This window comes from Benincasa hispida, unplaced genomic scaffold (assembly GCF_027475165.1).
Source record: "Benincasa hispida cultivar pf3 unplaced genomic scaffold, pf3_genome.v1.1 HicScf1857, whole genome shotgun sequence".
Classification (NCBI taxonomy): Eukaryota; Viridiplantae; Streptophyta; class Magnoliopsida; order Cucurbitales; family Cucurbitaceae; genus Benincasa; species Benincasa hispida.
Genome location: NW_028326250.1, coordinates 1 through 71,188, shown reverse-complemented (window position 1 = coordinate 71,188; position 71,188 = coordinate 1). Strand labels below are relative to the sequence as shown.

The 71,188-nt window shown below is 33.9% G+C and overlaps 6 protein-coding genes and 3 long non-coding RNA genes across 21 annotated transcripts; 5 read left to right on the top strand and 4 right to left on the bottom strand.

Annotated features, from left to right (window-relative positions):
* The first annotated feature begins 22,711 nt into the window (after positions 1-22,711).
* Positions 22,712-28,620, top strand: LOC150030483 (uncharacterized). Its single transcript, XM_090309685.1, has 6 exons — positions 22,712-22,786; positions 22,900-22,956; positions 25,665-25,839; positions 27,802-27,955; positions 28,163-28,356; positions 28,511-28,620. Exons 1-6 carry the CDS (start codon positions 22,712-22,714, stop codon positions 28,618-28,620), a joined length of 765 nt encoding a protein of 254 aa, XP_090165811.1.
* An 80-nt stretch (positions 28,621-28,700) lies between these two features.
* LOC150030482 (uncharacterized) lies at positions 28,701-29,324 on the top strand. Its single transcript, XM_090309683.1, has 2 exons — positions 28,701-28,875; positions 29,149-29,324. Exons 1-2 carry the CDS (start codon positions 28,701-28,703, stop codon positions 29,322-29,324), a joined length of 351 nt encoding a protein of 116 aa, XP_090165809.1.
* Positions 29,325-29,780: 456 nt separating this feature from the next.
* LOC120067903 (uncharacterized) lies at positions 29,781-33,308 on the top strand. Of its 3 annotated transcripts, none has more exons than XR_016526836.1 (3): positions 29,781-30,385; positions 31,217-31,846; positions 31,946-33,308. It is a non-coding gene; the product is annotated as an uncharacterized LOC120067903 (long non-coding RNA). The 3 variants fall into 3 exon arrangements; XR_016526835.1 differs by having other exon boundaries at positions 29,781-31,846; positions 31,946-32,212; positions 32,296-33,308; XR_016526837.1 differs by having other exon boundaries at positions 29,781-31,846; positions 31,946-32,359; positions 33,140-33,308.
* A 2,133-nt stretch (positions 33,309-35,441) lies between these two features.
* On the top strand, positions 35,442-38,848 carry LOC120084678 (multiple organellar RNA editing factor 2, chloroplastic-like). The gene is made up of 4 exons (XM_039040490.2): positions 35,442-35,966; positions 36,057-36,154; positions 36,344-36,409; positions 38,275-38,848. Exons 1-4 carry the CDS (start codon positions 35,536-35,538, stop codon positions 38,415-38,417), a joined length of 738 nt encoding a protein of 245 aa, XP_038896418.1. The 5' UTR covers positions 35,442-35,535; the 3' UTR covers positions 38,418-38,848.
* A 1,462-nt stretch (positions 38,849-40,310) lies between these two features.
* LOC150030481 (large ribosomal subunit protein bL28c-like) lies at positions 40,311-41,502 on the top strand. The gene is made up of 3 exons (XM_090309680.1): positions 40,311-40,611; positions 40,857-41,093; positions 41,299-41,502. Exons 1-2 carry the CDS (start codon positions 40,398-40,400, stop codon positions 41,087-41,089), a joined length of 447 nt encoding a protein of 148 aa, XP_090165806.1. The 5' UTR covers positions 40,311-40,397; the 3' UTR covers positions 41,090-41,093; positions 41,299-41,502.
* Positions 41,503-42,290: 788 nt separating this feature from the next.
* On the bottom strand, positions 42,291-48,115 carry LOC150030480 (protein NPGR2-like). 9 transcript variants are annotated; one of them, XM_090309675.1, is made up of 7 exons: positions 47,750-48,115; positions 47,109-47,400; positions 46,362-46,636; positions 45,632-45,884; positions 44,316-45,526; positions 43,329-43,482; positions 42,291-42,923 (listed from the first exon to the last, which is right to left on the bottom strand). In XM_090309675.1, exons 3-7 carry the CDS (start codon positions 46,611-46,613, stop codon positions 42,604-42,606), a joined length of 2,190 nt encoding a protein of 729 aa, XP_090165801.1. In that variant the 5' UTR covers positions 46,614-46,636; positions 47,109-47,400; positions 47,750-48,115; the 3' UTR covers positions 42,291-42,603. The 9 variants fall into 9 exon arrangements, with proteins under 9 accessions (XP_090165801.1, XP_090165797.1, XP_090165799.1 ...); XM_090309671.1 differs by having other exon boundaries at positions 47,172-47,400; positions 47,750-48,114; XM_090309673.1 differs by having other exon boundaries at positions 47,172-47,392; positions 47,750-48,114.
* Positions 48,116-62,244: 14,129 nt separating this feature from the next.
* Positions 62,245-63,086, bottom strand: LOC150030479 (uncharacterized). Its single transcript, XM_090309682.1, has 3 exons — positions 62,715-63,086; positions 62,463-62,621; positions 62,245-62,346 (listed from the first exon to the last, which is right to left on the bottom strand). Exons 1-3 carry the CDS (start codon positions 63,084-63,086, stop codon positions 62,245-62,247), a joined length of 633 nt encoding a protein of 210 aa, XP_090165808.1.
* A 3,454-nt stretch (positions 63,087-66,540) lies between these two features.
* On the bottom strand, positions 66,541-68,300 carry LOC150030478 (uncharacterized). 3 transcript variants are annotated; one of them, XR_016526839.1, is made up of 3 exons: positions 68,054-68,300; positions 67,323-67,635; positions 66,541-67,213 (listed from the first exon to the last, which is right to left on the bottom strand). It is a non-coding gene; the product is annotated as an uncharacterized LOC150030478 (long non-coding RNA). The 3 variants fall into 3 exon arrangements; XR_016526840.1 differs by having other exon boundaries at positions 67,323-67,616; XR_016526838.1 differs by lacking the exon at positions 68,054-68,300 and having other exon boundaries at positions 67,323-68,042.
* Positions 68,301-69,967: 1,667 nt separating this feature from the next.
* Positions 69,968-71,182, bottom strand: LOC150030477 (uncharacterized). Its single transcript, XR_016526841.1, has 2 exons — positions 70,493-71,182; positions 69,968-70,343 (listed from the first exon to the last, which is right to left on the bottom strand). It is a non-coding gene; the product is annotated as an uncharacterized LOC150030477 (long non-coding RNA).
* Positions 71,183-71,188: the final 6 nt, after the last annotated feature.

The following is a 71,188-nucleotide window of genomic DNA, read 5'->3' as shown; positions in this document are numbered from 1 at the left end:
TGACATCTTTTCACTCTCATTTAATTTCGAAAAAAAATCTCAATTCTTTTATTTTTTTTTCAAATTTTAAAAAAATAAATAAAATATTTTATCACAATATCTCCAAAATCTCCAAAGATTCTATTAAATTTATAAATCAATTAACTTTTCAAATTATCTTAATTTAGGCTTCAAAAACCAAAATTAAAAGGCATAAAATCCATCAATTTGATACAAATTAAATTCTTCTAAATATTTAAATCAGTTAAACCACATGAAATTAATTATCTCTTTAATTTTTTTTATCAGTTGGTCCTAAAATCTAAAATCAAAGGGAAACAAAATTCAATATTTTCAAGATAATCAGTTCGAATATCTAATGAATTAAATTCAATTAATCAATAAAAGTTTTTCAATTATTTCAATTTAATCTCAATTTTCCAGATGAAAAAGAAATTTAAACTCGATAATTTTAGATAATTAACTTAAATTTTCCTAAAATTTGGGATGTTACATTCTTCTCTTCTTAAGAAACTTTCGTCCTCAAAAGTTCAAGTCCTTAAAGGCTCGTGATACTTAGTTCTTGTCTCATCTTCATGTTTCCAAATCGCTTCTTCAGACTGATAATACTACCAAAAGAACTTTTAATTAGCATTAACTCCACATTTCAAAAAGTCTTCACCTTCTACCATGAATTGTATAACTTATCTAAGACAATATCATGTTACTCTTTAATCTTAAAACGAACACATATCACCATTTAGACCCTCCCATGCACGAGTCTGAAAATCTCACTTAAATGAAGCTCTTAAAGTCCCCATATACTGTAGAGCATTTGTCATTCCAAAATACATTACCATAACCTCATAATAGTTGTAACCATTATCTGATGCCAGTTTCTAAGATAAAGACCTTCATGATTGCATACATCTATATAAGAATGTTCACATTCCATAGAGTGGGTCACCTCACTGTCCATGCAGTAGAAAATATATCTCTCATGGCATCTTAAGTCTAGGATTCAGAATTCGGGTTCGGCACCTAATTGCCCTGACAACCCCCTGCAACCAAGATACGTTATCATATTCAATCCGTAATAGTTGATACAAAGTCGCATGAATCATCTTTCTTTCCTAATAAACAAAGCTGATATACTCCAAGGCAAAACATTAAAGCATATATAAAACACTTTGCTAAATGGTTCTTGTATCAGTGACTTAGGCTATTCCAACTCTACTAGAGTCTTTCTATGAGGAGCCTTAAGGATAGGAGTTGCCCCCAACTCAAGTTCATCTCTAGTGCTAGGGGTCATTCTGGGAGATCAAATTTACTCAACCTTAATACTCATATAGCTTGTTTTTTTACTTGGAGCTAGATTACTTTCACCTTCAAATCAAATCGATGACTTCATTAATTCCTTGTTCTAGATATTCATGTCCACAATTAAAACCTTTAAACCTTGCTAATACCTTTCAACGTCTTTCCTCTCTTTAACGAGGCCTTACTCTTTCCATTTCCATAGTTTCTAGCAACTATTGCTACTAAACATCCTTTCATAAAACGTTATTTCCTCCGCACTCTTCCAACGCGTGATAGTCTAGCTTAATCAAATTCTCATGCTAAAACTGTTTTCTATGACCAATAACTCAGGCAGAATATCCATTCAACCAACAAATACTAAGATCCATAGTTTCAAATAGTAATGAGATTGTTCATACCAACTCTAAAGGTTCGTAAACACACATTTCCTATCTTGGAAACCAAACCAAACATTTGTTCTTAATCTCAAAACAACAAAATATTTCTCAAATTCTTTCATCTTCCCTTATCTTCTCCAAGACCAATAAATCCAAGAGACTCTTTTTCACTTTCCTAATGAAATATATTCGTACCAAAACATGTGACTGTTCGAATCCCCTTTCACAATCTACAATCCAACAACCTAAGCAAGCTACATTTTATGCCTACTGTAGTCCAAAGTTCCAAATGGTAATAAGAGATTCCTCCTTTACACTAAAACCAACACCTCCTTTACACTAAAACCAATGCCTTGTATCCACCTATATCATGTTTTAAAATTCAAACCATACTTAATTATTTGGGAGTCTTGAATACATTAATTTCCATTTACCTTTCCAATTAAAAAAAAAAACTTTCCTTAAATACTTTTATTTTTCTTCATATTTATCCTTGCTTAACCCAACAACTTGAAGCTTTTCACTTCCAGAGTGAAACATAATCCCTAAACCAAGACATATGACCCTTTATAACCTTTTCTATAAATCTAAAATTCTATTCCAAACATGGAACTTTAGTAAGGTATCCCCATAAGATAACATTGCTTTTAAACTTCAAAACGTTTATCCTTCCTCTTGGTATGGTTAATTAAACTTGAACCTTTTCATTGCAACAAACACATAGTTCAAACCCAAGCACCTTAAGAATTTTCAATCCAATAACTCGTTTTCTCCCATCTAAAGGCAACTATAATTTCAACCATCTTGGTATTCCTTGACCAATTCAACTTACCTAGATCTTGTAAAGAGTTCCTCATACTATTACTTTATGCTCCATCTAGTAATTCTTCTTTCTTTTAGGTGCGTTAAACAAAGAACCAAAATACCATACATTACTCACTCCACCAACTTAAATACCATGAAAGTGATCATGACCTATTAATCCTTTCAAAAATTTTCTTGGAACATTTTGACTTTAACATCTAGTAATCCTTAATAGAATTTATAGTCTCTTCTTCACCTCTTTCTTATCTTATAAAGAAACTTTAATCTCGTAACTAAGAACGTGTGGCTTGTGATAAAGTTTCTTGTAGCACCACTAGTTTTATTCTCGTAATGCAAAACTTAATATTATTCCCTAGTGAATTTCCAATTCATCTATCTTATTCTATAACTTAACCAAATACTTCCATTTCTTTTTTTTATGTCATAAGTGCATAACACTTTATAGTTATATCAGGTTTCAATATCCCTGAACAAAAATATATGTCCACTTCTAAAGTCCTTCCATGAATTAAACTAACGCCAAATGACCTTATTATGATCCTTCTTTCTTTCTATAACACAAAAAACAAAATAGCCATCTCATACTAACTTCTTTTAGGTCGTTAAACTAGCAATAACAATCAGTCAATACATAAAGCTTAGACATGAAGGCTTTTAAACACATCTTCCATAAAACATTTAATGAAAGAACATACCTAGCGATGACGAAAGATCCGTGAATAGCCATAAGGGACACAAAACCAAGACTTACATCGTAAATTAGTCTACAGAACCTAAAACTTAGGCTCTGATATCAACGGTAACGATCCGACCTTTTGAGTACTCTGATAAGGGTCGTTACTCATAATTACACACTTACATTCAAAACATTTTGACCATTGAGGAAAATAAATTTCATTAAAATAATAAAGACAGTTTTCTAAAATAAATAACAAAGAAGTAAAACCTTTGTTCGGGCCCTTTAAAATAATGAAGAAAAAAAATAACTTAAACCAATAAAATTTTGACCAACATTGAGTTTCAAATCAAAACTTTCAAATAGCTTAAAAACGTAAACTGAGCGGAAGCGATTTACATGTCCCATATGGCACGATCGCAGGTCCCTCTCGTCACCCACCGGTCCGTTCCTATCATTACTTGAAAAACATAAATTAAGAAAGTTTGAGTATAAAATACTCAGTAAGTGATCCCATTACCGGGATCAAGCTACATCGGTTTTTGATGATGAAAGGAAAACCAAAAGACGTACTATATTGCCTTGAAACGCATGTCTAGCGGCCCGTAGGCACACCGTCAAACATGATAATAACATGAACGTGAACCTATTGACCCACGCATGTCTAGCGGCCCGTAGGCACACCGTCAAACTTGATAATAACATGAACGTGAACCCATCGATTCACGCATGTCTAGCGGCCCGTAGGCACACCGTGAAACATGATAATAACATGAACGTAAACCCTTCGGTTCACGCATGTCTAGTGGCCCGTAGGCTCGCCGTCAAAACATGAAACATGAAAATAAAAGAAACGTGAACGTAAACCTGTCGGCTCACGCATGTCTAGCGGCCCGTAGGCACACCGTCAAACATGATAATAACATGAACGTAAATCTGTCGGTTCATGCATGTGTAGTGGCCCGTAGTCACCCTGTCAAACATAATAATAACATGCGTCAAAGAGAGACAATAAACCGCTCTACTGGTCTATTCATGCATCACAGATATAATATCAGTACTGATTAAAAATTTTAACATGCTCATAATACTTGTAACTGCTATGCAACTAGCAAAACATAATGACAAACAAAATCATGCTTCAAAGTTCACCAAGTAACTTTATAGGTCTAATCCAGGTCGCCTCGCACGAAGGCACCGGTAATAGTATCACTTACCTCAACTTGGTAAAAAATGCAAAACAAAATCTCCTTAGAACTTCTTGAGCACACTTGAATCAACCTAAAGTTGTGGCTTGATCCACGACAAATTCCAAAACTTGATTCAATTAGCCAATCTGATCAAGAATTAGATCCAAAATCAATAACTTAATTTTCTACTATTACTCTCAATCCAAAAGAACAACCAACTAACAACTTACCCAAAACTTACCGATCTTTACCAATTTTCTGCAAAACGAAAGATGGTCTCTAGGTTGATGATTAATACCTCAAAACTTCCAAATCTTGAATCTAAGTTTCACACCAAAGAGAGGTTACTAATTTAACCCAAAATTAGATGAGTGAATTTCACCTCCCAAATTATAAGGAAAATAAGTCTTACCCAAGGTTTTTCTCAAGATTCCGACAAAGAACAGGTAATGGTGGCTGATGGCGCGTCGGCTCGTGGCTACCATAGATAGGCAGCGGGTGTTTCTGTCAGACGACATAAATTATTTAGGATTGCGACTAGTAATGAGGGTCTTGCATGAGGAGGGTTTGCGAGAGTGAGAGAGAAGGAGAATTTCTAGTTTTACAGATTTTATTCAGCAGTAATTACAAACGAACCATAGATTCAAACAACGATGCAACCGTTCAAAATGAAATTCTATATGTCTCGAACAGACTGACCAAATTTGAGCACAATCCAACGGTTCAAACTTCAGAGATTGACAATTTTGTTGAAGCTGTCACTGAAAAATCGAATTGTTTTCTCCCCAAATTTTGACATCTTTTTACTCTCATCTAATTTCGAAAAAAATCTCAATTCTTTTATTTTTTTTCAAATTTTGAAAAGATAAATAAAATATTTTATCACAATATATCCAAAATCTCCAAAGATTCTATTAAATTTATAAATCGATTAACTTTTCAAATTATCTTAATTTAGACTTCAAAAACCAAAATTAAAAGGTATAAAATCCATCAATTTGATACAAATTAAATCCTTCTAAATATTTAAATCAGTTAAATCACATGAAATTAATTATCTCTTTAATTTTTTTTATTAGTTGACCCAAAAATCCAAAATCAGAGGGAAACAAAATTCAATATTTTCAAGATAATCAATTTGAATATCTAATGAATTAAATTCAATTAATCAATAAAAGTTTTTCAATTATTTCAATTTAATCTCAATTTTTCAAATGAAAGGAAAATTTAAACTAGATGATTTTAGATAATTAATTTAAATTTTCCTAAAATTCAGGATGTTACAATATAATAATATTTTTTTAAAAAAATCATTTTTTACCTTGTGTCCAAAACTAGTCATTAAACACAAACATAAAATAATATTAAAAAAAAATTTCTAAAATTTTCTTTTTAAAACTAATCTAAAAATCAAAAGCTCACCATGTGTCGCTCCTTCATTGTCATCAATTGGAGATCTCTCTATTAAGCATGTTGGCCATATCTTCTTTGTTTAAATTTCGATTTGAGTGATTCAAATTGCAATGGGATTATTGTTCTAAGTTTTGAGCAACAGATACTTTAAAATGCTCAAATCGTTAATAAATTAATTTAGGTTTGCTATTGTCGCAATGTGATCGCGACATAGAGCCGCTGACATCATTTTTCATGGATCTCTTTACATAAGGAGTTTTGGAGTCACCACCAACCATATTAAAGGCGTGGTTGGTCACCTAATTTTAAAACAAATATTGGTTTACATAAATCGGGAGTCATTTGTGTGTGTAGAGAAGGTGTTAGAACCCTAAAATACTCGTAAAAACCGTTACCAAATTTATCTTTTATTATTCAATTAAAAAAAATAAGGTCCACAAAACGTTATTTTACTTTGTTTTTATTTGTGTTTATTAACTCACATCTTAGAAATAAAACATGAGCTAATAATTATGAGTGGCATCAAAGCCATTAAGTAAATTGAAAATTTATTTAGGATTTCTAAAATAATTTCTTGCACCCAAGAACATTGTAGCATCAAACGTGGATGTTTCTAATCTCCGTTGTTGGTGTTTAATGAGAAATTTCATATATTTAAGGAATTAGTAAATTTCAAAAAAAGAACACTAAATCTCATTTTCAATAAAAATTTGTTATTGATGGTTGAAATTCAAATGGTTAATTTTGTGAATAAAATTTTAAATTAGTAAGAATTTCAATGTATTTATGGAATTTTAAGCATAGAACCCATAAAGGAACACTGTTTTCTCAATTTTATTGTTTTTTTAAAAATATTCTATTTGAAGAATTTTTATGTATTTATGAATTAAAATAATTCACAAAAACAACACTAGCTTTCAATTTTAATTTTGGTTAGATATTTCATGTATTTATGAAATTTTAGCAAAAACCCATAAAGAAAACACTACTCCACCTTAAACCCAAATATTAACTTCAATTTTAATTTTAACATAAAGAAAGTAGTCAATCATTTAATTTAAATTTTTTTAAAAAAATTGAATTACGAGATTAGAGTAGATTTAAGATTTATATAAATATATACAAAATTAAAAAGATTAAACCATTTATTCACAATAACTATGACATGTATACTCGATATCCCAATCAAATATAATATAAAATTCATACAAATAATATTAATAAATAAACAAAGCACGGTAAATATAGAGGGATGCGTTCACTTTACATAAATACATAATTAATTTCTCATGTCCAATATCAATTCATTCGAAACGAGATAAAAAATAAATAAATAAAAGATCAGAATGCAAACGTGAGATGTAGAACGCAACAAATTGCACCTTGTCAACGTTTACTTGGTCAAAAATTGTATAAGAGAAGATTTTTGTTTTAAAATCAAAATGGGAGATAGATAAGATCATTTTATGAAGATTCATTCTCATATAAAATTGAAGAAAAAAGAGGAAAAAAAACTTTTTAAATAAAGGATATCATCTTCCTTTCCCAATACAGAACATAAAAAAAGGGAAAAAAAAAAACTCTCAAATTCCATTAAAAAAAAAAAACCTTCTCTTTCCCCAAAAATAATGTAAAATTAAAAAGGAAAAATAGACCTTCTCACATCTTTTCCCCAAAATAATGTAAAATTAAAGAGGAAAGATAGAGAAGAAGATATTTGATCCTATGTCAACAAGAGTTACCGTTCATATTATCAACCTCGTGGCTTGAAGTTCAATTCTTCCACTCCACATTTTAATTACAATATCTTTATAAGAAAAAAAAATATTTGATCCTATCTAGACAAAGAGCGAAAAAGAGGCCTTAATTCCTTTCTCTGATAATATTGGTTATCCCGCCCTTATATTCCATAGAGAGCTTCATTTTAGAGGGAAAAAGGTTAGTTATTGTGTGAGTGTGGGAGAGAAATAAGAGACAGTTATGGGTGAAAAAAGAGTGTAAAGTATGGAAAAACGTGGGAGGGGAGGAAGGTGAAGGAGACGTGAAAGTGTGAAGAGAATAGGAGTGAAAGAAAAATGGGAAGGTTGAGAAAAAATAGGGAAGAGGGGAAATAATATGTGAGATATGAGTGAGTGGGGAGAGAGAATTAGAAAAATTATGATATCTTTGGTAAAATCAATCTTTGATAATTAAAAACTAATTTCAAATCAGATTCAATCTTTTTTTTTTCTTTTCATATTATGAAGTTTAATAATAATAGATCATGAAAAAAAGTGGAAGACTAATTTAAAAAAAATATATATGAAAATAAAAAATAAGCCGAACAAAATACAATATAAGAAATTTACCTCCTTTGTACATCCTGAAAATATTTAAAGGTGGACAAAGGAGAAGATGAAGTATTTGAGCTATACATATATATATTAATCTTCAAGGAAACGAAATTATCATTTGAGGAAGGACGACAACCTCAACTCTAGGGCTGGGTTAGAAAAGTCTTTGGACATGATTGATAAAATATTCGACCTCAATTCCAGGACCGAATTTGATTTAACTATAATTTGAGAAGACATCAACCTTAGCTCTAGGGCTAGGTTCGATAAACAATGGACCTAATAGACACAGGCTTCGATCTTAACTCTAGGACTAAGTTTGATTTAACCAAATTTGAAAAAACATCAACCTTAACTTTAGGGCTAGGTTCGATAAACAAATGGACTTGATAGATACAGGCTTCAACCTCAGCTCTAGGATAGAGTTTGATTAACCTAAACTTTGAAAAGACATCGACCTTAGCTTTAGGGCTAAATTCGATAGATAATGAACCTAATAGATACAATATTTGACCTCTACTCCAGATACTGGATTCGATTTAACCAAAATTTGAGAAGACATTGACCTTAGCTCTAGGGCAAGTTTAATAGATATTGGACTTGATAGACATGCTTCAACCTTAACTCTAAGACTAGGTTTGATTTAACCAAAATTTGAAAAAACATTGATCTTAACTCTAGGACTAGGTTCGATAAACAATGGACCTGATAGACAGACTTTGACCTCACTTCTAGGTTTGAGTTTGATTTAGTTTGAGAGAACTTTTGTAACACCCCGAATTTTCACTTTTTATATAATTTCAGTAAATTTTGTTATTGGAGAGCATTTTTGTAATTTTGGATTTGAAGTATAAGTGTGAGAATTTAAGTGTTGAAATTATTCAATTTTGAAATTCAATTTGAAAATTAATGACAAGAATTAATTTTCTTTTAAAAAAGGAAAAAAATAAATAGTATAAAGTGGATTAAGAAAATGATTTAAGTGTAATTATATTATTTCTTTTTTTAATTATTATTATTATTATTAAGAAAATATAGCTCTTTAAGACCTATCAAAATACCCCCAACTTAAACCTTGTTCGTCCTGAGCAAGTTGAAACTAGAAATATGTACGCAGTCAAGCAAAATATAAACATTCATTTGTGCATTCATTCAAGGAGGTTATTCAAAATGTTTATATGTTCACTTGACTTACACAAAAAATCGATTCTCGTATCTCTTTTAAACAAATGAGGAAGTAATGATACAAATAGGCATTTAGAAATTTAAAATTTTGCTAACAAAGAGTTGAAACTTATTTTTGAAAAGAAAATAGTCTTTTTCTCGTAAAGTCATTAAAAAAAAGGATTACTAAGTTGTAGTTTATTTAAAGGCCAAAACTAGTAGAAAGGTGATATCAAACTCTCAATTCTTCTTCACCCTACACTGGCTCAACTATCGGTCTAAGATATACCTAACTTGCAAAAAATTGATGCAATTCTAAGACAAGGGTGCCTTGAAAAACTCACGCACACAAATTTTAATTGGCATTTCTTTTACCTAGAGGGATAACTTTCACACACCGACTGTAGGGAACCTATCGCCCTTTTCTCGCGGCCCTAATTAGACACGATGGAGGTAGCTCTTTTCACCTTTATCCTTGCACTCACCATACATTAGTGAAAATTATTTTTGTTTTGTTTTGTAAGCTTGCTTAATTAACCTTCTTTTTAATATATGCTAGTTTTTTTATTTAGAATGCCCTATTTTATCCTCTTTGTCTATATTTGCTTCTAAAACAAGATGGTTGTTCTTAGACCAAAGGTTATCCTATTGAGGTAACAAAGAAAATTAAGTAGATATGACATTTCTAAAAGTTTTAAGTTTCTAAATAAATCTAAAAAGGTGAAGTATTAGATTTTTTTACGAAATTTAAAAGGAAAAAAAATTCTTTTGAGAAAAATGATTTCAAAATTGAGAAGTCTAAAGTTTTATTTGTATCTTTATGATGCGTGAAATTATGATGTGTTATGGTGTGAGTTTGCGGTGATATGTGTTATGTGGTGATCATGCAAGTTTTCCTAACAAGGCCCGAGTATAAGCCTTCTTAGATTTCCTGGTAAGTCCAGGGTCGAACACAGGGACTACGAAGTAGATATGCGATAAACACTCTGATTCTATGGCAGTAGTAAAAAAAAATGAAGTGGATAGTGTTTTGATTGAGATTTTTCCTATGCAACAGAGTTGAACGTAAAGTTGGTGAAAGCGTAGAGTTATAATGAGTATGCGATGAAAGGGTTGAGAAGGGGTTTAGCTAACATTTCCTAAGGTTGTGGCACAAGTTATGTGATCATGCTACACACAAATAACAACACTTCATTTCTCAATGCAGAATGCCATAATTCCTTTTTCTAGGACACATGCATGTGTATGCGAAACAGTCGATAGGACTTATTTCTAGGCCTCTCTCTTGCCAATGTGATGATGAAAAATGCATACATTAAACAAGGTGACCGCATACAATCATTCCTATTTCTAGGGCGCATGTAATGTGTGGATAGCAAGAGAACTTATGTCTAAGTTTCTATTTTTTGCTTATGCGATTCTAATCCGACTCTCTTAAACCTAGATTCTAATCTGACTCTCTCAAGCCTAGATTCTCTCTTTAGACTACTCTCTCAAGTATGTCCAAATGATAAGTGATACATATATAAGACAAGATGATCGCATAAAATATAAATCTTAAGTCATGTTAGCTAAGTACTTCTTAACCCATTCGGAAATTTAGCTACTCATGCGTGGTATGGAGAGATTGAACATAGATTGAAATGGGATTTCCATTTTCTGTAAAATAAGGTATTGAATACAAAATAACAAATGGATTTGAGAAATAAGAAGCCTGGTAAGCAATGTCTTGCTTCTCGTAGCCTTTTACACTGCTCTTTTTCACTCCAACTCTTTCTAGATGTGTATTCTTGCTCTCGCAAGTGTTGGACCTCTCTCATTTACGTTGCTTTCCAGCAGTCTCTCGATCTGTCCGGGAATGATCTCTCAGCTTTCTCGTCTCCTTGCTCTTTCTCGTCCTCATAAGTATATGTATGAGTATGTGCGTGAACAGACTAACTAACTAACTCTCTAACTCTCACTAACTCCTTTTTCACCGGTGTCCTTCGATATTTATAGAATTCAAGGTGAAGCCGCCTTTCTTGCTAATGATTCCAGTGATGGACGACATTAATTTTCCTATTCTGTTGCGCCGTTTAATGGTCACCGAAAGTTGAGTGTACTTGCTACAGTGTGGCTTTTAACGGCTTATCAACTAAATTCCGTCCCATCAAGATTTATTATGTTTTCACCTTGTCACCTTGGTGTAAGGTCTTTATACGACCGCCTTTTTAAGAAACTTCTCACGATCACATGACTTCAAGCGCGCTGACGCATTGTGCCTTTGGATCACAATTTCAAATGCGCCATCGCATTTTACCTGCACAAAATAGGTAAATTAACTGCTTTTATACGATGAACACTTGCGATCACAATTCCTTTCAGTTTAGCGCTTTCGAACATGATATTGCTTATTTTACCATCGCATTCTCTCATTGTTTTACTTATTTGAGCTGTAATAACTTGTATTTCTACTAGTTACCACTTTACTTGAAAGAATGCGTCATCCAAGTTTCATTGATAAGAATCAAAAGATTGTTTAAATCAATTGATGCATAAGAATAAAGTGAATTGTGATTCTTGAAAAAGATAAAGGGAACATAAAACTCCCCTAGTTTTTATGCACTGGGTGGTGATAGAATTATTTTCTCTGCTTCAAAATATTATTTTTCTTTCATTTTGGTTGTTCCTACAAAAAGAAAAGAAAAGAAAAACAAAACAAAGAAGAAACTATATACAAAGAAGTTAGTCTAAAAATTCTATTCTTAGAAATCAAATAAAGGAAAGAAAATAAAAGTGAAAATGAAAATATAGGGCAAAGATGAAGAAAGATACCAGGAAAATACATATCGTCAGCAGTCTGTTTGAGTAAGGTGAGTCAGGCTCTCTCTGGTATCGTATTGAAAACCGATGCTAGCATAGTAGAGGTGGTCTTGTTTCGCCTATGAAGTCGACTGTTCTCTGCATATGTCTAACATGGCGAGCAGTTTCGCGGCTCACTCTTAAGGCTTCAGTAGTTGTTCTAAGAGCTTGCTTATCTAATGTATCTCCATTCTCGAGTTGCTCTTGGGGCTAGTCTGGAAGTTCTACTCTAAGTGGTTCCTCTCTAAAGTGTTCTTGTTCCTCTTCTAGCTCTTCTTCTTCTTCTTGTTCGTGGTGTTCCTCAACACCATAACCTTGAAAGGCTGAGAAAAACGTTTTAAATATTGGAGCTTTAAGTTACATATGCTCCTCATCTCTGGGTATTTCTACTCTAGACCTCTAACACAGCAAAGTGATAAGACTAGGGTGTCCAAGGCTACCCGTAGTAGAGTAACGTCCACGTTGTCTAATAGAAGCATGAATAACCCTCTCGATATATATGGACATACCCTGAATAAGACAGTAAAGGAGCTTAACTCTATCTCTTGTAACGTCGATTAATCTGAGTACATGTATTAATCTGGAGCAAATGAAAGCATGTTAAATTTGTCCTATAACAAACATGTTTGTTAATCTAAACCAAACAACAACACCACTAGAACATGTCCACTAAGCATCTTGCCCACAGAGGGCCTGTATGATTTCCTGTTCATCTAACGATTGAGACAAAAAACGTCCATACTCATCATTGAATTGAGTCAATTCGAAGATTTCATTTATTCTAGAGGAAGAGAATGAGACTCTAACGCCTCTCACCAATGAGACATCTTTGTCAACGTCAATGTTGGTGTAAGACTCCCTCACTATATAGAAACCACGACCTCACTAGGATTGGCTGCTAAAGTTTCCCATCCTGTTTTCCGTATTTCAGAAGTGATTTGAGGATAGAAATTAGGCTCTAAAGCTAAGGCCTTTTTTGGTACTAAATTCCTAAGGGCCACCACCTAATGGTACCTACTCTCAGCTCCTTCAGAAGAAAATCTAGGATTGTTAATCTCGGGTTGTGGAGGAGAATTCCTACCACTAGTGCTAGCAATGTTCTTCCTCTTTTCCACCTTAGGACCCATGAAGATTTTTCTAAAGAAAAGCTCACAAAAATTTGGGATTAACATAAGGGAATCTAAACAAACTCTTCTAAAATAATCTCTCAACAAAGAATCACACCACTACTCAATTTTGGAACTCGAAAACAGAAAAATCCCAAGCATTTTATTTCTAGACTATCTAAAATTCAACAAAATCTATCACAACTCAATTTTCATTTAAGCAAAAAAATCATCCATCAAGCATACTCAATTACAGTTAAGATAATCATTAAAGAATTCAAGGAAAACAAAGTGTGTTACCTTAGATTGACGAAGAGATCTTGCTTAAGGAGAAAAAGCCCTAGAAAACACTTTTGAGAGAAAAACCCAAAATTTCTAGGTAGAAATCTTTGAAAGGTGAAAGAAAGATGGAGTTTTTAGTGAAGAAAAGGCAAGGGTTTTGAGTTTAAAGGTGAAAATCGGTGAGGGGTGGGTGAAACTTTGAGAGAAAATGGTTTGGAGAAGAAGAATTATGTTTTGGGTATCCTTCGAAATGCAAAATTTGTGTTGAAAACGCAATTCTGTCTCACAGGGTCGCGACGCTACTTACACAATATTGTGACATTGTGCCCTAATTTTTATTTTTTTAAATTGAAGTTGAAATTGAGACTAACTTAACTTCATTAAAAACTAAAATTAAAACCCAAATCTAAAATTAAACTAATTCTAAAAATTAATCCTAAAATTTAAAACTAGGCAAATTAAATTTTTTTTTTTATTTTTGACACTCGGCTACCTCTAAGAAGGACAAATTTTTAACGTCAATTGCTCAATGCGACCTGTCTTTTTCGTTTTCAAGGTACATAGAAATTTTTATACTTTTCTGGTCCTCTCTTAGATGAATCTATATAGCCTAGAAGGGCTATAAGAGTACTCATCTTTTGATGAGAACCAAACAAGTTGAATTTTGTTTTTCTAATTTTTGGCAAAAAAAAAAAGAAAAAGAAAGAATAAAAAAACTCAAGTGACCCAAAAGAGTCGAAACAAAGAAAGACTCAACAACATATCTAACTCATAAGGATAACATGAATAGTAGTAAACAAATATAAGAGATGCCAGAAGGAATAAAAGAACGAGGTTTGGCAACCTTAAACTCTATTACCTAAGACTCCTCGATATAATGTTGTGACTCATACTCTACCTTACTGACTTGTTTTTGGTATGACGGGGAATAAATATCTTCTTTGTCAGTCGATTGGGAGAATTCCTCAAATGTGTCAATCTCGATGCAATAGACAATGGAAGGCTCTGAACGACTTTCCAGTATAAGCCTGGGATGTGCAAGTTGAGGAATAAACTTTACTTCAACAAGCATGGGGGGTTGAGTCTCTATGTGAGATTCAATAGATTCCTGTACATACTGAAAAGAAGCATTAGCAAATTCACACATAATAGAATCCAAAGTCTTACCTTAACCTATACTCTGAGGAACCAGGTGCTCGGCATTATGGTCGATGTAAGCAATTTCACTGCAAGGTTTAGTATGACTAGAAGATTGTCGACCCAAGACTCTTCTAGTCTCCCTACTTATTCAGCAATCTGAGCAAAGAGGTTACTCAAATTACTAAATTAAATTTTAAGTTCAGTTAAAAACTAAAGCTATCTTGTTGGAGACTGGAGGATTCTTGTTGACTAAGAGAAGACTCCTGCACAATCTCACAAGAATTGTTAGAAAGCTCCTTATCTAATTCTTTTAGAGAAATACCTGAATTGGAGGAATAGGCATGTATCGACATCGGTGTTTGGCTAGGTATCTCCTAAGAAGGATAATGTTCGCGTACAGGACCACATGAAACCTATGTTTGCCTAATAGTCAAATCTTGAACAAAAGTGGTTAGTTGAAAAACTTAACTTTTAAGTTCATTTATTTCTCTTACCTCACGTTCTTCCTTATGTTGAGTTGCTTGTTGATAACTTGTAGAAATAAAAGTTATTTATGCTGCTTTATTTAGATATTGAGGGTAAAAGAGAGAAAATATGCATCGATTGTATGAAAATTGACTAAGAAATACAAGAATTATAAATTATCGCCAATACACCCACTGACACCATCGTGATGGTAGAAAATGATATTTCAAGTCTATTTTATAGGAAATTAAGTCACCGATTGCGATCAAGGCTCAAAGAGGAGAAACTGAACAATGCATTTCCATCACATTGCGCCTGTCAATCAATAATGAAGAAATGATCAATGCGATGGTGGCACATACGATAGTCGATCCAGAGTTGAACTTCAATCGCATGCGGTAATAAAAAACAACACCACATGTGAGCACACGATCGAAAGATGCAAATGAGCAACGCAATTGTGGAGGATTAAGACATGTGTACAATTAACCGTTGTGCATTATTGACGGGATTGATTGCATAACAGAAGGAATATTTATTCCACCATTTCTGGAATTTCCATAATAATAAAGTGGGACCACACAGCAGAGAGTCAAAGCCTTCATCTATAAATACCCTCAGAGAATTCACTGAAAAATATACTTGATACGGGGCTATTTTGATACTTATATTGAGAGAGAGGCTTATCTGAATGTTGATCGAAGAAGATCCGGGAAGATTAAAGAGACAAGGCCGATAGGTGAGTCTCAGTACAATTCTGCCAAATCCCCACCGTGAAGCTCTGTACCTAGATCCCTTCTATCGGTTGAGCAAGCCTGAGAGGGAAGTTCATCCTTCCATTCACTTCATACACCAGCGAGCAATTCTCCATCCAGATCTGTGTAAGGACGTTGGCACTCTTCTGTATTTGTTTCTAACTCTTGTTCATCAATTGTATCTTATTTTCTTAATCTCTATCGTTCACATCATGTATCAGACGCTTGATTATATAATTAAATGTCATGATCATTTTCATCTTCATCTTTCTATCCATTTCTGTTCCTCCATAAATCGCTTTATCCACGATGTCTTCTTAATCCCTTGGTTAAACAAGTTAATTAATCTGTGTTAAAGAAATAAAGATGTTTAGCTAAAACATGCTAGACGACATCTTCACTTGTGAGAGCAGAAGTGAAGATCCATTCTGATCTGTCGAGAGAAGGTTAGAAGAATGCGTTAACTAAAGCGAGAAGTACTTCCAGAGATGGAAGAACCTTACATTCATTACATTCATCCCTGTTTCACCACAGAGATGTGGGAAACGCGGTCGATCATCGAGAGGTGTATGCCAAAGGAAAGCAGAACCTTACTTGTATCTTTAACACAATTAATGAACTTGCGATTTTTGTACTAATTATCTTTTCTTTTTCTGCTTCGTACATAAAGCCTTGCCACCGCATAACACAATTCTTTGTATAATCTTCACAGTCAGTCACAATCTCGATATCATGTATCATGTATCTTGTATCATGTTAGCTTAGGTTTATTTTATCGCACTTTATTTTCTCGCATCCTTACTTTACTGCACAACTTTACTTTATCGCATGTACAAACCTCAATCTTTTATTAATTGAAAAAACTCTGGTCGCATATATCACGAATGTAACACATTAACCTAAAACAATCCCTGTGTTCGACCTCGGATCACACTGAGAAACTTGTGGTGGAATTATACTTGGTTCCAACGCAAGGAAACTTATGACAACGCATAGCATACTACAAGAACATTCAGTAATAACGCATATCTAGAAGTAGTATCGCATAAAGAAAGTGTGTCTGAATAAGCATAACACAGCATCCACATTCCATTTCCATCCCAAGTTGTCAGGTTTATGGTAACATGAGCTTGTACGATCCATCATTCATCATCATCCATATGCCTATTTAGAACCAATCATCCATGCGTTGTATGACATAATATAAGATCAAATTTTATGCATCAACACTTGTCTCGAAAGAAGTGCATAAAAGATATTCATATCTGCCATATTAAAACAAATGACTCCAAGAAAAGAAAAATACTTTTGGTGTTTTTAAAGTTTACAAGTTGATTTTAACTAAGAAAGAGATTAAATGGCTTAGCCTTCCCCAGCAATGACGCCATTTTCTTCGTGCTTGAAATCGATGTCATTAATTCAACTCCAAACCAAAACAAAAATATTTATAAATCACCTAAACCTACATCTTGTACTAATAAGTAGTATAAGTGGCAAGTACGGGGTCGATCCACAGGGAAGGCTTATTTCTAATTTTTTCTTAAGTTAAATTCAACTATAAAAGTGATAAAAATAGGGGTTTGGGTAAAACAAGAAACATAAATGAAATTAAAAGAAAGAGAATAAATGTAAACAAAGTTTGGTCAATCTCATTTCTAGTTCAAGTGAGACATTCAATGCGATTTTATCATTGATTTCTATGAATTATTATGCAATCCAATTATGTACACAACTACTCGCTTGACTCGATTAAGCTAACTGGTGACGTAAAATTAGTGGACGTAATTATGCGATGCATGTCTTAAGTTATGCGTTGGTTCTCATGCGTCGACGGTCATGCGTTGGACTATGCAATATGCGATCACGAATGTATGTGAAGACCATGCGTTCCCGTCACAATTTTTCTTGCGTTCTCGCCAAGTATAACGAGAACGCAAGTTTCTCGAGTGATTCGAGGTTGAAATCAGGGACTCGTAGCTAAATGTATGTGGTGATGTGTTTGCGGCAGATAAATTAAAGAATGATGGGGGTTATAAGCTATAAAATACTCCTACTCCTAACTAACAGACAAAGTAGTAGGAATATGACTGAGAGGTAGAGACACGCCAATGGTTGACGCGTAGTAAAATGCATGGAAAAATAGATGAAAATGTGAGGATGTCTTCACTGCAACACTAAGCTTGACCGCAAGGGCAACCCCAGTCAGCACAAGCTATATGATCATGATACACACACTTGTGCCTAATTTTAGAACGCATGCGATGTATATGCGATAGTGTCGAGAGGCCTTATTCCTAAGTCTCTATTCCTGCTCATGTTCTCCCACATATAAACAAGATGACCACATAGCACCATATCCTATTTCTGGATGCATGCAATATCCTATTCGTAGGGTGCATACACTGTGTAATAGCAAATGGAGCTTATTCCTAAGTTCCCTATTCTTGCTTATGCGATCCAATCCGCTCTCTCGAGACTTAGATTTCGTTTTTAGACTACTCTCTCAAGTATGCCTAAATGATGAATAATGCGCTCATAAGACAAGGTAATCGCATAAACCTGGCTGACGTAAGATTATTCCTATCTCTAGTGAACACTTGCTTACATTGCTTAATGCGACCAACCACTTACCCTCCCGAGCAGTTAGTTGTTGTTGATTCTACTCATAAACAAGCATTGTGTCCGCTTATAGACAAGCATTGCTACAGCTTCACACTAAGCAAATAAGGTTTTCTCACAACACTCACGCAACGCATACCTCCCGGTGGTTTGTTACACGCTTTATATTCCTATGCCGCATGATTAAGTATGCGATACTCTAGCAATCTAACTCAATGATGCAATGAAAATTAAGGATGCTAAGTAAATGAAGATGGAGATGGAGTCGATGGAAAATATAGAAATGTATTGTTCACAAAATGTATTAATTTCTTAAGCCAAAATGTAATACAATACAAGGAAAGAAGAGAAATGGAATGACCAGCTGGAAGCAATGTCTTGCTTCCAACAGATGTGTGTCAAGGCTGCTGGTGGTGCCATGGATGGGCCATGGAGCAGACTCTCTCAAGCTCTAACTCCGACAAAGGCTCTGGCCATCACTCAGAATGGATGAAGGAGATGAAGAACTCTTAAGCTATCTACTCACGCTTTGGTCTAGATCACAAGGATCCGCCCTAAGGCAGGGAGCCTCAGGCGAAAAACCTTGGATTCTTTGAAATTCTGCTCATCGGCTTCTATTTATAGAGCTTAATCGACGACAGTATTTATGGACCTGCTTTGAATCTGACACTCGCGGTGCGATGGTTCTTTTCTAAATCTCTGCTGCTAACGGCTTGGGAGGTGAAATGTCAACATCATCTTTTGATACTCCCGAGGTATACGTTCATGTTGCATTCCACCAACCTTGCAGTCACCCTTCTATTATGGTCATCATTATGTAGCCACAATCTCTCTGCGATGACTGCGTTCATTTGGCAGCCGCAACTTCTCTTTGACGACCGCATTCGTTTAATGGCTGCAACTTCTATGTGATGGACGCATGCGGTTGATGGCCGCAACATCCATGCATCAAATGTATGTGTTCGCCTCTACGATGGAGAGATTCCCCGCATGCGATCGTCTTTGCGATAGCCCGACTTCCACGTATGCATCCGCTTCCTGCGTTAGCTACAAAGATAAACAATTGAACGTATGATAACGCATTATAGTGGGTTAGCCGAGATTCTTAATGCTGATAGGTGCAAACTCGTTTTCTCATGAATTCCTAACATATTCACCGCATATTCTACTTAACAGCCCTCATAATTCTAAATAAAAAGTCTAAGATGACGTGCATTTCTGCCCGTGATCACTAACCTCTACAATGGTGGATAGCTAGCAAAAATCTAATCAAGAAAGCGTTCTAAACATTGATTAAAGTTCGTAGACCTAACTTTAATCAACCTATATGTTTCTAATCCTATTGGGTTCAATAGCATCTATATAGAATAGAAAACATATATATTAAGTTCGAGAATTCAGTTGTGTCAACTAATCGTCAAGATAGCCATATTCAATTAATTGAATTTATCTTTGAATCTAGCAATTAATGTATTCTAGGAATAGCCATCAAATACAAAATTAACTATTGCCACTTAATAGATCTTAGCTAGACATTCTTATATATGAATACATTCAAGCAACATATTCAAGCAAGATTGTAGCAAAACTAAGAATCTTGGCTATACATGCTCAAAAGATAAAGATCCCTAAACATGCTTTTAGAACTTTAGATTGGTTCAAATAAGCATATATTCATATTGCAATTAGTTAATGAAATGTAGAAAACTCAAGAAATGTACAAAAAATCCTTGAACTAGAGATAAAATTGAAGAAATTACTTCATAAATTCATTGACAAATCCATGAAGAGGTTTCATAAATTGTTTATAAATCTAAAAAAATAAATGAAAACCTAACCTAATTGGAACAGAATTACCAAGGAGATGAATTGATTTTGAGAAAAATTCTGCCTCTCTCTCTAAAAATGAAAGAAAACCTTTTATATTTGCAGGTATAGTGCTGTGACGCTATGGATGTGTTGCAACGCTAATTCGTAAAAAAATACAAGAAGCGTTGGGTGAGGGTTGAGACATTTGGCTGATGCTGGGTTGCGCAAGGCAAGCGCGAGTGCCCGACCATTTCCGTCAATCTCCGAAGCGTTGTGACACTCCTTGAGAGTGTTGCAACGCTGTCCTATTGTGCAACAATGTGATGCTTTCTGTCTTTAAACGTTGCTCAACGCTTCTGAGAGGGTCGTGATGCTGCTTTTGATGGCATTTTGGTAAATATTTGACTTTCTTCAATTTTGTTGATTTTTTTGTTCTTCTTGATCCTTTTTAGTCCAAACTTCTTGTAATGACTACTAATTACTCCTGTGACTATTTTACCTATAAAATTGACATGTTAAGCAAAAAATGAAAGTAGATTCGAAGGAATTATCATAGAAAATATAGCTCTTTTAAGACCTATCACACATATAGGTAAAGTGTTTTCTTCTAAACCATTTAGAAGTCCACTTTTCACCAACCTCTCGATTCGATTAAGATTAATATGATCTAACCTTAGATGCCAAAGGTAGACATTTTATTTAGGAGAAACTCTTGGTCTTTTAGCAGTGGTTGTCATTTTAAACATTTCAGTATTTAGGATATCCTTTTGTAACTAATGGCCTTAGTACGTACAAGTTACTTTTTATTGAACCAAAGCCTATCTCCATTCTATTCTTAAAAATAAATACTTTATTTTCAGAGAAGGATAGAAAATACTTTTGTTCAATCAAACAAGAAACAAAGATTAAGTTTCTCTTGATATTAGGAACTACGTATATGTCATCTAATGACATAAATCTTTTCTTGTACATATGAGTTTGTCTATGACAATAGCTAAAACAACCTCACTAGTACCAACTCGAAGAATCATCTCTCCAGCTACTAACTATCTCCAAGAATTAAATCCTTGATAAGAAGAACATACGTGATTAGTAGCCCCTAAATTAATTATCCAGGCAGAATCATCATTCTCTACTAAGCACATCCCCAAGACAAGTAAATCAAATTTACCAGTTGGGTTTTATGCCCTAAAACTCGTATATAGTGAACGTAATTAATTGACTGTCATCAATATGTTGGGTTACGTCCTAAAACTCGAGTTTGTAAACTTTAAACATATTTATATTTACAATAAAGATGTTATTGAGAGTATTTCAATAAAGTTGTTATTGAATATATTAACTGCATTTACAGATTCATAATTCCAATAAACTAATGAACCTTTGACTATAACATGAATACTTAAACTTTATGTAAAGACATAAAAGTGGATCAGCGTGGAAAAGGGAGAGAGGAAAAATAAATATGCGTGCATCTTATGATATGCATCGATTTCCATGTGTCGATGGTCATGCGTTGAACTAGAAAATATACAATATGCGTTCAAGCATGTATGCGATGACCATACGTTCCTGCCACAAGTTTTCTTGCTTTCTCGTCAAGTATAACGAGAACGCAAGTTTCTCGGGATGATCCGAGGTCGAACACAAGGACTTGTAACTCAATGATGTTTGTGAAGTAATGCGTCTGAGGCGAAGAACAAAAGTAAAAAGACAGAAATTAAAGGATTATGCGCTACTTCTACTCCTAACTAAACAGATTGAGCAATGGAAGTTTAACTATGAGAATTGGTAGAGATGTGGCAACTATTAATGCATAATACTATGCATGAAGAAATAAAATTGTGGAGAGGATAAATTCACCGCAGCATTAAGTTTGGTCGCAAGGGTAATCCCAACTCCACACTAACGCATCGCACACCTCTCGGTGGTCAACCTCATGCTTATATCTTTATAATGCATGGTTACATTGAGCTAAGATTATTTCTATCTTTAGGTACATTGCTTACTTTGCTTTAGTGTGTTCCACTATTTACCCTCTCAGGCTGTTTGTTGCAGCTAATAAGCTCATAGACAAGCATTGCTATAGCCTCACACCAAGCAAAGGGGATTAACTCACTATACTCGCACAACGCACACCTCTCGATGAGTTGCTACATGCGTTCTATCTCTAGGCTACACGATTGAGTATGTGATCGCCTTGGATCACTAAACGACGAAGGTAAACGATGACAAAGATGAAGGAGATGAAGAATATGGTATTGAAGGAACTAAAGAAATGAATTGATTACAGAATGTATTAATGTCTTAAGCCAAAATGTAATACAATACAGAGATAAGAAGAAAGATGGAAGGCTAGTTGTAGGCAATCTCTTGCTTCCATCAGATGTTCGTCAAGCCTGTCAGTGGTGCCATGGATGGGTGGTGGAGTAATCTCTCTCGAGCCCTATCTCCGACGAAACTCCGGTCGTCACTTGGAATGGGCTGTGAAGGTGAAGAATCCTCAGAGAAAATCTTGCTCATGCTCTCATCTGTGATCACAAGGATCTGCCTTAAGGCAGAAGCTCAGATGCCTTGAATTTGGGATCTAAGGCTCTATTTATAGAGCTCAGATGCTGACAACATTGATGGTCCCGCTGGAATCACTGCCATTTTTGGCGCGGTAGGTGATGTCAACATCATTTTATTTTTTTTGATACTCTTAAGGTATGCGGTCATGCTTGTTTCTCCCGAAGTACCAACGCATTCCACCCACCTTTCAATCAACCTTCTATCATGGTTATTACACTGTAGCCGCAACATCCATGCGATGAACACATGCGATCAACTTTGCGATGGTCTGGGATTCAACGCATGCGATCGATTCCTATAATAGTTACGAAAATAGACATTTTGACGCAAAATAACGCATAATATTGGGTTAGCGAAGATTTTCAGTACTGATCGACGCAAGCTCACTTTTTACATAAATTCTTAGTATTATCACCGTATATTCTGCTTGTTAGCCCTTATAAATCTAAATAAAAGACTTTAATAGCTTGTATTTCTACCCGCTATCATGGATCAAGTTTTAGTATATAGACAAAAAGGTCTATAAGTATATAGATAGGGTTGGATACCTTATCCTGGGGACATTATGGATGTGACCCATTTTCTATATTGATACAAACGATGTGATCCCAAGAACATTCATGTGGAGACATGTGAATGGGGATGTCCTATGCAAAAGATATTTGTATAATACCGAGCCACGAAATAGTCACTTTTCTTTATAATGACCGTTTACTATTAAAACTAACTATTTCAATTTGATGACCTAAGGTAACTCGATCTGAACCTGAGCTAACTATGAACTTCTGTTTATTCGGGATTATCTTTTAATTTGCACGCGTGAGAGTGACTCAACATCACCGCTCAATAAGTCTCCCATTTTAAGGGTAAGACCGAATAGATAGTTGAAGACATAGTCCTGCAAGATGGAATTCACTCATTACCATTTTAGGGTTAGCAGATAGGTTGTTCCCTTAAGTACTGAGTCCTGGTCTTGAACAAAGGGGCCACGCCCTCTCTATTGCTGAGAAGGACTCAGATTATTGGTAGGCCATAAACCAATTATTCATTAGAGGATTAGTGGAGACTTAAGAAGCAAGATGTATTACAGAGGTTAAATAGTAATTTTGACCTAGCTGTAAATACAAACAACTTGTGAGAGATCGACTTATTGATTATGGTTAAATCAAGTGGACAGAAATATATGTACAGTGATGAGAGTGCAACTATTAAGGTATAGTGGTGTGTCTCGGTAGTTAACGAATATTGACTAATTTAATTAAAGAGTTTAGCTAATTAATCTCAAATCGTTGGAGCTCATGATCTATAGATCCATTAGGTCCCTCTATAAGCTCATAAAATGATTAAACCTTAAAATAGCGTGATGAGAGAATTTAAAATGTTCAAATTTGGTTTAGGGTTTGCATTATTATATTCAATATAATTAACGTTTAATTAAACAATTTTGGAGAGAATAAAATATTTAAATATGATTTAAATATTAATTAAATAAATAATTATTCATGTTTGAATTAGGTGTTTTATTAATTTAATATTTGATATTTAATTATTTAATTAATTAACAACTTATTTATTTAAAATTTGGATTTGTGGAATTCAAAATATAAAATTAATTTAATTTGATTAAATTGTTTTAGTTATAAATAAATAATTTAAATTAAATTAAAATTTCATTATTATTATTTATGAATTTATGAAATTTCATTTAATAATAATATAAATGAAATGGGTGGAAAAAATTGGATTTTCCACTAATTGATACACTTAATCCGCTTATAAAGTGGAAAATTGAGTGTCAATCTTCCATTTAAACATATTACATGTTCAATGTATATATATACTTGATTTATCTAAGAGAAATTAGGCATGCAAATTTGTTTTTTAACAGAAAAAGTTTCTGTCAAAGGTTTCCTCTCAATCTTTTCAAATTCATCCCAAATTCACCTCAATTTGGATCTCACAATCCAATCTAAGGCATGAGATTAGTATAGAAGACTCATGTGGTGATCAACTTAAGAGATTCAAGAAGACGTTTGTGACAGATTGGAATATCAAAGGAATTCTTCAAAGGTTGTTCACTTTAACCCTATTTTCTGAAAGAAACTAAATATGCATGTTAATCCACTAAAATTGATGTAGTTAGAGTGCTTAGTATCCCAATAGCTTCCGTGTGTTGAATGTCAACTATATTACAATAAAGAGTTATTAATGTTATTTCAATAAATGTTATTGATGTGTTGTATTCTATTTTGTCTTATAACCTTAAACCCAATAAACTAACATCCAAGGCTATCATATGAGTCTTAAACAGTATATAAAGACATACAAGGACAATGTTCAAGATACAGCCTAAATGGTCTATAGTATAGGGATAAGGTTAGGTACTAGGGATGACATTCTCCACGAGATTGAGAAATCCCTAGTTTGACCGGGTACGAAGGTCAAACCAGGGATTTAAATCAGGTCATCGCCCCCCGGTCGGGGACAGGGAGAGGATCCCCGCCTCATCCCCAACCCCGAACCCGATCCCTGCTCCTGCCCAGATTTTTTTATAAATGTTAATACACACACACACACACACACACACGCACACACACACACAACACACTTTGTTATGTGTCCTTTCTACGGTATGTGGTATCGAAGGAAGAAGTCTATGTGGATCCTGCGAAGATTGAGGCAGTTACAAGTTGAGTTCACCCAACCACGGTCAGCGAGGTGCGTAGTTTCCTTGGGTTAGTAGGCTACTATAGGCAATTTGTGAAGGATTTTTCTCGCATAGCCACCCATTTGACTCAGTTGACCTGGAAGGGAGCCTCTTTCATTTGGAGTGAGGCTTGTGAGAAGAGTTTCCAAGATCTCAAGCAAAAGTTGATTTCAGCTTCAGTTCTTACAATGTCAGATGGATCAAGTGGTTTCGTTATCTACAATGACGCTTCCAAGAAAGGATTGGGATGCATGCTGATGCAACAAGGTAGAGTGGTTGCTTATGCTTCTTGTCAACTGAAGAATCATGAATAGAATTATCCCACCCACATTTGGAATCGGCAGAAGTGGTTTTCACTCTAAATATCTGAAAGTATTATTTATATGGAGAGAAGATACATATTTTCACCGACCACAAGAGTTTAAAGTACTTCTTTACTCAGAAGAAGTTGAACATAAGGCAACGAAGGTGGTTAGAGCTGGTGAAGGATTATGACTACGAAATTTTGTATCACCCAGGGAAGGTGAATGCAGTGTGATGCGCTATTTTATGCGATGAAATAATGGAAGGAACTGTAGTGATGGAAAATGCGTTGTGCAAACAAGTTTTCTCAGCAGGACCCAAGTATAAATCCTACTGAGTTTTCTGGTAAGCTCAGGGTTGAACTCAAGGACTAAGGAAGACAATATGTGGCAATAATTTTTAGATTACTTTGCGGTAATAAATGATTCAAAGAGTTGGTTGGTTTGTTGTTTACAGTATAAAAAGTATGGGTGGATTTGAGATAAGAGTAGTTATGCGATAGATACACCAAGTGTGCGGCAGAATGGGTTGAGAAGGTCTTTAGCTAGCGTTTCCCGATAATGCGTTTAAACATTGCGATCATGCTACACTTATGCGACAACAAATCATTTTCCAATGCAAATGTGATGGCTCCTAATTTTAGGATGCATGCGATGAATGTGATAGTGTCAATAGAGCTTATTCCTAAGTCTCTACTTATTGCTTATGCGATGATGCAGGATGCACACAAGGACAAGGTGACTGCATGCAATCATAACCTATCTCTAGGATGCATGCGATGCGTTAATAGAAAACAGAGCTTATTCCTAAGCTTATATCTCTTGATTATGCATTTCTAATCTGACTCTCCCGAGCCTAGATTCTAACCTGACTTTTCCAAGCCTAGATTCTATCCTTAGATTACCTTCCCGAGTATCTTTAATGGACGAATGACGCATACATCATACAAGATAATCGCATCGAATGAAGATCCTTAGTTATGCTAGCTAAATGTTTCTCAACCCATTTGACAGATTTAGCTACTCATGCGTAATGTACAAAGAGTGAACAAATATAAAGAGGAAATTTCCATTTCTATAAATAAGTTCAGAGTACAAAATGAAAATGGAAGTAAGGTTAGAGAGTCTGGTAGCAATTCCTTGCTTCCCAAGGTTTTACACTGTTATCTCTATTCAGCTCAAAAGATGTTCTTGCTTCCGCAAGAGTCGGACCTCTCTCTGGTTTCGACGCTTTCGACACTCTTCCAAGTTCAGCAGAACGATCTCTCAGTATAATCTCCCTTCACTCGCTTCCGCCTTCTAAGTAAAAGAAAACTATGAACAGGGCTACTTCTATCTAAAGGGGAAATTATCTAACTGAACTAACTCTTTCACTGAAGGTTGCCTTCGGTATTTATAGAGCTTCAGGGTGGAAGACTTATTCTCTTTTATGAATTCACTGATGGGATGGTATTAATTCTCTGTCTGATGTGTCGAATATTTGTTACCGAAGAGTTGAGTGTACTTTCTATAGTAGGTCGTTAACGGCTTGTCAACTTAATTCGGAATCGACCACCGTCAGTTTTCTGTCCCATCGTGATTTATTACGCTTTTCACCCAGATGCGCCCACCATGATGCGCCCGCTCTATGCAACAACCTTCTCAAGCAGATATTCATGAGCGCAATTTTGATTGCATAGCCTTACGTCAACGCAATCTTTTAATGCTCTCAGACGTTAATTTCTGTGGATCGCATTTCCGCCTTGTGTCAACGCATTTTCTGCACAAAAATATACAAGTTAGTTGTTTTAATGCGATGGATGCATGCAACCGCAATATTGTGAACTTAATGCTTTTGGAAGCAATAATGTATACTTTTATCATCGCAACCCTGCATTGTTTTATAATTTTGCGTTGTAATAATGTGCATTTCTGCCCGTTATCATAGTGGCAGATGCTCTAAGTAGAAAAGTAGCCCATTCAGCAGCCCTCGTTACCAGACAGACTCATTTGTGCAAGGATTTGGAGTGGGCCGAGATTCCAGTAGCAGTGGGGAAAGTCACGGCACAGTACACGGAGTTGTCAATGCAATCGAGTCTAAGGTAGAGAATTATTGATGTGCAAAGGTATTACCCTTATCTGGAGGAGAAAGTTCATAAGGTGAAGTCAAGCCAGGATGTGGAATTCTTTGTATTAGAAAAAGGTGATCGCTTCTATCAAGGACGTTTGTGCGTGTCGGCGAATAGTGGCATTAAGAATGAGCTATTGCCATAGGCTCACAATTCCCTATTTTCAATTCATCCTGGTAGAACCAAGATGTCCCAGGACTTAAAGCGTTACTACTGGTGGAATGACATGAAAAGAGAGATAGCTGAGTTCGTCAGTAAGTGCCTAACCCTAAGACAGAAGACCACAGGCTTGTTACAGCCATTGAGTGTGCCAGAATGGAAATACGAGCACGTATCTATAGACTTCATTGTGGGGCTTCCCCGAACAGCAAAATGTTTCACCATGATTTAGATTATAGTAGACAGACTCATTAAGCTAGAACACTTCATATCAGGGAAGCCTATTTTCTCAATAAACAAGTGGGCACAAATATATATATATGAAAGAAATAGTGAGATTGTACGGGGTGCCTGTGTCCATTATGTCAGATAGAGACACCCGTTTCATATCCAACTTCTGGAAGAGTCTGCAGACAGCATTGGGAACTCAGTTGGATTTCAGTACAACATTTCACCCACAGACTGATGGGCAGACATAACGTTTGAATAAGATATTAGAAGATCTGTTACGCGCTTGTGCAATATAGTTTTTAGGAAGCTGGGATGCTACCTACATTTGATGGAATTTGCTTACAATAACAACTACCAGTCTACTATTGGAATGTCACCATTTGAGGCCCTTTATGGGAAGAGCTGCATGTCTCTTGTGTGTTGGGATGAAGTAGGAGAGAGGAAGTTGCTAGGACTTGAGCTAGTGCAAACCACGAATAAGGTAATACAGAAGATCAAGGCTCGTATGCAAACAACTCAGAGTAGAAAAAAAGGTTATCTCGATGTGAGATGTAAGGACCTAGAATTTGAGACGAGTGATAAGCTATTCCTAAAAGTGGCACCTATGAAGGGTGTTTTGAGGTTTGAAATGAGAGGAAAACTGAGTCCGAGATTTATTGGGCCTTTCGAGGTCCTAAAACGGATTAGCCCTGTAGCTTACCGTTTGGCGTTGCCTCCATCACTTTCTTCAGTTCATAATGTCTTCCATGTTTCGATGCTGAGAAAGTATGTGACAGATCCATCCCATGTAGTTGACTTCGAGCCATTGCAGTTGAATGACAACTTGAGCTACGAGGAGATGCCCGTAGAAATTCTCGCCAGAGAGGTAAAGACTTTGCATCGTAGGAAAAATGCATTTGTGAAAGTCCTGTGGCAGAATCACCAGCTCAAGGAGGCTACTTGGGAGCGATAGGATGAGATGAGAGCCCAGTACCCGAAACTGTTTCAGGAGTAAACTTTCGAGGATGAAAGTTCTTTAATGAGGGAAGAATGTAACTTCCTGAATTTTTGTCGTAATGTAATTTCCGTATTTTGTAATATTTGAGATTATTTTGTAATTTTGAAAATTTAATTGGATTACTAAAATTTAATTACTGAGTAAGAGGTGTTTCGATTTAATGGTTTAATCGGGGAGAAATTTTAGAAATTGGACTTTTCATGGTACATAATTAAATTTGAGATTAATGTCAGGAATTGATTTCAAATTGGAAAGGAAAGGGTTGCTTTTGGAGATTTTGGGGGAAAGGAATTTAATAAAATGAAATGAAATAGGAAAGAATAAAATAAAGTAAATATTTTATTATAATAGTTTATATTATTTTTTCTTTTCTTTTATTTTTATTTTTTTCTTCTTTTTATTTCCCTTTCTCTTTGTCGTCCCCCTTCACGCTCTCTTCCTCCCGAGACCCCTCTCGTGTTCCTCCTCGTCACTCGCAAGCTACCGCCTCCCCTTCACCCTCCTCCGCCCAGTCATCCGAGCCGCGCAACCCACCGTCGGATCCAATCGACCGCCTCTCTCGCACCGCGAAAGTCACCGCCGCCCCTGGAGACCCTTCGTTCCCTTTCAAAGCCAGCTTTCATCCGTGCCAAGCCCTGCTCCACGCGACGCCCCTCGCCGTTTGTGGTGTGCAGCTGCGCCACCGTGAGCCGCCCAGCCTCGCCAGCTCTCCATACCTGTCTGGTTCACGTAGAGGTTGCTATCGCCGTCGATTGCCTTTCCGACCTGCCACGCCCACCAATTTTCGCCAGTCAATCATTGCTGCATTGGTTTTCGTCGGACTTTTAGAGTTAGATAAGATCTATTTTTTGTGGATCGAGGTTCTTGAAGGATTTTGACGCTCATCGGTTACTGAACTGAATGTTGGCTTTTTTTCTTTGAAGGTCCCAAGTAGTCGTTAGTTGGAATTAGAATCTGCTTAATAGGAGATTTTGGAGATTGAAATGTTAGGTGTGTTGTTGATCAAGTTTCGTTGGGTAAGTTTTAGATATTTTGGAATTGGGTCTAAGATTTCACAATTATTGTTGGACTGAAATTTAATGGTTGTATTCATATGCTAGGGTCGTTACTTCAAGTCACTGTCATCGTTTGGTTGTCTGATTTTATCTGTGGATTTTCGATTAAGATAAGTAATCTTACTACTGGAACTGCCCACGTGCCAGACAATGTAGTTATGATTTACTGAGGATTTGATGATAGTTTGATATTTATGTATGCCTTGCTAATATGAGGATTTAAAAGACTAAGTGCGCATAGAGATATTCGAATGCTAGCATGATTTGAGTATATATTATTCTATGAGATTCTATTTGATATGAGGATGGTGAGATGTATATGTATGTTATGGGACTATGATGACGAGATGTATATGTATGTTATAGAACTATGATGATGAAGTGTATATGAATATTATGGAATCATGTTACGATACTTGTAATGCTGTAATCGTGATAGTATCCTGTTAGTTAGATGCCCACTAGAGGTTGTGTGTTCTTTGGGATTTACTAGAGGTGGTGCTTTCCTTTGAGATTCACCAGAGGTTGTGTTTCCTTCGAGATTCCCTAGAAGTGGTGTTTTCTTCGGGATTCACCAGAGGTTATGGGTCTTACTAGAGGTAGTGGGTATACTTAACTACAATAGGATAAAATTCAGTTATTAATGCATGTATGTATCCCATGAGGACTAGGAGAGTGCTTACGCTCCACCAAAGGTAGGCATCTAGAGGACATAAATGTCTAGCTTGACTTCAGTAGTGAGGTTACTTACTGAGTATTTTATACTCATTCTTTCTCATGTTGATGTTTCAGGTAAGAGTAGGGACGTGTCGGCGAATAACAAGCGAAATCCATGATCGAGTCACTGGGGACCAGTTTTATGCTTCCACTCATGATATTTAGATTTCTTTTCATGTTTTTCAACTCTCAGTTTTGATGTTTGAAATTTACTGTTAAGATTTGTTTTCAGACCTATTTATTATCATTTATGATTTATGGGTACCTTATCATTTGTTTTTAATATTTGAATTTAATGGAGATCTTTTGAATTTACTTATTTATTTAGCATTTATTTCACTATAAAAGGGTTTCGTTTTAAGTTCCATGCATGCATGTGTTTATAACGGCCTAGCTTGAGTCCTAGGGGGTCGGGTTGTTACATTTGTGTCTTAAATGCTCTGTTCTTTGTTTGATTTTGGTATATTATTCATGGAACTATAACTCTAGATTCATAGGCGTGGTGGCTGTTTTAGTTAGACATCTTTAGAACTTTTCAAATTGTGGTAATGCTTAATTTTCAATTAGTTTCGGAGGAAAATTTCTTCCACTTCTCCTAGTTCATTTCTTTCTTTTGATGATTTTTGTAATACTTAATTTCTTCCGCATCCGTCCAAGCACTGCCCAGCCTCTGCAGTCGTCGTTTGTTGTCGGTTCTGTTGTTGGGTAAGTTGTTTGGCATATCGGTTGAGTTTTGAAGGTTCTTGTTTGCCCATTAAATTTTGGATTTCCTTTTGGTTGATACCTATTATATTTGGCATTTAGATCCAAGATTGGAGTAGTCTGAAGTGCGCAACATGCTGTTCAACGAGTTCGAGTTCGTTTTCAACAAGAAATTTGGTAACATTTGTGGTTCTTTAGGTTGATCTCCGGATACCCACTAATGATTAGATTAAGTATTGACTTGACTATTATATTTAGAAGGTTTAAGGTCGTTTTTCATTGGAATTAGAGCTTGTTTTTCTTTGTGGAATTTAGTGGAGATTTTGAAGCTGAAGCTTGGAAATGACTGTTGGTTAAGCTACACTTTAGGTAAATTATTTTGGGGTTAATTGTATGAATTGATGGGTGGAATCGAGCCTTAGTGTGAATTAAATGTTGGGTTTATGTTGTAGGTTTAATTTGAGTTTCATTATCGAGTAGTTGCTTAGAGAGAAATATTTGGACTTGCGATCTGAGGTAAGTAATCTTACTACTGGAAACTACCCACGGGCCAGACACTAGATGTAGCTAGCATGAAAAATTGAGATTATGACAGAATGATAGCATGACAACCTGATAGTATAATATAATCGATGTATGTTTTCGTATGAGGATCTGAAAGATTAAATGCGCATATAGATACTTGAATGCTAGGATGAGGTGATATTTCAATCCATGAAATTGTATTTGATCTAGGATAATGAGATGTATATATATGTTATAGAACCATGATGATGAGATGCATATGTTATAGAACCTTGATATGATACTTGTGATGTTTAAATCGTGATAGTGTCCTCACTGATTAGTTAGATGCCCACTAGAGGTTGTGTTTCCTTCGGAATTCACTAGAGGTGGTGGTTTCCTTCGGGATCCACCAGAGGTTGTTTTTACTTCGGGATTCATTAGAGGTGGTGCTTTCCTTCGGGATTCACCAGAGGTTGTGTTTCCTTCGGGATTCACTAGAAGAAGTGGTTTCCTTCGGGATCCACCAGAGGTTGTGTTTCCTTCGGGATTCACTAGAGGTGGTGCTTTCCTTCGAGATTCACCAGAGGTTGTTGGTCCTATGAGACTTACTAGAGGTAGTGGGGATACTTAACTACAGTAGGATCAAAATCAGTTATTCGTGTATGAGTCCCGTGAGGACTACAGGAGTATTTATGTTCCACCAGAGGTAGGCATGCCTAGTTTGACCCCAGTAGTAGGGTTACTTACTAAGTATTTTTATACTCATCCTTTCTCATGTTGTTATTTCAGGTGAGATGCATTGGCGACTGACAAGAGGAATCTTTGATCGAGCCATCAGGGACTAGTTTACATGCTTCCATTCATATTTTAATATTTCTATTATGTTTTACATTTTCAGTTTTGAAGTTCGAGACTACCGTTGAAGTTTTGTTTTCAGACTTATTTGTTTCTTTTCATGATTTATGGGTATCCTATCCTTTGACTCTAAGTATTTCAATTTAATGAAAATCTTTTTAGTTATCTCATTTATTTAGCATGTATTTCATTATAAAAAGAATTTCGTTTTAACTTACATACATGCATGCATTAGTAACGACCTAGCTTGAGTCCTAGGGGGTCGGGTCGTTACAAGATAGATTTCCAGTATGTTTTTATTAAAACTCTCATATGCTTTTTTCATGTTTGCTTAATTTATTACGATGCTCCTTTAATTATGTTTTACTTGTATAATAATCATGTTAAGTCTTACTTGATTTCTAATTAAAATTTCTCAAAGTTTTAAAATCCTTCTAATTTAAATTTCTCTAAGTTTTAAAATAGTTCATAAAACTTTTTTTTTAAATCGTTTAAAAATTTTCTTTAGAATTACACTTTTTTTTTTTCAAACATTAAAAAATTAATCTATGATTTCAAAAGATTTCCTAATCGATGTTTGCTAATAATTTCAAACGTTTTCCTTAAAAAAAAATTATGATGAAATCTAGAAAATTTGGGAGTCTGATTTATTAGAATTATTGAGGTGAGACATCTTTCGGAGTCCGAGATCTAATCATAAGAGAAAATGAATTTAATTAATATTTTTTTAAAAAAATTATTTATTAAAAGGCTATCATTGTGACGATTTTTGAGATATTGTAATAATTTTTCGTATTCTTGAGGTGAGGAATTTTTCCTCAATTCTAATATAGCCTAATCGATGGAATTTATCAACTTATTTTATAGGATTATTATTTCAAAATTGGAGCAATGAGGGGTAAAATAACACATTTGTTTTAAAGCTTTTTTTTTTTCAAATAAATTTCTTAGAAAAAAACCATTCAAAATTTAAATTTCGACCACCGTTTTTTAAATGGGTGTTGTGGGGTACTAACAATTCCCATACACAAATGACTCTCAAACTCAATTCTAGTTTTTGCAGACCATTTTCGTTTCTTAATTAAAAATTGTTCATTTTACTTCTGTGTACAATCATACCGTAAAAAAGATTGGTGGCGACTCATTTTTATTTTATTTTAAAGTTAACTATTCTTTAGGACACCGCTGCTCTGCATCGTCTCGGGCACGTGGTGACACTTCTTGAATTTATTGTATATCAATTAATCTATCAAAATTTTATAAAGATGTTCATGATTAATTCTATGAATAAAATACAAAGCTAATTTGTTACCATAAAATTTTGATAACATTCTCATATATAAACACAATCATCCTTCATTTTCAACAATCTTATTTCCCGATTTTTTATTATTATTATTATTTTTTATTGTCAGACATACTTAATTCTTGGACATCCTTAAAATCTTAAACTAAACGGTCCCTTATAGTTATCCTAGTATCCTACTCTTCATTTTACAAGATTTGAACCTTGGATGGATACGTAGGGTCAGGTTTATAGAGTTGAGGACCCTAAGGGCCCAAAAATACTATAAGACCACAATGTTTTATTTGATGTAATAGGTCATTGGTAACTCATTTGTTCTTTGAGAAAAAGAAGGATCCTCATCTCTCTATCTTTTTTCACAGAGGTGAAAGTTTGAACTTTTAATTTCGTAGCAAGAGATTCTAACTTATTCATATTAAAAAGTAGTTAGTTAAATTTAGAGCATATATAAGAGTGATTCTAAAATTGTTAAAATTACATTTGTTTGTTTTAAAGTTACTATGAAACATTTTATTAATAATTCAAATTCAATGTAATCTTTGATTTTACAATCCTAAACATAGTTTTTATGCCATAAAAATGAATTGGAGGAATTTTGGTCTTTTCAAAATCACTTTCAAACATACCTGATTGCATATCAAACTTCTTGAAGTGAATAAATTAAATAAAAATAAATAAACAAACCATCCTATAATAGACTTGAGTATTATTCTTTCAAGAGAAAATAGTTTAAGTTCAAAATTGAATATTTTAAACTACACATTAATAACATTTTGATTAACAAATAGTTATTGACTATAACTAAAAGCAACTAAAAACAAACAATTAAGTTTTATTAGTATTTTTTTAAAAAATTAAAAAAGTAGATATTTAATCATGGGCCGTGAAGAGACAGAAAGGGCAGGCCCAGGAAGAAAGAAAAGGAATATCTTACACGGTGCCTTCTGCTATTAAAACCGTCGGATCAATTTCTTCTTCACATATCCTCATTTCATCACTATAAACCCTACCTCTCTCGCCTGCTATGGCGTTATCACTTCTTCGAGCTATGGCTTCCGCCTCCCCCTCTGCCTCCGCCTACACCGCTCGCCTCTCCCTTCTTCAAAGGCGTCTCTTCTCCTCCTCATCTACTCTTACACATCCTCCTTCACTCCCTTCTCTCACTCTCTGCCGTCGATCTCTCCCTCCCCTTTCCCATGCTGTTCGATCTATCCCTTCCGCCTCCAGGTTCACCTCGATTCGTTGCCGCGTCAATCGGTCTGGTAACTCGTCTTACTCTCCCCTTAATTCTAATTCCAACTTCAGTGATCGTCCACCCACTGAGATGGCACCTCTCTTCCCTGGCTGTGACTATGAGCACTGGCTCATTGTCATGGACAAGCCTGGTGGTGAGGGTGCCACTAAGCAGCAGATGATTGATTGCTATATTCAGACCCTCGCTAAAGTTGTTGGCAGGTACTTTTTGATTATGTGATGTATCTCCTTCTTCATTTGTTTGCGCTATCTGTTGGTCTGATTTTGTCCCCGTTTTTGTGTTTTGACCAGTGAAGAAGAAGCGAAGAAGAAGATTTATAACGTTTCTTGTGAGAGGTATTTTGGGTTTGGGTGTGAGCTCGATGAAGAGACCTCCAACAAGCTCGAAGGTATGTGTTGTGTTGATGTCAATTATCTTCTGTTTTCGTCTTCTTGTGCCATAACGTACTGGCCATGATTATTTCCTTTCTTGCATTTCAATTTTAAGGGATTGATAACTGTGAAGCTGTGTGTTATTTAGCTATATTGAAGTCGTGATGCTTGTATTTGACGATTTTTGTTGGAATCTTTGTCTACAGGCTTGCCAGGAGTTCTATTTGTTCTTCCTGATTCTTATGTTGACCCTGAGTATAAAGACTATGGGGGTAATTGTCTGAAACTTTTTTTTTTCCTTCATTTTTTTGGGTCTTGCATCAAATCCCGATCAAAGAGTTCTTGAGAGATAATGAGATTGACACCTAGAAGGTCCATCTTGGCAGAGTCTCTTTTGGCAGTTGTGGGGTTTAATTGATTGACTTATTAATATCCTTCTTTGGGATTCTGTGCTTGATTCTCATTGTGGAGATGAACCATAATCCTATTCCTGCCCATAGTCCACTGACAACCATTTGAACATGCTATATTATAATAATCTGTTTATAAGCATTGTTGTAACAGGTGAGAGCATATGTAAGAAATTTAACATATGACATTAAAGTCCATCTTGGCAAAGCTAATCCAGTCTCTTAGACAATGTTTAGTTTTGAATGCTAATGGACTTAGAATAAATGTCACTCTTGACTGTCCTGCACTTTATATTCTTTCTGGAGATGCAGGTCAGTAGAGATGAGACATTATGTATGTTTGTCGTGCATTGATATCCGTTCTAACTAATCGTCCTTAAAATTATTTTATAAATATTATCTTGACATCTTATAAAGTGCGAGAAACATGACTTGTGGATGCAAACAGGAAAAGTTATGATAGAGTCCATCTTGGAAAAGCTAAATCAGTCACTTAGGCAATGTTAAGTTTTGAATACTAATGTACTCACAACAAATGCACTCTAGACTGTTCTGAGATTTTATATATATCGTGGAGATTCAGATCATTAGAGATGATAAATTAACTTTGCGCTAATTCACTGAAATTTATTTGAAGTGCTTTTTTTAACCTCATTCCTATTTCAGTCCCTTTGTTTTGATTGTATGGAGGAGTATGGAAAGAAAAATATTTTGCTTCTCTATAGGGTATTGCAGAATGGGTTACAGTCCATCTTGGCAAATCTAAATTAGTCCTTTGGACAATGTTTAGCTTTGAATGCTAATGGACTTACAATAAATGTCTCTCTTGACTGTTCTGTGCTTTTTATACTTTGTGGAGATGCAGATCAGTAGAGATGAAACATTAAATTCTGCTTGAATGTTTTGTTAAATAGCTTTCTAGGATCCTATATATGGAGGTGAAACTTTACTGTGACAGTATTGAGAAGTTTTTGAAGAAAAAGCGATTGCTATTAGTCTTGCAACAGTTAGCTTGTTGACTGTGCACAGTCCATCTTGGCAGACCTAAACTAGTCTTTCAGACAATGTTTAGTTTTGAATGCTAATGGACTTACATCAAATGTCTCTCTTGACTGTTCTGTGCTCCTTTTACTTTGTAGAGTTGCAGATCAGTAGAGATGGAACATTAAAGTTTGTTTAAATGTATTTGAGTCTATCTTCGCAGTTTAGTTTTGATTCCTGATATATTATGCCAAATAGCTTTCTTGCATCACATATTCATTAGTAGTGGAAGCTTGTGGTTGATAGTATGAACGAAAACTAGATTGCTTCTCCAATGAGTTATCTAAAGAATGTGTATAGTCTATCTTGGCAAACCTAAAACAGTCTTGAAGACAATGTTTAGTTTTGAATGCTAATGGACTTGCAACAAATGTCTCTTTAGACTGTTCTGTGCTCTTTAAACTTTGTGGAGATGCAGATCAGTAGAGAAGAAACATCCAGCTTGCTTATAATGTTTTGCGGTGCTTACTAGCAGCATCCTAAAAATTTGGAGTTGGGAATATCTTTTTCACTCAATACAGCAATTTCATTCATAGAAACCATCTCAACTCATGAAGCCAAATAATTTTGGTTGAGAAGGTCAAAGTTTTGAGTGCTCGTATTTCATAAACTTGAAGCATGTTAGGACTTGATAGATGATAATTGTCAACTGATAATGCTAACCCCACTGATTTTGTTGGGTGCAGCTGAGTTGTTCGTGAATGGAGAGATTGTTCAAAGGCCACCAGAGAGACAGAGAAGGGTGGAACCACAGCCCCAGAGAGCTCAGGATAGACCGAGATATAATGACAGAACCCGCTATGTGAGACGCCGAGAAAATGCAAGGTGATGCATTTGAGACATTGAGAAAATGTGCATATATGACTAATGGGAAAGGGAATCTGAAATATCTGGAAAGGCAAATTGGAGAACTTGAGGAATTTTAGAAACATTAAACTGAAGTTATTTGTTTGGTAGAAGAGTCATGTTCAGTAGATGTTAACTTTTGCCGATGAACATGGATAAATATCTTTATGGCGTTCCTAGTGAATGTTTATTGAGTTTGCTTAGTTCTGAACGTGTGCACATTTGAAGTCTAAGCAAGAGCTATGTGAGTGGACTTGTGGGCGTTTAGGGAAAGTTTGATATAGCCTTATTCAAAGTCTTAGTACAAAGGCTTTCGACTTTTTTAGTTCTCTAAAATTTGATATAATCTATAACCTTCGTGAAAATTTAATAACAAGCTTGGGAAGCTTTGCAAGTGACCCCTTGATGTTGAAATTGTCTTTTATCTTTACTATATGGTGGTTGAGGTATTTAAATCGAGTTTGCAAAAGCTTCTTCTAACGGTTGGTTTATATAATTTATTAAACTCTTGCCAATGGGTTAATTAATAATAATGATCATTATTATTTTTAACTTTGAAGGAATGAGTATGTGCCAATTAGTGTGAAACTTGTGCTTGCTTTGGCTACTTGTTTATGGTAGCGTGTATAGAATAATCTCTAATTTATTTTGCACTTGGATACGCTCCTTAGATTTAAATAAAGCCCTCAAGGAGCCATTATAAGTTTCACACGCTAATAAAAAACTATTTAATTCAATCAAACTTAACCCATTGGCAAGAGTTTTGCGGATTGGCGAGGCAGCGAGTCCAGCGTCAGTCTTTATTACTGGTTTGCCAAAGAGACTAATGGCTTTGTTTCTGAAGTAAGCATCACCAACTAAATTCTTTGCTTTTTGATTCGTTTAGTTCACTGTCTATCTTTGAATTGAATCAAGAGTCAACCACCCCTTGTAATTGAATCAATAAGTGGGAGGTACTCAAGATAGAGATTAGGATAGTTCATCCACTACTCTCTTTTCGACAGACTGCTCGAATGGACAAACTCATAAAGAGAACTCCATTTTAAGCATTCCGTTGGATTATTTCCAATCTTCTTATTTTAAGATCAAAATCTGGGGATAGGGATCAACAAGTTATTGAAAATTGTTTTTCTCGCCAAACCGAATTGCTTTATCAATGATTGGACCATAGGTGCGATGATTTACTTCACGGGCGAGGTCTCTGGTTCAAGTCCAGGATGGCCCAGCTACACCAAGGAAAAGAATAATAGTTGGATATGCATTGAGTGAGTTATAAGTGCTCATTCTATCAACTTGAAATCGGTGGTCCAAACATTCTAAAATAATAAAATAATTAAAATGGATAACACTTTTAGGATTACTTATTAAGTTTGTAGCAACATTTTTAGAGAATTGCAAATATCGTAAAATTTATCATTGACAGATTTTTATTAGTGATAGACTTCACGAGACTCAATGACTTGGAGAATCTAAATTTTTCTATATTTGTACATTCTTTTATATTGCGTTATACCTATAAATACTTTGGGTTGATTGATATATTTGTAACTCCACTTTTTCTATTGAGAAAAAAAAAATCAAAAATATGTATCAACAAAAAAAAAAATTGCAATAAATAACATTTTCAGAGATAATAATAAACTATATATCAATATTTTTAAAGAATTGTAACTATATCAAAATCTACAAGTGATAGACTATCATTAATAGACTTCTATCAGTGATATTTTTTACATTGTACTACATTTGCTAATATTTTGGACGAGATTTGGTATATTCCTAACTATCCCAAAAACAAACCAACAAACACAAACAAACGGAAATTTATGGGCTTTTACTTGACCTTCCATCCTCAGCCCAAAGAGAGCATTATCCAACCCAACAACAAAAGAAGCTTATCCCCTTCTCCTTCAGAAATTCAACCAGACGCTTCCCCAACTTACAAAGATAACGATCAGAAACAATGGCTGCTTTCGTGGTCTTAGGCTTCACGCCGGCCACTTCTTCCGGTGTAATGGCAGCTTCCTCAACCAAACTTCAATTCACAACTAAACCCAATTCCGAGCTAGGGTTTCTCACTTCTCAATTAGCCGGCATCAAAATCTCCTCCAACCACTCGCTGATCTCCCCCTCACCAATTTCTGCTCCTCTCAGACCTGCTCTTCAACCTGTTGCTCGTAATATCCCCTCTTCTCGACTCTTGCTTAATATGATTCATTTTCTTGTTTTTCATTCCTCAACTTCAACCCTTTTTGGGCTCTAATTGATTTGTATATTTGAAGCATTTCCTATTTGAATTAGGTTTCTAAATCACCCATGTTCTGGTTCCAATTTGGGCTATCTAGAATTTCTATTTGAATTGGAATGTTGTGAGAATTGGGAACCATCTCAATCTTGGTGGTCTGATTGTTTGTTGTTTCAGGTAGAGTTTGTCCCTTTACTGGAAAGAAAGCAAATAAGAAGAACTTAGTTTCTTTCTCCAACCACAAGACCAAGAAGTTGCAGTTTGTAAATCTTCAATACAAGAAGGTTTGGTGGGAAGCTGGGAAGCGTTTTGTTAAGCTACGCTTGTCAACTAAGGCTTTGAAGACCATTGAGAAGAATGGACTTGATGCTGTGGCTAAGAAGGCAGGGATTGATCTTCGTAAGGAATGATATGGTACTTCATGTCACTTTAATTTTACTCTTTTTAGAATTCGATGAAGATTTGTTTAATTACACTATCATGTTGTATCCTGCTGTTTTTGCTTATTCTTGTTGTTAGTAAACTATTTATTTTTAATGGTCACAATATTCTTATATCTTTGTTTTTCCTCCATTTGGCAATGAAGCTGAAATCTGAAATCCATCCCTTTTCCTTTCAGGGTTTCACGAATGATTCGATTTTTTAGTAGTCCAGCTAGAGTGGTCTTACAAATTTGATGCTAAATCCTAAAATTCTTCATCAAATTAGGTATCATTTGGAGGTAACTCCAAAGCCTAGAACTTAATGCTGTAGAGAGTTGAATACATTTTGTGGCTGAATTTTTCATGCTTAATGATTTCTGCATTTGAACCTATGATTTCAACTTGAGCTGGCCTTCCAAATAGTTAATTTAATTTCAGAAGATTTCTTCATCTTCCCCTTGCCCTTGGGAACAATGCATCAATCCAGAAGGGGCAGCAGTGTGTTTTAGTAAATGAAGCCAAGTATTTTAACCCATTTAAGAATAACGAAAAGGTTGGTTCCTGTCAAAGTGAGTTTGACTTAGTGATATTAACATAACCTCCAGGTTCAATATCCCATGTGCAGTTGCATTTTTCTTAACTTCTTGAATCATCTTTATAACTTAAGAGAAACTTTATCTTAATGTGTTTGACAATTTAAGAGCTGAGAGTTTGAAGCATCATTATTAATTATTAATTTTTCTGAAGAGTTTATTTGAAATGACTTTCTAAATGCTTTTAAAAAAATTAATGCAAAAGAAAAAATAATCAATACGGAAAAGATCATTCCAAACATACTCAAATATTGAAAATGAATGAATGAGAAATGTTATATAATGTTCAATGAGAATAGTAAGAGAGTCTAACTTTAACGAGTTCAATTTGATACAGTATTTATTATTTACATAGTTAATTATAATTTTCTTTTTAATGAACTTGAAAAAGTAATTATAAGACAGATTAATATCAAATGTACAAACATTATAAGTGATCAATACCCCATATTTATTATCATTATTATTTTTTTTCGTCAAGTGAGCGTAACTCCACGATAATTGGCATGCCTTCTTTTGAGACTAATGGTTCAATTCTCATATTCCACTGTACTATAAAATAATATTTATCATATAAAAATATAAAAATACTAATATTTGGTGCCACAGTTGAATTGAACTTCTATTTACCTGGCCAACTTGGGGAATAATGTTTCACTAATCCGCTTTACAGATCAAACTACTAAATTTTAATGTTCATATCTCTATAAAAGAAAGTGAAGAAAAACAAAAAAAGGTTGGCTAGAAAACTTTGTTTACACATTTCTGCTCTTTTATTTACACACTACTTTGTGACAATCATCTAATACATCCCTAATCCTGAAAAATAAAATGCAGCAAGCAAGAAAATCTTGAGTAAAACCTTAGAGTTAGGATACTGCTTCTCTATGTCGAGAAAGCAAGTGTTCATCATCTGAAAGGTTCAACTGGTGCTGACTCTTCAAGCAGAGTTGCAGCTTCAAAGCATTCAGCAACCTCCAGTGCCGATGCCCCAACGTCAGCTTTATATAGCATCCCGAGACTGTACCACGCAGATGGATTTGCTCGATCTAGTCGAAGGGCATCGGTTAGCAAGCTTCTTACTACAGGAAATGACTGACTGCCGCCTAACTGTTGGAGAAGACAGGCAGTGGATATCAAGCTGGGAACATGGCTGGGATCAATGTCCAATGCTTTGTTGTATGCTTGCAGAGCATCTCGCGGAAGACCCTTTGACTCGTAGAGTAAACCTAGCAGTTCATCGAGTTATGAATTCATTATTCAATAGTATAGATATCACAGCTTGATGACATTCTTTATCAACACGCTTCGATGGGGAAATTTTGAATCAAAACTGAGTTGATTACTAGTAATGAGTCTTTCTTTTCTTTATAATTTTTTAGAGTCTTGAAAGCAACAAGCCAACAGGAAACCACAGGCCTCTAAAAGTAAAAAATGCCCACATAAGAGAATTACAACTAAACTAAATGTTTTCTGAAGAACTAACTCTATAATGTATCAATTTAATTCTTAGCAACTTACTAAGCAGCATGGAGAAGTTGAATCAAGCAATTGATCCAAAAATTAATAGAATGTGTGGAAGCCTCAAATTGAAAAGTATTTGAGCCACACAGTAAATGGGGATGATGTTTTACCTGTGGAATGCCATTTGGAAGCAGAATACGGATTGATTGCCTCCAATTTTGACAGACAGATCTCCGCGTCCCGCCACTGAGACAAGCTTGTGTAAATATTGGCCAAGTCATGCCACGTATCTACTTCCAGACTTCTGTCAGATTTTCTCACATCCTGCATGAAGGTGAAGAAACAAAGGAACAAATGAACTAATATTAACTCAGCTTGATGGCCATAGTCTATGAAGTATGGAGGATATGGATCCGATTTTGTATGGAAACATGAGACACATATACAACACAGATACGGTGGCATGCCATTTACCATTTTTAACAAATCTAGGACACAAACATAACAATGATGTGTTTATTTAAACATGCATTTTAAAACAATATGAAAATTTAAACCCAACAAGTTTATAGATTGATATGCTTAAAAATGAGTTTGAAATATATTTCACTCAAAATTCATAATTTTTGTCCAATATTATTGTGTGTCTATTGAATATGTTTAACAAGTGTTCAATCTCTAATAAATGTTGGATTAATATGACTTTGTGCAACTAGTATTTAACACATATCTATTGTGCTACTTGTTCAATTCGTGTCCAATGTGGTATGTTTATTTAAATGTGCATTTTTAAACAATATGAAATTTCAAACTTAAACAAGGTTTTGGATTGATATGCTTAAAAATGAGTTTGATGTATTTCACTCAAAATTCATTATTTTTGTCCCATATTATTATGTGTCTATTGAGTATGCTTAACAAGTGTTCAATCTCTAATAAATGTGGATTAATATAACTCTGTGCAATTAGTATTTAACACATATCTATTGTATTACCAAATATTCAATTCGTGTCCAACAAGTATAGGAGTGTCCAAGTGTCAACGTGTTGACGTTAGCCAAATTGAGACATAGGTTCATCAAATTATGAATATCTCTCATTCAAATACCCCATATAATAAGATCACAAGAAAAGGCTCCTAATACGGATTCCCTTACCTTCGGAAGCATCTTTCCACTACTTTTGGTCTGGACTTGAATTATAGCAAGAAGATGACTATATGTTTCTATACCGTTCTTCAACTGGCCCTGCGCAATCTGGAGTTTAGCTTTAGTTCGTAAGAGTTTCCCCTGTTCCCACTTCCCTGTCTGCTCAAGAGCAGCATTGAGAACAGTCTCCGCATCCACAAACCGTTTTTGGGCAGACAATATTCTAGCCAAGAGTATGTAAGACTTCAGACTAGAGCCTGCCTCGAGTTTCACTAGCTGTTTTGCATAGTATAAAGCAATATCCAGCTTCCTCTGTTCAGCATACTCAAGACAAATATGATAAACAATGAATGGATCTCTTTGTCTCATCAGTTGCTCACCAGTTTGTAGCGCCTTAAGTGCTTCAGACTGCTTCAATGTTTTCTGAGAATCCGAAGCAACTGATTTTGACATAGCTGACAATAACACACCAAGTAAGCAATTAGCAACAGAAGTCATCTGGATGCATTTACCATGCAGCTCTGAAAGCACTCTCAATGTGTATGTGACCCCCTCATCAAGACAAACCAAATTTTCTCCACAGAGCTTTGAAGCCAGCAACAATTCCAGTAAGCAGTCTACGTTCTCTATGTTACTCAAGAAGTTCTTCAAAAGATTCAATGCAACTAAGCTTTTACCTTCCCCATAGTAACAAAGTGCTAGGGTGCAGTATTTTTCTTTTCGTCCTATAATTCCAGGAGGCAATTGTTCAACCTCATTTGCTAGAGCTCCAAATTCCCCTGAAATAGACAATGCAAATGAGAGATGCTCTAGTATTGACGGGTCCCATTCAATCAATCCAAGTATATATTTTCTCATCAGATCCATTAACAGAAGAATTGCCTCTTCCATATTATTTCTTGGCACAAACGAGCTTTCCATCTGTGAACGAAGAGTTGGAGGACTTGCATCACAACCACTATAGAGAAGGAATATTGCAAACTCTTTTTCTATTTTTGCTCTGGTTTCCGTTTCCAGATTCCATTGATAGAGAAGAGCACGCCTATATGACAAGATAGATTCATCTGGAGAACCAGCAGATTTCCACAATTCTGGAAGTAAGTAAACAGCCTTCGTTAGTGTCTCTTGCAATTTACAATCAATAGCAAAGTTTTCTGGTAAGCCTTCTGGTAATGCCGATTCAACAGTGTCTAAAATTAGTTTGCATGATTTCGCCGCCTCTGCAGATCATGGACAAAAAGGAAAGATTATGAATACAGATGGAGAGAAAAAGGCATCCTTTGAAAATGGTAAAGCAGAAGGGGGGGAGAGAAAAGAGAAACTACCTACAAACCTTCCTAAACCCTGCAATGATTTTGCTTTCAGAAAAATAGCTTCAAGAAGTAAACTAATGGCATGCATGGACATAGTAGGCACAACATCACTTTGTGATTGGCGCCTATTTTGTTCATATCTTGTTGAAATAGAAGCTTTTATCCTGGAAATTACAGCAGCAATATCTATTCCTTCAAAAACATGAAGAGCAGCTTCTATGTTACCCTTTTGATACTCCAGCCTTCCAAGTAAGGCACGTGCTTCCTAGAAAATTTTAAGTACTGTAGCTGTTCAGTTTCATTAATAGCAAATATGACATTTCAAATATCCTTGGACACTCTCTACAATGTGCTTTTAAAAGAGTAATTTTCCTTACGTTAGGTCATACATGGTCAAATGACTGCATCAAAAGTGCTTTTATACACTTAGAAAGTCATTCTAAACAGACCTTGAATCTACAAGCAACTTGAAGACTTTCAACAAACACCAACTTTAGTTGAGTCAATTTCTCAATCTTCTACAACGTGAATACATAGAGACAAATCTTCCAAATAAAGAAGACATTAATTCATTAACGCATCTGCCTCATGAAAGTAACCATTTCAGGCGATGTCCTCAACAAAAAAAATAATAATAATAATAAAAAAAAAAATACAATGAGCTAATCCTATACCAAGAACACAGTGAGTTTCTTGCCTCTTTCCTTAAAAACAATGGTTTCATAATTGAAGATAGACAGACCTCATAATTCAAATAGCCACTCTCACGAAGAGATGATTCAGCTTCTTCAATGTTGCCATTATCCACCTTTGGTTCCACCTCACCCGTTCGGGATGAAAAACCACTAGCTGAATAGTCTCGAGTTGCCAGAGAATCTGATGAATGAATCATTTCATCTCTTAACTGATCCCCTGAACGAATACAATTTATCATCTTCCTGAACTTACTCTTGAGGCCAAAAATTTGTTCGTCAATCCAGGCCTTTGCTCTCATGCTGGCTCATTCCACCTGAAGAACTGCAAAAACAGATGGAATAAAAGTGGGGGGAATAAACAAAAGATTAAAACTTCTTAAACAAGTTTCTGTAAGGCACACAGCTCGAGATTTGAGAAAATTACAAAAATAGAATGCCCAATTCCTAATCAGTAAAACCTTGTACTACAAGATTCAATTTGAAAAATGAACGGTTTAGGAATTGAGAAAGGTCGACTCAATAGTTCTTCCAAAATTCCTACTAGCATAGAATATTGGAACCCATCAAATTTTCCAGTATAATTTTCAACGACTCGTTAAATACCTGTCAAATAACAAATATTAAGCACGAAAGAAACCCATAACAGGGAAAGAACAAGGAAATGATGAAAGTTATGGAGAAAACCATAAGCAGTGACAAAATGAAATCAAACTCACTATAAGTAGACATCATAATGCAGGAAAATTATATGATTACTAAAGGTAAAGAAGATGAAAAAAGAAAGAGAAACCCACAGGAGCATCATGAAGGAGAGGTAATGCGATGAGAGCAAACATCAACAAAAAGAAAAGTAAAACCTTTAGGCCAAGAAAAGTCATCGAGCGAGCCCACAAAACATCAACTCCACCGTGCATTCTCCAATTCTCTCAAAAGAAAGAAAGCCATCTAACTTATCTTCCTAACCAAGAATCCAAGGTCCCAATGAGTATACTTTCTTTCTGGGGTTTCCTTTTTACTTTTTAATCTTTCATTTCCTTACGGCACAGTGCAAATTTGTATTCAAAGTCAAAGCACAGACCTGGAATCCTGACAATACACATTCATTAGTTCTCCCTTCAACGTGTGAACACGCATAATTTTGTTCTAAATATTTTAACCAGTCCAAAATCTCACAAATTTGTGCCAATAAGTATTAAAATAATGGGCAAGGGCAATTTCCAATGAAAATTAATATGCAGGGCAGGGCCCATTTTGAAAACCCCTCCCTTACAAGTCAACAATTGCCCGAATACAGAAGGAACTGTTACTGAAAAGTATGAATTAAAGAGGTATTTGGGATTGGGAGCAAATCATTGGTAAAAATTGGAATACAAACAAAAATTAAGAGAAAATGGAAAGCAATTTTGGGGATTGAAAGTAAAACCTGGTGAGTTACCTACGACAGTGGAGGACAAGCTGTTTCCCATTAAAATGATTAAATGAAACTGGAGACGGATGAAAGGTAAGGACATCAGATACAGAGATGGCTACTAAATGCAAAAGCGCTTTAAACAACCGAACTCCTGCCTCTGTCATTATTGAATTGAATGCCAATTGAATTCGATTCAATTCGGTATTCACAATGCTTGTTTGTTGGGTTCCTTCGAATGACAGCCAAAACTGGGACTCCGACGAGTGAAATCGGTCGGAGTAGAGCCAAAATTCAACCGTATTCTGCATCCTTTATCTTTCCTTTAACTTTCTCTTTTGTCTTCAATGGTGATCGTAATGGAACACTGGCAATCCCGAGCCTCCACCCAACCCCTGCCCTGCCCTACCCCCAATTCAAAGCTATTTCCAAAAAGCATAGACTTTCTTTTTCTCAAAAATAACTTTTATGGAGAGTTAAGTTTCAAAATGTTTAGGCTACATGTTTGGGGTGTCATCTAACCAAACCGATCAATCCAACCTAATCTATATGATTTGGTTTGGGTTATCAATTCAGATTGATTCAAATAAATGAAAATTAGATTTTTATATAAAAAACTATCTTTAGGCCCTATATTTAAAAAATGTCTTTAAATTTAAATTTTTTCAAGAAAAACTTTTAATATTATTTTGGAATAAATTTACTTTTTTTTTTATTATTTTTATTCCCGATTTTTATATACATTTCCCTATTTTCAAAATTTTCTTAATGATAGAGAGAGAAATTGCATTTATTATGGAGAAAGAAAATTTTAATATGATTTTTTTTTATATATTTTCAAATGGAGAGAGAAAATGCATTTGTTTAGATTTTTTCCTTTATTTAATTTAATTGGGAGAGAAAATACATTTAATGATTTTTTTTCTATTTTTTTCATTTCACGCTTTTTTTGTGGATTCATGATTATTTAAAATATACCTCAGAACATTTTGTTTGGTATTTGAAAATATTCTAACCAATATATGAAATATACCACAGTATATAAATTCAATATTTGACATAAATCGTCCTATAATGCATTTATTATGAAGAGAAAAAATGTATTTATTATGATTTTTTTCCTTTTTTGATTGTAGAGATAAAATACATTTGATATGTTGTTTTACATTTTCATTTGGAGAGAATGACATTTAATATGATTTTATTTTCCATTTCATTTTTTTTTGTTGATTTTTGTTATTATATGAAATATTTCATTGTTTGTTTACGTGTACATGTAATATATTTCGTTGTTTATTTGGAAACATTCTAAAAATATATATGAAATATATTGGTAAATATATTTCATATCTACTTGTATTCATGGTTATTTTTAAATATACCTTAGAGAACATATACACAAGCATGTATATATTATATATCATAAATTCAAAGTAGTCAAAAATCAGCAAAAAAAATCTATCATAGTAAAAATCACAGATGAACTTGATGTTCAACATGGAACATATATATAAGTGTATATATCACAAAACAAGAATTCTAAATACAAAAATCATCATCGTTTATGTAAAATAAACGATTATATATATCACAGTATATATATCCTCATCGTTTAGATTAAACCCCCACCATTGGCTGGATCTTCTTGCCTAGCTCCATCGACTGGATCTACCCGAGTCCGTGTGCGGATCTTCAGAAGCTTCGCCACATCATCTCACATCGTCTATTTGCTCGAGCTTGCGTCGCCGTCGACTGGATATACACAAGTCCTCATCGAATTTGCTGGCACTCGGTGTTGGAAACTTCGCCTCGCACCACATTGTCTCACGCCATCTGTCTGTAACCACACTATCCTCTGCTCGAGCCCACGCCAAAATTGCTCATGCCTGTGCCGAAGATTCTTTCTCCCCATGTCCGTCGTCTATTGCCTGCAACTCACACCGCTGGAATAAGAAAAGAGAGGGAGGGAGAAGATATTATGACAGAATATATGCATGGCAGAGAGAGTATGCATGAAGGAGAGAGAAATAAATAAATAAATATATATATATAATGTAGGTAAGGGCTAAATTGTAAATACCTACTAATATTAGTGAAAATAGGGAGGCTAATAGTTTATATATATATATATATATATATAATGAAATGTTCATGACATTAACATAACATGTGTCTATTCTTTATGCCTTTTATAAGAAATTACATGAAAATTTTGTGGATTGGGTTGGTTCATAGGTTTATCTAAAATAACTCAAATCAACTTGAACTTATTGTTAACTTTAAAATGTATTTTTTTAAAACTTATGATACAATTATATATACATATATTTAAAAATAATTTTTTAGCACTTGGGAAAGAAAAAAATCATTATATACATTAGTTGTTAATCTTAATTCGATATATAAAAATAATTAAATCAAATTTTTTACGTATTAACATTCTACTACTTTTTGGAACAAAAATTTAAATAAATAATCCGATTAGCCCGAACCAACCCACCAAATATTTCATGGTTGAGTTGGGTTTATTCTATAATAAGTGTTATTTGGGTCGAAGAAATTAACAACCCAAACAATTAGATTAGGTTTAAAAAGTCCTTCAAACCAATCCAACCCAACCCACAAACACCCCATTATATATTACTATATCACGTTGAGTATTTTCTACCAATATTTTAAAAAACTAAGGTCGTTTTTAAAAATCAAAGAAAAAGTAATTTTTATTTTTAGGTTTTGGCTAAAAATATATGTTTCTTCAAAGAAAGTGTAGAGAAAACAAACATATTACTAAAAAAATAGAAAACTAAAAACATAATGATTGCTAAATAGGATCCAACCATGAAATTGGTTTAGTTTAAAATTTTTAATTTAGTTTTCATTCGTTCAATAAATTTTTAGATTTTATAATTTTTTATCTATGAATTTATTAATTTTCGTTTCGGGTTCCTTGATGTTAATTTTGAGTAATAGTTACAAAGTGGATTTTTTCTTCTTTAATTTTAATGGAAAATTAATTTAATTCTTTTACATTAAATAATATAAAATTAACACGGATGAATAAAAGTGGGTATTAGAGAAAATTTAAAAATAAAGTTGATAGATAATCTCATTGAATAAATTTGTAAAATTGTAAAATCTAAGAACCAAATGGCTATGGTACTCCCTCTCCCTCTATATATATATTTCTTTTTTCTTATTATGTTAAATTAATATTTGATGTCCAACTTTTATGGTTGTTGTTGGTAATATGTCATTCAACTTTATTAACAAGTCTCTAAACATTCATAGTTATGTTAAATAGGTTCTTTTAACTTTAAAAATGTTAAATTGGTTCATAAACTTTTAATTTTATATCTAATATATATATATATATATATTTTGAAGTAAAATTCCTCAGGTGATGCCTAGTAGATCCTTACCATAATTAACATCGGGTAAATTAATAAATTAGTTAGAAACTAAATTTTGTATCTAAAAAGATATTAAACTTTTAATTTTGTGTCCAATAGGTTTGTTAATTTTTTTTAAAAAATATCAAATAGGTATAATACCTATTAGATACAAAATTGAGAGTTCAAATACTTATCAATTCAACACTTTTGAAAAAATTAAAATCTATTAGGCACAAAATTGAAAAAATTAGAGAAACCTATTGGATCATAGACGTATTTGATATAAACCTTAAGTTTTGGGGCTAAACTTGTGATTTGACCATTTTTTTTTTCAAATTAAACAATTGCATATAGGGAAATGGAAAGCATCAATGTCGATGATGGTAATTGATATCTTATCCTAGGTCCGAAATATCGATGTTGATAGAAATATTAAGGTCCCGATTTTATGGAAATATCGATTACGATGAAAATTTTGAGAAACTTTATGAAAATTGATGGAAATTGTTATAATTAGTTAATGAAACTTTGATTGTGATCTGATGAGACTATTTTTAACCATTTTTAATCATCATATCTATAAAGTAAGACAATATTTGGAGGTATAGTGTAAATATATGTATAAATATCAATGTGTGAGTAGAAATTTTAAAAAGAAATGAAAAAATAATATCAAATATTGACAATTAATTGCGAAATTAAAAGACATCAAATGTTTGCATACAAATTAATTGAAAATTATTTATTACAAAACTTACATATCTAATACCAAAAAGATGACCTTGAGCATCTAATCTACTATATTGCTCCCAGGTTTTTCTATATTGAAAATGTTGAATATGGTTACTTAAATGAAAATGATAGGACTCATATGGCCAACATATAAACTTTATTGGAAGATACATCTCATTGATCGATGATCTTCCTCCTTCATATAGATAATAACTATTCAATGAAAAATTAGGTTGAAAATTGTTATTATCAAGTCTTGAAAGACCATCAAAATCTAAGTAACAATCATTACCTTGACTATAGTTTTGTTGTGTACTACTAGTGCTTATGACCATAGTTTTCTAGGTCTTTTTCTTGAAAATAAAAACTTTGGATGGTAAAAGAAGCAAAAACTCATAGCAATTCAATTTTGAGATGAAATGATATGAAAATTCAATGGAAAAATGTTTGAATGAAAATTAAAATAACTATATGTTATTTTTATCAATTTTGGTTTCTTAAAAATAAAAGCTTTGGATGGTAAAAAAAATAAAACTTACATCAATCCAATTTTGAGGTTAAATGATGTAACGATTCAATGGAAAAGGGTTTGAATGAAGATAAAAATAAATACATGTTATTATTTTTCTCAATTTTGGTTTTTTGAAAACGAAAGCTTTGGATGGTAAAAAAACAAAACGTACATCGATTCAATTTTGGGGTGAAATGATGTGAAAATTCAATGGAAAAAGATTTGAATTAAGTTAAAAATAAATAAATGTTATTATTTTTTCAATTTTGGTTTATTGGAAGCGAAAGCTTTGGATAGTAATAAACAAAACTTACATAAATTCAATTTTGAGGTGAAATTATACATTAATGTGTGGAGTTATACAAATCATATAATCAAGACAAGTTTATAAACCTTAAAAAACTTCCATTTAGCCTAATTACTTAGAAATTTAGGTATCGTTTGGTATCCATTTTGTTCTTTTTTTTTTTTTTAAAAATATTAAACATATTTTCTCCTCGTTTCTTATAATAATTGACATCGTTCTTAAGTACAATGGTTGAATTCTTAGCTAAATTCCATTTTTAAAAGCTATTTTTTTTTTTTTTTTTTAGTTTTTAAAATTTGGCTTGGTTTTTAAATCATACGCAAGAAGTAGATCCCAAAGAAAGAAATTTGGAGGTAAAAATAGTATCTATAAGTTTAATTTTCAAAAACGAAAAATAAAAAATCAAATAGTTATCTAACGAAACTTTAACAAAAATAGTTATCTAACGAGACTTTAACAATTTACCTGATTTACTGAATCGAGCATAATTTAATAATATATTTACTTTAACAATTTACCTGATTTATTGAATCGAGCATAATTTAGTAATATATTTCATAAATTTAAATGTCCCTTCTACTTATTATTTTTAAAATGTATGAGACATAAAATTGATCGTTTTAATAACAACTCGAGTTTGAATTTGTGTCAAATAGGCTCATCAATTTTTGGAATTTCAAGTAAAATAGAAATTTATTAGAGACGAAGTTGAAAATTTAAGGGTTTAGTTTGCTAAATATTTCTAAATTTTTAAAAATTATTAAATATAAAATTGAAAGTATAAGAATATAATATAAGATCAGATCTCGAAATTTTCTTTGTTAGGATAATCGTACGAGCTTCCACAATCTATTTATATTTTTACAATATTCCTTTAAAATAAATTAATAAATTTGTAGTTTTTGATTGGGGCTTTCTACAGTAATAGCCTAATTAATTTTATGAATTTCTGGCCATTGAAAAAAAAGGGGAAAGTTTGAAAAGGCACAAATATGAAAAATAAATAAATAAATGGAAATCATTTGCACTAAATTGGCTTTTTCCTAAAAATGTTTATTTATCCCACTCTCTTTCACCCCTTTTATTCCCTTACTTGCCCACCATCTAAGACACCTTCCCCATCTTTTCTCTCATTCTCCATTTTTCTTCTTCTACTACCAACAACCACTCCTTTATTGGGATTGGTGTCATAATTTTTTTTGTATTCTCGTAATTTGTAAACTTTGTAAACAAATTATTATCAATAAAATAATGATTATTTTATGAGCATACACTCAATCTAATAAACTAAGATCCTATGTTATTTTATGTAATTTAAACATATGTGTAGAGACATACAAGTTGACCGTGTTTAGATTATAACCTAAAGAGTTTGTAGTAGATGGATAAGGTCGGACACCTTATCATGGTGACATTACATATATAACTTGCTTTGTAGTTGTTGTAAGTATCGTAAAATGCTACAAATGATTTGATCCTGATCATTCATGTGGAAACATGTGAGCGGGGGTATCCTATACAAATCGATTGTGTAAAACCGAACCATGAAATGAATAGTATCTCTTTATAACACTGTTGCTATAAGAGACCTATATTTCACCAGGATGATCATAGGTGACTTAACTTGAATCTTGAGTGAATTGAACTCTTATATATGAAGACGGTCGTTTGATTTGCATGGGTGAGAGTGACCAATTTCACTGACTCAATATGCCTATTATTTTGGGGATTCGTTTGATGAGGAGTTGGGAACATAGCTACATAAGAAGAAATTCACTCCTTCCCTATTGTTAGAGTAAGTAGAGAAATTATTCCTTTAAGGGTTGATTCCGAGGCCTGAACAAAGAGGCGCATTACTCTCTTTTGATCAAAAAGGGATTCAATTATAGTTGGACTATAACTTATTGTTTATTAGAGGAATCAGTGGTATTTGAGGAGTTAGATGTAACTACAGGAGCAAAATGGTAATATTGGCCTAGCTGTACTTACGAGCAATTTGTGAAGCCGTTGATTGATTATATCCAGTGGACATAGAAATATATTTATAGTGCGAAGAGTGCAACTGTCGGTCTTTAATAAAATGACTGACAATTAATGGAGGTTGATTAATTTAATTAAAGAGTTTAATTAATTAATAAAGTGCCATTAGAGCTTCAATATAAAAGTTCATAAGGTCCCCTCGTCAGCTTAATTAGGTAAATGAGAATTGAATTAATTTTGGATTAATTTGAATTGTTCAAATTAATTTAAAGGGAATTAAATATATGAGATATAATTAATTGTAATTAACTATAAGAGATATAATTAATATAATGTATATGATACATCATAATATAAAATTTTATGGGAGAAATAAATATTTGAATATGATTCAAATATTAATTATATAAATATGATTCATATAAAAACTATAGGTTAAAATTAATGTGAATTTGATTCATACTAATTCTATAGGCTATGTGAGAGATTTATAAACTATAGGTTATATTACATGTGATATAATATAAACTATAGGTTATATTATATATGATATAACATATAGTTTTAATATATATAATAAAGTTAGTTATTATATATTTTATTTATTTATTTAAAATTCAAAATATTTTATTTATTTATTTTTAAATAAAAGGGAGGAAGTTATTTTTATAATTCTCTCCCCACTAATCTCTCAACTTTTCCCATGGTAGGTGAACTGGGGTTTTCACGTTTTGACAGAGTGAGAGAAAATTTGATCTTCCTCCTAGATTGCGTTGCAGAAGAGAAAGTCTCTTTGTGTGAAATTCTTCTGGAACTCTGTCACAAAAAACTTCCCTTTTCTTCTCCTAAATTAATCGTTGTGAGCCCACATCTTCACATTGATTCTCATCCTTGAGAATAACAGGGAAGCCTCGTGGTGATGCCCAAAAACTATTATTGTGTTTTCTTGATGAGATCGGGAAAAGGTGTCAGTTTGTGATCTTGTGGATTGGGAGAGGGTTCGTGAATATTGGGTATTCTTCAAAGGTAAGGAGTTCTTCCCTCTCAAAGCATGCTGTGCTTTTTGGTTTTTATATTTATCCTATGATTTTTTGTTTATGTTTCTCTGAGTTTTCTATTTTAATCAATTGAAAATTAAAATGTAGGGGTTCACACGCTTCTGCCTAGGATTCAATCCCTTCAATTTGTATCAGAGCTAGGTCCTACAATTTTGTTTATCAATTTGATTCGAAATTCAGAGTAAAGGTGGAATTTTCGTTTTGCATTGTAAATGTATGAATGGGTTGAATGTCTCTATTTATTTTCTAGAATGAGGTTTTCAATCGGGCGGTTTTGGGTCTTGGCACCTTAGGATTTAATTTCTTTGATTTGTTTAAAGATTCGTAGATACCCGTTGTTTTTGGGCAAATTTATTACTGCTATCGAGTTTGTAAATCTGGGTCATGTCTATGGTAAGTGTTGCTATTCATTGAGATGAAGAATAGAAGAAATTCGATGCGAATTCGAACTGATCTGTTGTTGTCTGTGCATTAACCCCGCGACGCTGTAACCTAGCATCGCGACACTCCGACGCGAGGCGGATGGGAAGAATTTCTGTAGCACCACAATACTATGGTACAACGCCACAACGCTTCGAGGCTGATGACGCGCGTGGCTTCCGTCCGTAAGGTCATGGGTTCGAGCCAGTACCTTTTTTTTTTTTTTTTTTTTTTTGCAGTTTTCTATTGTATTTTTAGTATTTTATTAATTAGATTAATATAAATTAGTTATATCGATTTAATTAATTTCTAAGGGTGCCAAAATTTGGTCGAATTTGTCGTTTTAGTTTAATTTTTATATTTGATGTATGATTAAATTATTTATGTCATATAGTTTTATTTAAAATCTCACCTTAGGATAAACATTATTCATGCATCATATTTAATATAAACGTTATATTATATAGTTGTATGAAAATTTAGCATGCTCATATAAGTATTATATTATTAATGAAAAACATATCCATGCATCAATTATATAATAATTATATGATACGATAACATGTATTAATAACATGTCCACACATAATTTATATCATAATTATTATAATATATTGTTTAGATGTATGAATGGATGTTTTTTTTCATTACTTTATTATATAAATGTTATGTATATAGTAATGAAAGTGGAATGCATGAGGCATGATATCACTTTAGTAAAATATAATTGTTATATTTTTTTAAAAGTATGTTATTAAATGCAAGGAAATAGGTTTTAATTATTTCATTTAACCTTATAATAGTTATAAGTTAAAATGAAATTAGAATTAAAATTTATAATAACGAGTTGCATGCAAATATAGGTTAAATTATTTTTAAAATGGTTTAAAATTAATTTCACCTTTAGACATATGTTCACAATATTTCTAATATGATTAAAAATAGGTTTAATCTTTTAATTCTGTTTAATAGGATTAAAATGGATACAAAGATTAAATTTATGATATAATTATCTATAAGGGACCTTTGTCTAAGGAAAGTTCTGTCTAAGATCGAGGTTTTTAAGTTGATGGAAATGGAACACCTCTACCTGAGAACCAACTTGGAAGGTGAATTAGATAATTATATTATAAGCATGCAATGAATGATTAAAGTTTATTAAAGTATTTAATAAACAAGAATCATTATTGTTAAACTATCCAATGTTATATTTACTTTGGGCAATGTTAACAATCACTTAGTTAAATTAATTAGTCGAATTTACCAAAGTAAGAAACACTAGCTTTTAAAATACTTAGTGGGAGGAAATGGATGTATATGATACGTCATTTTTTTCCACACGTTCTCCTTTGATATTCACATCGTGAGACTCATGTTGGCCTTGAGGCACTCTAGAAGCGTCCCCTTCAAATGATGTTTGCATGGGTCAATATCAAGGTGAATGGAAAGAGTATTTATAGTAAGTGAGGGAGAGATATGTGTCAACATGTCCTATGGTCTCCTTCATTGATTTGCATCATGAGACCTTTCTTGCATGACCTTGAGGCGCCTTGGGAGCGTCCCCCTTCGGATGATCTGTATATTAGGTCAATATCAGGGCGAACTCAAGAACAGTTTTTGCTTCAATCGGTTTTTTTCCCTTCAGTTGGCTCACTAGGGCGGAACTCTACGGTCTAAAATGAAGGGTTACAAGAAATTGTTAAGTTAGTTAACGATTTCTTGATCCAATCAAGGGTGACTAATTATTATAGAAATAAGAGTTATTCCAGTGTAATGATTGGTTGAATGTGTCTCAGTTTAGTGAAGGGGCGACTGATCACCATTCGATGGCTTTTGTCCTAAATCACTGAAGCAACATTGCAAAATTAGACGTGAAATTGGGTCCATTTAATTTTTACTAAAATTGATTGAATGTTTTAAAGTTACGCTAAAATCTAATGTAGATCAATTTGTTTCATTTTAGTAAAATGTCAAATTCTATTTTTTCCGTTGTTTATTCTACTTGTTTGACCAATATTAATTATACAACTTGGAAAGATTCGATTAAAACTATTTTTGTGGAAAACGACCTTGATTTCGTCTTGACTAAGGAATGTCCCCTAATCCCAACCCTTGATGCAACATGAAGTGTTTGTGGTGCATATGAAAAGATGGTCGCTCCAGGACTTCACGCAGGCGGGCTATAGAATCTCACGGTACAACCTAATGGAGGAGACCATAGGACACATTGACAAACATCCTTCTCCCATTTACTATGAATACTTTTCCTATTCATCTTGTTATTGACCCATGCAAACACTTTCTGAAGGGAGGCCACGCCCAAGGTGACATGAAGCTGAGTATGGATATCACGGTGTGAACTTTTAGGGATGTGAAAGCTAAAAATTGATATACCCCATATACCATTTTTCTCCCACTAAAGTATTCTACTATTTTTAGGGTTTTATTATACTTGGTTACACTCCGGCTAATGTCTTTCTTAATTTTCTCAATATAACATTTATATTGAATGCTTTAACAATTCTTGATTTTATTTATTAAACTATTTAATAAAATCAATCATCTATTGCATGCTTATAAAATATTTGCCCAATTCACCTTCTAGGTCGGTTCTCAGGTGGAGGTATTCCGTTTCCATCAGCTTAAATACCCTCATTTAGACAAAATGTTCCCTAGACAAAGGTCCCTTATAGACAATTGTTTTATAAATTTAATCTTTTAGTGGAATTCATTTTAATCTTATTAAAACAAATTAAAAGATTAACCTATTTCTAATCTCATTAGGAATACTTCCAACATAAGTCTAGATGAATTAATTTTAAACCATTTAAAAATTAATTTGGACCTACGTTTTTATGAAACTCTTGATTATAGGTTTTAATCTATCCCATTAAACATATAACACTTATATTTTAATGCCATATTAAAATCTATAATTTACATCTAATGACGTTGATCAAATATAATGATTATATTTATCTAAGTGGTATCATGCTCAATGCAAGATTCATTTTTATTGGAAAAATATAACATTTATATTTGTCATCCATAAAAAATAAACATACATATTCATCAATCCACCATACATTATAACATTTATAACTTTGTATGATCCATGAACATGCTTAATTAATCATATATCAGAATAATATAACACTTATACCATGAGGCATGAGCATGCTAATTAAACTATGCATCCATAAAATATAACACTTATATTTAATCATGATGCATGAATATGTTTATCCTAAGGTGGGATTTTTGAATTTATATGACATACATATGTAATATAAATTCAAACATTAATTTAAACATACATCAAATGCATAATAAATTAAACAGCAAATATTGGACCATATTTTGGCACCCTTAAAAATCAATTAAATTAATATAACTAATTTATATTAATTTAATTAATAAAAATAAATAAAATTACATAAAATGAGAAAAACTGCTGCAAATAACCCCAGAGAGGAGGCTTGAACCCACGACTGCCAGACTCCTCGCGCGTGCCTATGAAGTTTGGAGTGTTCCAACGCTATGGATGATGTCCGTCTCGCCTGGCTCCCAGCGTCACAACACTTTGATAGCAGCGTTGCAACACTATAGTCCAGAATACTTCATTTTGCTGTGTTTTGCTTCAAACTTGGATTGAAAACCTCCATTTTCTAACCGATCTTTTCAGCAACTCTTGCTCCTCGATCAACACGGACTTACAGATTCGATAGCAAAACATAAATACCAAAAAACAACAGGCCCTTATATTTTAATTGGATTAAAATGTAAAGCTAAGTGCCAAGAAATGTAAACATCCAATATTGCAAACCTCAAATTCAAAATGCAGATTGAACCCACCTTTTCACACTGATTTTTGTTTCCAAAATGTGAAAAATAAAATGCAAGAAATTGACTCAGATACCAATTGTAAGGATCGAATCCCGAGCACAAGAGTGAGAATGCCTTGCATTCAATTTGTCTATTTTGAAGAAACAAAAAGACAACATACCAAAACAGAGGATAATAGAATAAATAACGAATAAATAACATCCTTAGCATGCATTATAAAGGAGAAGCAAAAGAGAAGAACAATTCCCCTTCTCCAAGTATTTCCATTTTTACCCTTTGTGCCAATTAATTAAATGACTCCTTATTTAATTAATTGGAACATTAATTAAAGGACCATATATTAAATCTAATTTAATATATAGTTAATTAATAAATATAAATAAACATCACATGTTTATATTCTTCCAACTCTCTATAATTTTCTAATCAATTAATTAACCATTAATTAATTAAGTAACTATATTAAATCATATTTAATATAGAGTTCATTAACACATAAATATCACATATTTATATGTATACATCTCTTTAGGAATCCAATTCATATAAATCTAATATTTGAATCTCATTCAAATATACTTACATAATTTGAATTATAGTTCACATCTATAAATAATAATTATATATTAATCACATCAATATCCAATTTCCTCAATTGTTTTGAATAGTGCAAATCATTCCTCATTAATATCCTTTAGTGAGTTAACAGGAAGACCTAGTGGACCTACAGATCAGAAACTCCAACGATGTAAGATTAATTGGCTAAACTCATTAATCAAATTAATTAATATTCATTAACTTTGGGTACACTCTACTAAATACACACAACTGCACTTTTCTCATTGCAGATATATTTATGTGTCCACGGATATAAACCAATAACAACAAGTTAGTCCTTCACAAGTGTTCAAAACATCAACTGGGATAATTTACTATTTTACCATTGAGTTACCTCTGTATCTTTAATACTAATGCTTATCTAATGAACAACCTATTTATGGTTTAACCATGAAACAGAAGCCCCTCAAGGATTAGTGAAAGGGTAGGGCTCTTTGTTGTCCCGAAGACACCATTTAAGGGAACATTCATCTACTTACCTTAAAGTCGGGGAGGAGTGAATTCCATCTTGTCTTATTATGTTATCAACTTTCTATTCGGTCTTGTCCTCGAAATGATAAGCTTATTGAGTCGACAAACTGACCACTCGCACCCATACAAATCAAAGGACAATCTTTTGTGAACAGAAGTTCATAATACACTCAAGATTAAGACCAAGTTACCTAGGTCATCCTATTGAAATAGAAACCTAACTAGTCAACAATGTTACATCTAATGGTTACTATTTTGTGGTCCGATTTTATGCAAACTTGTTGCATAGGACACCTCCACTCGCATGTCAACTACACGAACGCGTTAGATCATTGCGTTTGTATCAAATATAAAGTGGGTCGTATCCATAGTGTCACCAAGATAAGGTACTTAATAAGGATGACAATGGGGCCGGGGCGGGGCGGGGTCCCCATCCTCGTCCCCGCCCCATTCTCCGTTTTGGAAGGTCGGGGAATCCCGGTTCGGGGGATTCGCGTCCCCGCGGGAAAATTTTTCAGTTTTTTATTTTTTATTTTTATTATTTAAATTTAATTAAATTTAGTATTTACATTAAACTTGTAAATTTTATGTAAGAAATTAATATCATTATTACATATATTTGTTTAAACCAATAGTTAAAAAAACATTTTATTGTTTTTTTATTATAAATTGATAAACAAAATTAAATTCATTAGATTAAAAAATTAAAATTAAGAAAAAAAAAAAGAACTTTAGCTACTGTTTCAGTAGTTTGTATATATATATATATATACACACACACACATAATAATGAAAACTATCACAAAAGTGTTGAGGAATCCTTGAACACCCTATCATCAGGTCCATAAACACTACTGGGGCATTCGTCAAACCGAATGACATCATGATGAACTCATAATGCCCATATCTTGAATTAAAGGCTGTCTTGGGTATATCACTGTCCTTTATCCTCAGTTGATGGTATCTTGACCGAAAATCAATTTTGGAGAACACCGTAGCTCCCTATAACTGATCGAACAAGTCATCAATTCTGGAAAGTGGATATTTATTCTTTATGGTCACTTTATTTAATTCTTTGTAGTCAATGCACAGATGCAACGATCCATCATTCTTCTTTACAAAAAGTACCGTGCACCCCATGGTGACACACTAGATCGTATGAAGCCCTTATCCAACAACTCTTGCAACTAGACTTTAAGTTCCCTCAACTCTGCTGGTGCCATCCTGTATGGAACTTTCGAAATGGGAGTTGTGTCTGGCTCCAACTCAATAGCAAAATCTATCTCCCGCTAAGGAGGCAGTCTAGGAAGATCGTCTGGAAAAACATCTGGAAAGTCTCTTACTACTGGTTCTGAAATCAATGTGACTTCAAACTCTCTAGTGTCAACCACACTGGACATAATACCCCAGGCTCCTTGGTCAAACAGTCTATTGCCTTCAGTGCTGAAATCATTTTAGGTAGAACCATAGTCTCAACCCCCTTAAACTTAAAACTGGCTTCTGTAGGAGGGTTAAAGATGACCTTTTTAAGGGAGCAATCTATGCTGGCATGATTAGCAGCTAGCTAATCCATGCCCAATATCACATCAAAATCACGCATATCTAGAATTATCAAGGTCACATCTAATGCATGATTTGCTATCTCTACTTGACATACCTTTATCTTTTTAGTAGCTAACATGATTTCTCTTGATGGAGTGGAAATTGACAAAGAATGTTGTAAAGGTTCTAATCTTAACATGGCATGCTTTACAAATGTCGAGGATATGAAAGAGTGCGAAGAACTGGAGTCAAACAAAACTAAAGCATGGTGCCCCAAGATGGGAAGCGTACCTGTCACAACTGTGCTTGACTTCTCGGCCTCATGCCGAGTAGTAGAAAACACTCTACCCTGCTGCTGCTGACGGCTCGGGCCTCCCTGAAATGAGCTTACGGGTTGACCTATGATCTTAGACACGTTCCTCCTTGGGTATTTCTCTGACATATGCCTCTTTTGACCACACCAAAAACAAACTTCAGTAGCAGCCATGCAACATCCCCAATGATGTCTACCAAGGTTGTACAGATCGGCTTATCTTCCTTGATAGTTATAGCTTGAGAGTCTTGCTGTCCTCATTGACGTGGAGCATTAACTGCATTCTGGTTCCTTTGCTGAGGCTTAGAAGTCCTTGACTCCGCCTTCCTTTTCTGATCTACAGAGGTCCCAATTTCGAGCGACTTCCTGTACTCTTCTCCCTCCTGAGAGTCAGCATCAATCCTCACGGCAGCCCGCAGTACCGCAACATACGTCTTGAGGTCCAAGGCATGCACCATACCTCACAATCCGCTCCTCAGACCCTGGATGAACCTTTCTGTCCCTACTGCCTTGGTGGCTACCAGCTTAGGGGCAAAATGGGACAACTTATTAAATTTATGCTCATATTCCTTCACCGACATAACCCCTTGTTTCAAATTCAAGAACTCTGCCTGCTTGTTGTATCGGGTGTTGGCTGAAAAACATTTCTCGTAAAAACAATCCTTAAACTGCTCCCAAGTCACAAGTCCCCCACTGGTATCAATCATTTTCTCTGTTGAACGCCACCAAATCTCCGCGTTACTAGTCAGCATAAAAACTGCACATTGGAGCTCGTGTTCTTCTGGGCACCTCATATAACATAAATTCATCTCAATCGAGGACAACTACATCTCTGCTTTAGTGGGATCACTCAATGATTCGAAAAATGTGTGAGGGTCAAACTTCCTGAATCCCTCAAGTGCTTAGCTTCATGGGACAGACCCTACATGTTCTGACTCGGCGACTGGGTCTGTTGCAAATGAACTGGTGGTACTTGCTCCTTCTGAGCCTGGTACTAGGCAATCTGTCCTATCATCGTATTACGGATCTTTTGAGGTTGATGCCCTAAATCTCGTAGAGTCCTATAGTTTGTAAACATATGTATAAACAAACAGTTTTGTGATTTATAATATGAGATATTTTATTCACTTTAATCTATGAAATATGAGGTATTTTAGTTGCATTAGCCACAAACCAATAAATTAAGATCTTTGGTTATCGTTGTAACTTAAGCATGTATGTGGAGACATACAAGTGGATCGTGCTTTAAGTGATAACTTAAATGGTCTGTAGTATGTGGATAAAAGAAGGAAACCTTATCCTAGTGATGCTACGAGTGTGACCCGTTTTGTAGATGTTACAAGTGTTGTAAAGTGCTACAAATGGTCTATTCTTGACCATTCATGTATTAGATATGCGAGCAAGGATGCTCTATACAAAGGAGTTTGTATAAGACCGGACCACGAAATGTTCAGTCTCGTTATATAACGCCGTTCATGACAGAGACTTTCATTTCACTAGGATGACCATAGGTAACATGACCTTAATCCTGAGTGAGTTGGGAACTCCTGCCTATAAGGGCGGTCCGAATGGATAAAAGTTTATGTAAGTTTATGGCAACCGAATAGATAAAAGTGAAAATGGTTTACGACACCCTTTCATGTAAATTTATGACACCCTTTTATAGTGAAATAAATGTTAAATAAATAAGGTAAGTTCAAAAGACCTCCATTAAAATCAAATATTAAAAACAAATGATAGGGTACCCATAAATCATAAATGATAATAAATAGGTCTGAAAACAAATCTTAACAGTAAGTTTCAAACATCAAAACTGAAAGTTAAAAAACATGAAAAGAAATATAAATATCATGAGCGGAAGCATAAAACTGGTCCCTAGTGGCTCAATCATGGATTCCGCTTGTCATTCACCGGGGGGTCCCTACTCTTACCTAAAACATCAACATGAGAAATGATGAATATAAAATACTCAGTAAGTAACCCTACTACTAGGGTCAAGCTAGGCATCTATGTCCTCTAGATGCCTACCTCTAGTGGAACGTAAGCACTCTCCTAGTCCTCATGAGACACATGAGACATATAATGTAACGACTCAACTTTTTAGGACTCTAGGCCGTTACTAAACGTATGCATGCATGGAAGTTAAAACGACATCCTTTTTATAGTGAAATAAATGTCAAATAAATAAGGTAACTTAAAAGATCTTCATTAAATTCAAATATTAAAATCAAATGATAGGGTACTCATAAGTCATAAATGGAAATAAATAAGTCTGAAATAAATTCAAACGATAAGTTTCAAATGTCAAGACCGAAAGTTAAAAACATAAAAGAACTCTTAAAACATGAGCGGAAGCATTAAAACTGGTCCCTAGTGGTTCGTTCATAGATTCCTCTTGTCATTCGTCGGCACGTCCTTACCCTTACCTAAAACATAAACATGAGAAATGGTGAGTATATACTCAGTAAGTAACTCCATTACTGAGGTCAGACTAGGCATCTATGTCCATTAAGATACCTATCTCTGGTGGGACGTAAGCACGCCCCTAGTCCCTATGGGACACATATATACATGAATATCTGAATTTCATCCTACTGTGGTTAAGTATACCCACTACCTATAGTAAGTCCTGTAGGACTCATAACCTCTAGTGAACCCTGAAGGGAGACACCACCTCTAATGAATCCCGAAGGAAACACAATCTCTGGTGAATTTCGAAGGAAAACACCACCTCTAGTGAATCCTGAAGGAAAGCACCAACTCTAGTGAATCCCGAAAGAAACACAATCTCTGGTGACCTAGAAGGAAACCACTACCTCTAGTGAATCCCGAAGGAAACACAATCTCTAGTGGGTATCTAACTAATAGTGAAGACGCTATTACTATTGCAACATCATAGGCATCATAACAAGGTTCTATAACATGAACATACATCTCATCATCCTTATATTAAATAGAATCTCATAGAATAATAATATACTCAAATCATGCTAGCATTTAAATATCTCTATGTGCATCCTCATATCAGCAAAGACATACATAAACATCAAACCATCAACAATCCTCAATAAATCATAACTATATTGCTTGGCACGTGGGCAGTTCCAGTAGTAAGATTACTTACCTCGATACTAGATTCAGATATCGATCCAAGCCAGTCTTCAACAATCAATCTTTGAATTCAATTCCCCAACGAAGCCTGAGCAACAACCACCCTCAAGATTACAATCTCCAAAATCTTCCTTCAATCAGACCCGCTTCCAACTTTTAATCCCTTTCTCCCTTAAAATTTTCAATTCACAAAGAATTTAACTAAACCCTTCAATGAAATTAATTCTTGACATTAATAACAACTTAAATTTGTGTGACATAACCCATTCCAAAATTAAATTAATTCTTGACATTAATTTCAAATTAAATTTATGTGACATAACCCTCTTCCAAAATGAAATTAATTATTGACATAAATTTCAAATTAAATTTGTGTGACATAACCCCCTTCCAAAATAAAATTAATTCTTGACATTAATTTCAAATTAAATTCGTCTAACATAAAGTCCAATTCCCACAATTTCTCTCTTATTTAACAATTAAATTGAAACATCCCTTTCTCAATAATTGGATCTCATTAATCCAATTAAATTTCCAAAATTAAAAAATGATCTCGAAAATTACAAAATATTGAAATTACATTACAAACAAAATTTCGAGATTTTACATTATTTCCTCCTTCAAGAACTTTCATCCTTGAAAGTTTATTCGTGAAAAAGCTCTGGGTACTATGGCTTCACCTCATCCTCTTGCTCCAAGGTAGCCTCTTGAATTGGTGATTCTGCCACAGGACTTTCACAAATGCTATCTCCCTTCTGTGCAATGTCTTTCCCCCTCTGGCGAGAATTTTTACAGCTTCTCCTTGTAGCTCAAGTTGTCATTCAACTACAATGGCTCAAAGTCAACTACATGGGACGGATCTGTCACATACTTTCTCAGCATCAAAACATGGAAGACATCGGTAAGCTACAGGACCAATTTACTCCAAGACCTCGGAAGTCCAATAAACCCCGGGCTCAGCTTCCATTTCCTTCCAAACCTCAAAATACCCTTCATCGGTGTCACCTTTAAGAACACTTTATCACCAGTCTCAAATCAGACAAGTCCAACAATAACTGCAAAACGTCATATCCAAATCTAAAATATCCCAAACTTACTCATAGAAACTTGATCAACAACACACCCAAGATTTCAATATCCAAAATCTCCCCTTAAAGCAGATTCTAATTCCAACAGATACTACTTGGGACCTTCAAAGAAAAATAGACATCAAGACAACATTCAGTTCGGTAACCGGTGAGTGATAATCCTTCAAGAACCTCAACCCACAAAAAAAAAAAAAAAAAAAAAAAATCTTACCCAACTCCAAGAGTCCGACGAAAACCCACGCGGCAGGGATTGACTGGCGAAAATTGGTGGATGAGGCAGATCGGAGAGGCGGTCGACAGCGGCAGCAGCCTCTATGTGAGCCGGACAGGTACGGCGAGCTGGCGAGGCTGGGCAACTCACGGCGCCGCGGCTGCACACCACGAACGGCGAGCGGCGTCGTGCGGAGCAGGGCTTGGCACGAAAGAAAGGTGGCTTCGAAAGGCGACGAACGATCTCCAGGGGCGGCGGCGGCTTGCGCGGTGCGAGGGAGGCGTTCGACCGGATCTGGCGGTGGGTTGGGCAGCTCGATAAAAAAGAAAAAATAAAAATAAAAGAAAAGAGAAAAAATAAAATAAAATAAAATAATAAAATATTTACTTTATTTATTCTTTCCTATTTTATTTCATTTTATTAAATTCCTTTCCCTCAAATCTCCAAAAGCAACCATTCCACTTTCAATGTGAAATTAATTCCTGATATTAATCTCAAATTAAATTATGTGCCATGTAAAGTCCAATTTCCAAAATTTGTCCTTGATTTAACCATTAAATGGAAACACCTCTTACTCAGTAATTAAATTTTAGTAATCTAATTAAATTTTCAAAATTCAAAAATAATCTCGAATATTACAAAATACCGAAATTACATTACGACAAAAATTCGGGATGTTACAAAAAAATCATAATCAATCGTATTGTAAAAGAAGAGCCATTGACCTTTACCTTTAGTGAGATTTGAATCGATGTTTCTTGAAAATCAAGGCGATGACGAGGGTGTCGTCTTTGCTTTGCACTTCTTCTTCTGCGATTTCACCAAGAAATTTGGGAGCGACAGAGCTTGGCCAGGTTTTCAACAATGAAAGTTTGGGTTTTTAGAGGAAGAGGGGTTTGGTTTTTGTGTGAAGAGATAAGGAAAGGAAAAGGAAGATGAGAAGGGAAAAAGAAACTCTTAGTACGTACTGTTGAGCTTTGTGCACGTTAGTTCCAAAATTTTGAATCCTTCCAAATTTCATTTTTAACAATTGAGCGCCTTTTTTGGGTGAGATTTCATAACCTATTTTCTGAAAGGCTATCTACCAAAGCTATGATAACTACTATTTCTTGTAGTGTTGGTTACTTTAACCAAACTTATAAAATAAAATTTAAAAAGAGGTAAAAATTAGTGCGAAAAAAAAAAGGTGAAAAAGCATCAGATTAAAATTAACAAAATTAAGATAAATTAGATTAACAATTAAATTTATTTTAAATAAGGCCGGATAAAAATAGGTACTACACAATTTTTTTTGCAAAATTAATTATTTAACTATCTAATTATAATAATTAAATTATTAATTACAAATAATTGTAAAATAAGTAATTCATAATTAAAGTTACTTGATTACCTAATTTGATGAACTTATATAAATATGATGTATTAATTAATAAAACAATCAAAATCAGCTTTAAAAAAATAAATATAACATTTTTTGATTAATGAATTGATTAACTAATTATAACTATTTAAAAATAATCTCATAAAATATTAATGATAATGACAATTAATAACTACATATATAATCTATTAATGAATTCATAGTATTAATGATTGATTCTTTATGGTTTATTAAATAATTAATCAATTAATTTATGAATCTAGAGTAGTTAAATTCAAATATTATAATTCAACATATAATATAATTCTCTAAATTATAAATTTAATAATATAAAATAAAATAATAAATTTATGTATTAAAAGGGGAGAGAGTGGATTTAGAAAGACTCTATTTCCATGCCTAAAATTTCAAAACTTATATCAATCAAGGAGATGCGTTTCTTTTGTTTGTTAGAACTTGTACCAAACAAGAGAATGTGTATCGTTTGTTTGCTACCAGTTTTCTAGTCTTGGTATGGAAATAATCACTATACACATTAATGATTACCATAAAAAGAGTAATTTTTTTTCATTCCCACTCTTTCAACTCTTATGATACATTTATTTATTATTTTATTTTATATATTATTAAAATTAAAATTATCTATTATATGCAAATTAAATTTATATTTTATAAAATTATATTAAATTTTGAATTACAGTGTATGAATTTAACTAATCCTATCTAATAAATAAATTAATTTATATATAAACTTTTATTTTAGTTTAATAAATTAATTTATATATACGCATATTCTTTACAATAAAACTATCTATTAATTAATTAACTATATTTCAATATAATATGAATTTATTTTTTTAATAATTATAATTAGTTTATCATTGATTAATTAAAATTTATTAGTTATTTTATTAATTAATACATCATAATTATATAAATTCATCAAATTATGTAATCAAAGTAACTTTAATTATAGATTTCTCATTTTACAAACACTTATAATTAATATATTATTTTTTCTCAAAACTTTGAATTGAATCTATTGTTTATCAACTACAGTGATTCTAGATTTCCATCAATCTTATACCACAGGTTTATTATTTCAAGCATCTTTAATTGTGGGATATTTATAAAACCTCAACCCGCCCCTAAATAAGTATAGTAAAATTAGTTGTCAATAAATCATGGCTCGCCTTGAGACAATTTGTAGGCAAAAACTAGCGAAGCAAACAACAATGTTTCTAAACAATTAAAAGACACTTCATTGACTTGGTAACAAGAGACAATTTCATGTCCATATCTTGATAGACAATCAATTTAGAGCTGCCAACGTAAATAAACATACTAGAAGACATGTCATTTACTAAGCACAAACAGCCCTGAAAATTATCCAGGACAAACTTTGGCCATGACACGATCACATACAAATCCTTGGAAGCCAAAAGAACATGGATACAAGGCTTTCATACACAAAACAAGCAGCTTCACATTTAATCATACAAGATTTTCAGATGAAAGATGTAAAGCAATCATTATGCAAAGGGGAAAAAGAGCAGATTCCTACAGCAACCGTGTTGCAAGCTTTAGAATCTCGTTTAACTTTCCTGCGACGGTCGTTTGGAAGCCATGTGCTCTACCTTCTACAGATTCATATAAAAAAAAGATAGGTAAATTTAGAATGAGAATCTATGAGAAATTAACACATCCAGGTATTTGATACCATTCTGTTGTTTACTCCATTCATGAAAAATTGAGGGTAATGGTCATGGATGTTGAAAAGAAAACTAACCTGCTCAGTGTAGGGCAAATATTTACCATCGAACGTTATCACAACACGATCCTTCCCATCAACACCCTTGACCTTGTCAACTGAGCAGTAGAAGTCTATAGCTGACATACTAATAAACATAAATCAGATCTTGAAATGATTATACATTAGCTTCTTCAACAGAATCTCTACTACTGGGAAAAAATTAAAGCTCACTGGTCTTGGCTGCAAGGAGGGTTGAGGTTTATGGAATAGAAGGACAAAGGGGTGTTTACAATGATATGAAGTGTTTGGGCTTATGAACATATAGTGAAGCGTTAAAGAATCTTATCATTGAGTATGGTAGCAAAGGAATCACAAAAAGTCTTGACTGGTAATTTCTTATGCGAGAAGTTGAGAAAAAAAGTTTCATATGAATATGATAAACACCACGAAATTTCCATCATCAAAGTGAAAGAACAGTTGAAGACCTCAGAGTCTGAGCAGATGACTAATATGAGCAACAAACAGCTATAATATCATCGTTCAGTAACTTTCAATTTTTCAAACAAGTTTCAATACTTTCATATACTAACATTCACTGGACCTCTACATTTCTTAATTTTGTTTGCTGTGCTACCACCTGGAACTGATTCAAACTAATTATATCAGAATGTTTATGCTCCTGCATGAATTGAAGGGTCTTATCTTAAATCCTTGAATTATTAATGTTAGCCA

Coding starts and splice junctions, on each gene's coding strand:
- LOC150030482 (XM_090309683.1), top strand. CDS start 28,701: ATGGAATTTGCTTACAATAACAACTACCAGTCTACTATTGGAATGTCA. Junction 28,876..29,148: donor AATACAGAAGATCAAGGCTC/GTATGCAAACAA, acceptor AGTATGTGACAG/ATCCATCCCATGTAGTTGAC.
- LOC150030479 (XM_090309682.1), bottom strand. CDS start 63,086: ATGGCTGCTACTGAAGTTTGTTTTTGGTGTGGTCAAAAGAGGCATATG. Junction 62,622..62,714: donor TAGCTACTAAAAAGATAAAG/GTATGTCAAGTA, acceptor GGCATGGATTAG/CTAGCTGCTAATCATGCCAG. Junction 62,347..62,462: donor GTTTGACCAAGGAGCCTGGG/GTATTATGTCCA, acceptor CTGCCTCCTTAG/CGGGAGATAGATTTTGCTAT.
- LOC120084678 (XM_039040490.2), top strand. CDS start 35,536: ATGGCGTTATCACTTCTTCGAGCTATGGCTTCCGCCTCCCCCTCTGCC. Junction 35,967..36,056: donor CTCGCTAAAGTTGTTGGCAG/GTACTTTTTGAT, acceptor TGTTTTGACCAG/TGAAGAAGAAGCGAAGAAGA. Junction 36,155..36,343: donor GACCTCCAACAAGCTCGAAG/GTATGTGTTGTG, acceptor CTTTGTCTACAG/GCTTGCCAGGAGTTCTATTT.
- LOC150030481 (XM_090309680.1), top strand. CDS start 40,398: ATGGCTGCTTTCGTGGTCTTAGGCTTCACGCCGGCCACTTCTTCCGGT. Junction 40,612..40,856: donor TGCTCTTCAACCTGTTGCTC/GTAATATCCCCT, acceptor TTGTTGTTTCAG/GTAGAGTTTGTCCCTTTACT.
- LOC150030480 (XM_090309675.1), bottom strand. CDS start 46,613: ATGAGAGCAAAGGCCTGGATTGACGAACAAATTTTTGGCCTCAAGAGT. Junction 45,885..46,361: donor GTGGCTATTTGAATTATGAG/GTCTGTCTATCT, acceptor AAAATTTTCTAG/GAAGCACGTGCCTTACTTGG. Junction 43,483..44,315: donor GTGGAAAGATGCTTCCGAAG/GTAAGGGAATCC, acceptor ACCTTCATGCAG/GATGTGAGAAAATCTGACAG.
- LOC150030483 (XM_090309685.1), top strand. CDS start 22,712: ATGGGTGGTGGAGTAATCTCTCTCGAGCCCTATCTCCGACGAAACTCC. Junction 22,957..25,664: donor TCACTGCCATTTTTGGCGCG/GTAGGTGATGTC, acceptor CATTTGACTCAG/TTGACCTGGAAGGGAGCCTC. Junction 27,956..28,162: donor TCAATGCAATCGAGTCTAAG/GTAGAGAATTAT, acceptor TCATCCTGGTAG/AACCAAGATGTCCCAGGACT.